General features: G+C 41.6%; 2 protein-coding genes across 5 annotated transcripts; one reads left to right on the top strand and one right to left on the bottom strand.

Annotated features, from left to right (window-relative positions):
• Positions 1 to 6,504: 6,504 nt before the first annotated feature.
• On the bottom strand, positions 6,505 to 19,460 carry LOC115117651 (tyrosine-protein phosphatase non-receptor type 7-like). 4 transcript variants are annotated; one of them, XM_029646142.2, is made up of 11 exons: positions 15,242 to 15,585; positions 15,057 to 15,115; positions 14,482 to 14,617; positions 13,987 to 14,176; positions 13,803 to 13,887; positions 13,610 to 13,695; positions 13,160 to 13,297; positions 10,637 to 10,747; positions 9,863 to 10,020; positions 8,123 to 8,236; positions 6,505 to 6,731 (listed from the first exon to the last, which is right to left on the bottom strand). In XM_029646142.2, the coding sequence occupies exons 3-11, from the start codon at positions 14,598 to 14,600 to the stop codon at positions 6,587 to 6,589; spliced, it is 1,146 nt and encodes a 381-aa protein (XP_029502002.2). In that variant the 5' UTR covers positions 14,601 to 14,617; positions 15,057 to 15,115; positions 15,242 to 15,585; the 3' UTR covers positions 6,505 to 6,586. The 4 variants fall into 4 exon arrangements, with proteins under 4 accessions (XP_029502002.2, XP_029502001.2, XP_029502000.2 ...); XM_029646141.2 differs by lacking the exons at positions 15,057 to 15,115; positions 15,242 to 15,585 and adding an exon at positions 19,291 to 19,460; XM_029646140.2 differs by lacking the exon at positions 15,057 to 15,115.
• A 16,251-nt stretch (positions 19,461 to 35,711) lies between these two features.
• Positions 35,712 to 53,479, top strand: LOC115116928 (peptidase inhibitor 16-like). Its single transcript, XM_065005225.1, has 5 exons — positions 35,712 to 36,207; positions 51,391 to 51,615; positions 51,812 to 51,921; positions 52,163 to 52,254; positions 52,598 to 53,479. The coding sequence occupies exons 1-5, from the start codon at positions 36,040 to 36,042 to the stop codon at positions 53,065 to 53,067; spliced, it is 1,065 nt and encodes a 354-aa protein (XP_064861297.1). The 5' UTR covers positions 35,712 to 36,039; the 3' UTR covers positions 53,068 to 53,479.
• The last annotated feature ends 18,610 nt before the right edge of the window (positions 53,480 to 72,089 follow it).

Here is a 72,089-nt window from a genome sequence, read left to right as displayed (position 1 = left end):
ATCCTTTGCCCCCAACGCTCTAGGCGACCAGTTTTGATAGCCTTTAGCCGCACCCTCATACTACTCCTTCTCTGTTCCGCGGGTGATGTGGAGGTAAACCCAGGCCCTGCATGTCCCCAGGTACCCTCATTTGTTGACTTCTGTGATCGAAAAAGCCTTGGTTTTATGCATGTCAACATCAGAAGCCTCCTCCCTAAGTTTGTTTTACTCACTGCTTTAGCACACTCTGCTAACCCTGATGTCCTTGCCGTGTCTGAATCCTGGCTCAGGAAGGCCACCAAAAATTCAGAGATTTCCATACCCAACTATAACATCTTCCGTCAAGATAGAACTGCCAAAGGGGGCGGAGTTGCAGTCTACTGCAGAGATAGCCTACAAAGTAATGTCATACTTTCCAGGTCCATACCCAAACAGTTCGAACTACTAATTTTGAAAATTACCCTCTCCAGAAATAAGTCTCTCACTGTTGCCGCCTGCTACCGACCACCCTCAGCTCCCAGCTGTGCCCTGGACACCATTTGTGAATTGATCGCCCCCATCTAGCTTCAGAGTTTGTTCTGTTAGGTGACCTAAACTGGGATATGCTTAACACCCCGGCAGTCCTACAATGTAAGCTAGATGCCCTCAATCTCACTCAAATCATCAAGGAACCCACCAGGTACAACCCTAACTCTGTAAACAAGGGCACCCTCATAGACGTCATCCTGACCAACTGGCCCTCCAAATACACCTCCGCTGTCTTCAACCAGGATCTCAGCGATCACTGCCTCATTGCCTGTATCCGCCACGGAGCCGCAGTCAAACGACCACCCCTCATCACTGTCAAACGCTCCCTAAAACACTTCTGTGAGCAGGCCTTTCTAATCGACCTGGCCCGGGTATCCTGGAAGGACATTGACCTCATCCCGTCAGTTGAGGATGCCTGGTCATTCTTTAAAAGTAACTTCCTCACCATTTTAGATAAGCATGCTCCGTTCAAAAAATGCAGAACCAAGAACAGATACAGCCCTTGGTTCACTCCAGACCTGACTGCCCTTGACCAGCACAAAAACATCCTGTGGCGGACTGCAATAGCATCGAATAGCCCCCGTGATATGCAACTGTTCAGGGAAGTCAGGAACCAATACACGCAGTCAGTCAGGAAAGCTAAGGCCAGCTTCTTCAGGCAGAAGTTTGCATCCTGTAGCTCCAACTCCAAAAAGTTCTGGGACACTGTGAAGTCCATGGAGAACAAGAGCACCTCCTCCCAGCTGCCCACTGCACTGAGGCTAGGTAACACGGTCTCCACCGATAAATCCACGATTATCGAAAGCTTCAATAAGCACTTCTCAACGGCTGGTCATGCCTTCTGCCTGGCTACTCCAACCTCGGCCAACAGCTCCGCCCCCCCCGCAGCTCCTCGCCCAAGCCTCTCCAGGTTCTCCTTTACCCAAATCCAGATAGCAGACGTTCTGAAAGAGCTACAAAACCTAGACCCGTACAAATCAGCTGGGCTTGACAATCTGGACCCTCTATTTCTGAAACTATCTGCCGCCATTGTCGCAACCCCTATTACCAGCCTGTTCAACCTCTCTTTCATATCGTCTGAGATCCCCAAGGATTGGAAAGCTGCCGCAGTCATCCCCCTCTTCAAAGGCGGAGACACCCTGGACCCAAACTGCTATAGACCTATATCCATCCTGCCCTGCCTATCTAAGGTCTTCGAAAGCCAAGTCAACAAACAGGTCACTGACCATCTCGAATCCCACCGTACCTTCTCCGCTGTGCAATCTGGTTTCCGAGCCGGTCACGGGTGCACCTCAGCCACGCTCAAGGTACTAAACGATATCATAACCGCCATCGATAAAAGACAGTACTGTGCACCCGTCTTCATCGACCTCGCCTTTCGACTCTGTCAATCACCATATTCTTATCGGCAGACTCAATAGCCTCGGTTTCAGGCGGCAACAGTGAGAGACTTATTTCTGGAGAGGGTAATTTTCAAAATTAGTAGTTTGAACTGTTTGGGTATGGACCTGGAAAGTATGACATTACTTTGCAGGCTATCTCTGCAGTAGACTGCAACTCCGCCCCCTTTGGTAGTTCTATCTTGACGGAAGATGTTATAATTGGGTATGGAAATCTCTGAATTTTTGGTGGCCTTCCTGAGCCAGGATTCAGACACGGCAAGGACATCAGGGTTAGCAGAGTGTGCTAAAGCAGTGAGTAAAACAAACTTAGGGAGGAGGCTTCTGATGTTGACATGCATAAAACCAAGGCTTTTTCGATCACAGAAGTCAACAAATGAGGGTACCTGGGGACATGCAGGGCCTGGGTTTACCTCCACATCACCCGCGGAACAGAGAAGGAGTAGTATGAGGGTGCGGCTAAAGGCTATCAAAACTGGTCGCCTAGAGCGTTGGGGGCAGAGGATAAGAGGAGCAGGTTTCTGGGCATGGTAGAATATATTCAGGGCATAATGCGCAGACAGGGGTATGGTGGGGTGCGGGTACAGCGGAGGTAAGCCCAGGCACTGGGTGATGATGAGACAGGTTGTATCTCTGGACATGCTGGTTGTAATGGGTGAGGTCACTGCATGTGTGGGAGGTGGGACAAAGGAGGTAACAGGGGTATGCAGAGTGGGTCTAGGGGCTCCATTGTGAACTAAAACAATTATAACTAACCTGAACAACAGTATACAAGGCATATTGACATCTGAGAGAGACATACAGCGAGGCATACAGTAATCACAGGTGTTGAATTTGGAAAGCTAGCTAAAAACTGTAGGCGAGGCTAATCCGCTAGCACAACAAACAGCAGGTAAAATGGCGTTGACTAGGCAACGGGGCCGACAGGTAAGACAAACAAGCAGAAAGGAGTACTGTGATTAATGGACAGTCCAGCGTGCGTCAGCTATGTAGCCAAGAGATCAGTGTCCAGGGGGCAGCGGTGGATGGGCAGGGGGGCTGGGCTGGCGAGTGTTATCCAGGTTTTTTTTATTTTTAAACTAACAATGACTAACTAGCTTGTAGCTAGTTAGCTGGTTAGCGTCTGGAGGTTCTTGAGTGTGTCATAAAAATAAAAATAAGAGTAAAAGTAACAGCGATTCCGTATCACATTGGGTGAGGCAGGTTTCCGGAAGGTATAAACAAATTAAAAATCAAAAAGAGATAGAAAGTAAATGGGGTCAGAGAGTGATTGGGACGCGGTGGTTCAGACGGTTAGCAGGCCTGTGCTAACAAGCTAACAGTTCGTAGGCCCGAGCTAGACAAGGTAGCAGTTAGTGGACCGGAGCTTGACAAGCTAGCCGTTAGCAGGCCGAATTAGCAAGCAGGGAGATAGCGAGGGCTAGAGAGTTAACCTTTGGGGGACGTCGCGATGGGGTGAGTCTGTTTATTCCTCTTCATGCGGTGAGCTGGAGATACAGCGATTCAGAAAGCTCGCGGGCCTTGGCCAGCAGATGGATCTTTGGCGATGTCGCAGCGGAAAAGCCTGTTGAAACCCCCTCGGATGCAGTCTATCACAGTGCCATCCGTTTTGTCACCAAAGCACCTTATACCACCCACCACTGCGACTTGTATGCTCTAGTCGGCTGGCCCTCGCTACATATTCGTCGCCAGACCCACTGGCTCCAGGTCATCTACAAGTCCATGCTAGGTAAAGCTCCGCCCTATCTCAGTTCACTGGTCACGATGGCAACACCCATCCGTAGCACGCGCTCCAGCAGGTGTATCTCACTGATCATCCCTAAAGCCAACACCTCATTTGGCCGCCTTTCGTTCCAGTACTCTGCTGCCTGTAACTGGAACGAACTGCAAAAATCGCTGAAGTTGGAGACTTTTATCTCCCTCACCAACTTCAAACATCAGCTATCCAAGCAGCTAACCGATCGCTGCAGCTGTTCATAGTCTATTGGTAAATAGCCCACCCATTTTCACCTACCTCATTCCCATACTGTTTTTATACTGTTTTTTTTTTATTTATTTACTTTTCTGCTCTTTTGCACACCAATATCTCTACCTGTACATGACCATCTGATCATTTATCACTCCAGTGTTAATCTGCAAAATTGTATTATTCGCCTACCTCCTCATGCCTTTTGCACACATTGTATATAGACTGCCCATTTTTTTCTACTGTGTTATTGACTTGTTAATTGTTTACTCCATGTGTAACTCTGTGTTGTCTGTTCACACTGCTATGCTTTATCTTGGCCAGGTCGCAGTTGCAAATGAGAACTTGTTCTCAACTAGCCTACCTGGTTAAATAAAGGTGAAATAAATAAATAAATAAAAAGATCAATAGGGTCTGTACAATATATTTACTTAAGATTCAGACATTTCTCAATGTGCTCCAACGTTTAATATTATTTATCACATATAAAGAAGCAATTCTCTTTAGTTTAGATTGATGTAGTTATAATTTTGTAACACTATTTTAACATTATGCTCTCTGCAAAGCTGCACAAATGATTGACTTCGTATCATACGCATAGTGTTTTACTGCAGACTTTTATTTTGAAGGCAAAATCAGAAAACCGGAGTTCTCGATGTTGCTTCCGGGACTCTAATGTTGCTGCCATGATGCTAATTAGAAACACCAAGTGAGAGAGGCGCTCGAGAAAGAGGGACTCACCGCAAATGATGTTCTCAATTCACGACACTTGCCCTCTGCTGGAGAGAAGGGGATCGTCACCGTAGCTCTTCTGTATTTCACTTTCGGTTTTACATATCAACATTTATTGATCAATTCTGTTTTACATATAAATATGTATTTATTAATCAATTAGCAAATCAACCTGGAACCTAGAAAAACAATAAATTATAACCTACTACACTACCGTTCAAAAGTTTGGGGTCACTTAGAAACGTCCCTGTTTTTGAAAGAAAAGCACATTTTTTTGTCCATTAAAATAACATCAAATTGATCAGAAATACAGTGTAGACATTGTTAATGTTGTAAATGACTATTATAGCTGGAAATGGCTGATTTTTAATGGAATATCTACATAGGCGCACAGAGGCCCATTATCAGCAACTATCACTCCTGTGTTCCAATGGCACGTTATGTTAGCTAATCCAAGTTTCTCAATTTAAACACTTTTGCAATTATGTTAGCACAGCTGAAAACTGTTGTTCTTATTAAAGAAGCAATAAAACTGGCCTTCTTTAGACTAGTTGAGTATCAGGAGCATCAGCATTTGTGGGTTCGATACAGGCTCAAAATGGCCAGAAACAAAGACCTTTCTTCTGAAACTCGTCAGTCTATTCTTGCTCTGAGAAATGAAGGCTATTCCATGCGCGAAATGGCCAAGAAACTGAAGATCTCGTACAACGCTGTGTACGACTCCCTTCACAGAACAGAGCAAACTGACTCTAACCAGAATAGAAAGAGGAGTGGGAGGCCCCGGTGCACAACTGAGCAAGAGGACAAGTACATTAGAGTGTCTAGTTTGAGAAACAGACGCCTCACAAGTCCTCAACTGGCAGCTTCATTAAATAGTATCCGCAAAACACCAGTCTCAACGTCAACAGTGAAGTGGCAACTCCGGGATGCTGGCCTTCTAGGCAGAGTTGCAAAGAAAAAGACATATCTCAGACTGGCCAATAAAAATAATAGATTAAGATGGGCAAAAGAGCACAGACACTGGAAAGAGGAACTCTGCCTAGAAGGCCAGCATGCCGGAGTCGTCTCTTCGCTGTTGACGTTGAGACTGGTGTTTTCCATAAAAAATCAGCCGCAATAGTCATTTACAACATCAACAATATCTACACTGTGTATCTGATCAATTTTATGTTCATTTAATGGACAAAAAATGTGCTTTTCTTTCAAAAACAAGGACATTTCTAAGTGACCCCAAACATTTGAACTGTGGTGTATGTATTTTGTCTTCAGAATGTCAAATGGACTGCAATTAATTAAAGCCAAGGGCATAACATATTTATTATCAGGGTAGCAAATATGGACAAAATGATTATTCATGAATTTCAATACAATTCAAACGAGTCCCACGTGCCCATAAAAATGCTGCAATAAATGTCACAGTCAAGGGGATGAGATTGCCACAGACAGCACATGAGCAGAGTTCCAGAATCGTGTTCTCCCATACAGAAAGACAGAGTTCCAGAATCTTGTTCTCCCATACAGAAAGACAGAGTTCCAGAATCTTGTTCTCCCATACAGAAAGACAGAGTTCCAGAATCTTGTTCTCCCATACAGAAAGACAGAGTTCCAGAAGCTTGTTCTCCCATACAGAAAGACAGAGTTCCAGAATATTGTTCTCCCATACAGAAAGACAGAGTTCCAGAATCTTGTTCTCCCATACAGAAAGACAGAGTTCCAGAAGCTTGTTCTCCCATACAGAAAGACAGTTCCAGAAGCGTGTTCTCCCATACAGAAAGACAGAGTTCCAGAAGCTTGTTCTCCCATACAGAAAGACAGAGTTCCAGAATCTTGTTCTCCCATACAGAAAGACAGATTTCCAGAATCTTGTTCTCCCATACAGAAAGACACAGTTCCAGAATCTTGTTCTCCCATACAGAAAGACAGATTTCCAGAATCTTGTTCTCCCATACAGAAAGACAGAGCTTCAGCTGGGCTTTCTCTGTCACCGCGTTTCTCCTGTAGTACTGCCAGTCTGGACAGGGACAGGGCTCTCTGAGCCACAGTCTGTGTTCACCAGCTGTCGGCTGTACTGGGCCAGGGTAAGGTACAGGAACTGGTACTGCTCACTGGTCTGTATCATACCACCCCTGACAAAACAAACAATCAATCAATCACATTTATTTTATAAAGCCTTTTTTACATCAGCAGTTGTCAGAAAGTGCTTTACAGATACCCAGCCTAGAACCCCAAAGAGCAACACAGATACCCAGCCTAGAACCCCAAAGAGCAACACAGATACCCAGCCTAGAACCCCAAAGAGCAACACAGATACCCAGCCTAGAACCCCAAAGAACAACACAGATACCCAGCCTAGAACCCCAAACAGCAACACAGATACCCAGCCTAGAACCCCAAAGAGCAACACAGATACCCAGCCTAGAACCCCAAAGAACAACACAGATACCCAGCCTAAAACCCCAAAGAACAACACAGATACCCAGCCTATAACCCCAAAGAGCAACACAGATACCCAGCCTATAACCCCAAAGAGCAACACAGATACCCAGCCTAAAACCCCAAAGAACAACACAGATACCCAGCCTAAAACCCCAAAGAACAACACAGATACCCAGCCTATAACCCCAAAGAGCAACACAGATACCCAGCCTAGAACCCCAAAGAACAACACAGATACCCAGCCTAAAACCCCAAAGAACAACACAGATACCCAGCCTATAACCCCAAAGAGCAACACAGATACCCAGCCTATAACCCCAAAGAGCAACACAGATACCCAGCCTATAACCCCAAAGATCAACACAGATACCCACCCTAAAACCCCAAAGAGCAACACAGATACCCACCCTAAAACCCCAAAGAGCAACACAGATACCCAGCCTATAACCCCAAAGAGCAACACAGATACCCACCCTAAAACCCCAAAGAGCAACACAGATACCCACCCTAAAACCCCAAAGAGCAACACAGATACCCACCCTAAAACCCCAAAGAGCAACACAGATACCCACCCTAAAACCCCAAAGAGCAACACAGATACCCACCCTAAAACCCCAAAGAGCAACACAGATACCCACCCTAAAACCCCAAAGAGCAACACAGATACCCACCCTAAAACCCCAAAGAGCAACACAGATACCCACCCTAAAACCCCAAAGAGCAACACAGATGCCCACCCTAAAACCCCAAAGAGCAACACAGATACCCACCCTAAAGCCCCAAAGAACAACACAGATACCCACCCTAAAACCCCAAAGAGCAACACAGATACCCACCCTAAAACCCCAAAGAGCAACACAGAGCGGCAGAGAGTGAAGGAGCAGCATCTCCAAGCTCCACATCTAACATCCCTATCACTACAGCACTTTTTAAATAACTCAAGACAAATTTCAAATGCATTGTTTGAAACAAGGTGCTCACTTGATAGTTTACTTGATAGAAACAGAGTTTGATTTAAACGTGCCTGGCGCTTTACTACCAGCAGCAGGGCAGCAGCAGGGCAGTGTGTAGTAGCTAGTACCTGTCGAGGCGTAACTTGCAGACGATTCCAAGCACGTCAGCCTTACTGGTGTGTTTTAGCTGCAGGCATCCAATGCTGCTGGCGATGAAACAACCAGTTCTACCAATCCCTGCACTGTAGTGGAGAGCATATGACAAATTAGGTCAAGTAGAGTCACAGCATGTCTGACTCCAACCTGATCCTCCTGACAACCTGTTCTACCAGTCACCCCTTTTTAAAATGTGAAAGGAACGTGAAGGCAGCCAGGGGGCTTTGTTATAAACAACACAGACAGAGAAACACGTGATGGAGACACTGGAAATCCTACGAGTCTCCAGACAACGGTCCTAAATTAGCAGAGCAGAAATTTGACGAACTGACTTGTTGGAAAGGACATGTATCTATTCTCCAGTCTCTGCTACAGTATTTGCCTGCAATACACAGTCCACATACAGAACATACACGTATCGAACACAACACAACATTAATTCCATAGCATTCACCTTTGTCGTCAGTAAGTGAACTCAAGCTAGTCGCGGTAAATCATTATTGTGAGAAGTTCATTCTGACTGACATGGTATGTGAAATGAAGCCTCCCTTAAGGGTGTCCACATACTTTTGTATATATACTGTATAAACACACAGGAAGCGAGAACCGTACAATTAGCCTCGGACTGTTTTCTTATCAAGGACATTCTATAACATATGCCGATGTTAGTTCTCTCACATTTACCAAAGTGACAGTTAATGAGAGCCAGTGTTAAGGGTTGTGATAATGAGAGCCAGTGTTAAGGGTTGTGTTCATGAGAGCCAGTGTTAAGGGTTGTGTTAATGAGAGCCAGTGTTAAGGGTTGTGTTAATGAGAGCCAGTGTTAAGGGTTGTGATAATGAGAGCCAGTGTTAAGGGTTGTGTTAATGAGAGCCAGTGTTAAGGGTTGTGTTAATGAGAGCCAGTGTTAAGGGTTGTGTTAATGAGAGCCAGTGTTAAGGGTTGTGTTAATGAGAGCCAGTGTTAAGGGTTGTGTTAATGAGAGCCAGTGTTAAGGGTTGTGTTAATGAGAGCCAGTGTTAAGGGTTGTGTTAATGAGAGCCAGTGTTAAGGGTTGTGTTAATGAGAGCCAGTGTTAAGGGTTGTGTTAATGAGAGCCAGTGTTAAGGGTTGTGTTAATGAGAGCCAGTGTTAAGGGTTGTGAGAGCCAGTATTAAGGGTTGTGTTAATGAGAGCCAGTGTTAAGGGTTGTGTTAATGAGAGCCAGTGTTAAGGGTTGTGTTAATGAGAGCCAGTGTTAAGGGTTGTGAGAGCCAGTGTTAAGGGATGTGAGAGCCAGTGTTAAGGGTTGTGTTAATGAGAGCCAGTATTAAGGGTTGTGTTAATGAGAGCCAGTATTAAGGGTTGTGTTAATGAGAGCCAGTGTTAAGGGTTGTGTTAATGAGAGCCAGTGTTAAGGGTTGTGTTAATGAGAGCCAGTGTTAAGGGTTGTGAGAGCCAGTATTAAGGGTTGTGTTAATGAGAGCCAGTGTTAAGGGTTGTGTTAATGAGAGCCAGTGTTAAGGGTTGTGTTAATGAGAGCCAGTGTTAAGGGTTGTGAGAGCCAGTGTTAAGGGTTGTGTTAATGAGAGCCAGTATTAAGGGTTGTGTTAATGAGAGCCAGTATTAAGGGTTGTGTTAATGAGAGCCAGTGTTAAGGGTTGTGTTAATGAGAGCCAGTGTTAAGGGTTGTGTTAATGAGAGCCAGTGTTAAGGGTTGTTTTAGTGTGGACCTGCAATGGACGATGGTGGTTCCTAGGCCGGGGTGGGACTGCTTGTGTTCCTCCACGTCCGCCACCAGTCTGAGCAGAGGTCCAGTACAGTCTGGAGTCTGGTGGTCTGGCCATGTGGAGTACCAGTAGTGCCTCACCTGCCTGCTCTCTGAGCCCACCTGTAGGACACATTGTTGTTAGTAAGTTAACTGCTTCATTCATCCATCCATCCGTCCCTTCATTAATTCATCCATCCATCCATCCATCCCTTCATTAATTCATCCATCCATCCCTACATTAATCCATCCATCCATCCATTCATTCATTCATCCATCCATCCATCCATCCATCCATCCATCCATCCATCCATCCATCCATCCATCCATCCATCCATCCATCCATCCATCCATCCATCCATCCATCCATCCCTTCATTAATTCATCCATCCATCCCTACATTAATCAATCCATCCATCCATCCATCCATCCATCCATCCATCCATCCATCCATCCATTCATTCATTCATTCATTCATTCATTCATTCATTCATTCATTCATTCATCCATCCATTCATCCATCCATCCATCCATCCATCCATCCATCCATCCATCCATCCATCCATTCATTCATTCATTCATCCATCCATCCCTTCATTCATTTATCGGTCCATCCATGCATTCATTTATTCATCCATCCCTTCTATCATTCAGAAGTGTTGAAGTTCTGAAACTGGTGTAACCCAGAGCTTTTACTGGCATTATGAGATGTTCAGACAACAATAACCTACTATCTCACCTGAATAATTATGTCTCGAATTGTGTAGCCATCACATTCTTTCACAATGGCCACTCTGAGCTCAAATCTGCCATAGCTGCCCTCCTTCTCTGGCCAGTAAAGCTCACACTTCTGAAATACAGAACACACTTTCTGTATACTTCAGACATGACCCAAAGTCTCTAACAAGGATTTTATAAACCATCTCTGCTTTATCACCAATGGGTCTGTCAAAGGAAACCCGTTAGGAGGTTAGACTTCAAGATTTATTGACACATCAATCTAAGAAACAGAATAAAAAAATCCCCATCAAAATCTGTCAGTTTAAGCTGGAGATATCTTTTTACATGGGCTGTGCGTCTCAACCCACTGCATCCGCCTATGTCGGCCTGCTCCATCTGCGGTGGAAGGTGGCCGAGCCACAGCGGTGTTTGTCAGACCATGAGACATTCCATCTGCGGTGGAATGTGGCCGAGCTACAGCCGTGTTTGTCAGACCATGAGACATCCCATATGTGTTGGAAGGTGGCCGAGCCACAGCGGTGTTTGTCAGACCAGGAGACATCCTGAAAATTGGTCTTCTCACGAAAACGTCCATGCAAATTAATAGGCCCACTCAACAGAAAGATAAGACTCTCACAAACCTTATTCCTTATGATACATTTTTTGACTCTTTGTTGCCATTTATTGATGTGTTTCTATGGGCTTTAGTAGGAAAGGCCAAATTCAATATTTTATCCCCCCAAAAATGTATATATATATATACAGTTGAAGTCTGAGATTACATACACTTAGGTTGGAGTCATTAAAACTAGTTTTTCAACCACTCCACAAATTTTCTGATAACAAACTATGGATTTGGCACGTCGGTTAGGACATCTACTTTGTGCATGACACAAGTAATTTTTCGAACAATTGTTTACAGACAGATTATTTCACTTATAATTCACTGTATCACAATTCCAGTGGGTCAGAAGTTTACATACACTAAGTTGACTGTGTCTTTAAACAGCTTTGAAAATTCCAGAAAATGATGTCATGGCTTTAGAAGCTTCTGATAGGCTAATTGTGGATGTATTTCAAGGACTACCTTCAAGCTCAGTGCCTCTTTGCTTGACATCATGGGAAAATGAGAAGAAATCAGCCAAGACCTCAGAAATAAAATTGTTGACCTCCACAAGTCTGGTTCATCCTTGGGAGCAATTTCCAAACGCCTGAAGGTACCACGTTCATTTGCACAAACAATAGTACGCAAGTATAAACACCATGGGACCACACAGCCGTCATACCGCTCAGGAAGGAGACACGTTCTGTCTCCTAGAGATGAACGTACTTTGGTACAAAAAGTGCAAATCAATTCCAGAACAAAAGCAAAGGACCTTGTGAAGATGCTGGTTCAAAAGTATTTATATCCCCATAAAACGAGTCCTATATCGACATAACTTGAAAGGCCGCTCAGCAATGAAGAAGCCACTGCTCCGAAACCTGCCATAAAAAAAGCCAGACTATGGTTTGCAACTGCACATGGGGAAAAAGATCGTACATCAAACAAAATGACCATCGTTATGTTTGGAGGAAAAAAGGGGATGCTTGCAAGCCGAAGAACACCATCCCAACTGTGAAGCACGGGGGTGGCAGCATCATGTTGTGGGTGTGCTTTGCTGCAGGAGGGACTGGTGCACTTCACAAAATAGATAGCATCATGAGGTAGGAAAATTATGTAGATATATTGAAGCAACATTTCAAGACTGTCAGGAAGTTAAAGCTTGGTCGCAAATGTGTCTTCCAAATGGACAATGACCCCAAGCAAACTTCCAAAGTTGTGGCAAAATCGCTTAAGGACAACAATGTCAAGGTATTGGAGTGGCCATCACAAAGCCCTGACCTCAATCCCATAGAAAATGTGTGGGCAGAACTGAAAACGTGTGTGTGAGCAAGGAGGCCTACAAACCTGACTCAGTTACACCCGCTCTGTCAGGAGGAATGGGCCAAGATTCACCCAACTTATTGTGGGAAGCTTGTGGAAGGCTACTCAACACTTTTGACCCAAGTTAAACAATTTAAAGGCAATTGACTGTATGTAAACTTCTGACCCACTGGAAATGTGATGAAAGAAATAAAAGCTGAAATAAATCATTCTCTCTACTATTATTCTGACATTTCACATTCTTAAAATAAAGTCGTGATCCTAACTGACTTAAGACAGGGAATTTTTATTAGGATTAAATGTCAGGAATTGTGAAAAACTGAGTTTAAATGTATTTGGCTTAGGTGTATGTAAACTTCCGACTTCAACTGTATATGTACATATATATTTATTTTTTGTTTTACATAAAGGGGTCCTAAAATTTGAAATCAAATAGCTAAATGAACTAAATTAAATAGCTAAAGGGGGGGAGGGGTGTTCTACTAAGCTGAAATATGGATTGTTTTTAACAACCTCTACTAGCGTAGTAGAACCCCCCCCCCCCCACACATACACACACACACAACGGCTTAGACTTTTAGAGGTTAGGAGAGAAATGGAAGCAGGATGGGATTTCACCTCCTTCTTCTCCTTCAGCTTGGTGATCATGACAATGGTGGTGGATCTCTCCTGCCACACCATTTCCCAGAAGTCGTGCACGGTGTTGAGCATGGGGCCCTGGGTGGCGATGTAGGCGCTAGGTGCACCGTTGTAACCCTGCGTGGGCGACAGCAAGATATGGGGCTGTGTCATTTCCACTTTGACTTCCTGTGGGTTTCCTTGGTTGACATCATGATACACCCACGTAAATCAACTATATCACTCTCCACATCCTTAACATCCTCTGTGCAATGCGTATGCTATACTTTCACACAACCTTTTATATACATTTTTATGACCTTTTTGCATGACTTCATGTTCACCTACTTACACTTCTTCATCCCCATAAGGGTCTAGAATGACTTTAAGTCTGCGTAACTTAAACACAATTAAAAACCAATGACCCTCTTAATTACAGGTGGTTCTAACCTTTATGTAGTTAGCGTTGATGTATCTCTCAGTCTCACTCGCCTCCTCTGCTGCGGGGTTCCTCAGACACACACGGGTCTCAGGATCTGCTTAAACATGATTAGAGTTTATACATAGGTTATTATATTGTCTGGGTGCCAGTGTGTTTCAGCATTTATCAACTTATTCTTATCAATTTTACTTAGTCACTCACTTGGCAGTATGGTCTTGTATCTGTCCTTTAAAGCTCGTCCTGGAATATCCAGCTCTGAAGGATTCACAAAGTTTGGAGGAATTTTCTGTTGGAAAAAAACGGACAGGCTTAAAGGTCCAGATTCAACTTGATCCTGCTTGCAGTCAATTGTCTGCACATAGTAACAGTTACAGTAGATGCCAACCTGGTACTCTGAGTTCAGCCTGCTGGTCTCTTCAGACGCCTCCTGCAGCTGAGAGGGGGTCAGAGGGCGTGTTGAGGTCCTCAGCAGGTGGAGGATGGTCTCTCTGGGAGTGGAGATGGAGCATAGGGTCTCCACTGCTTCCAGACTGAGACTGCTCACGCCCAGCACCAGGGACACATTGGATCCCCGTCTGAGGATGATTGGAACCACAGAGAGGACAAAACGATCAAGGACTCTATATGCATTTACGTAATGTATCACTTATAGTTTATCATAAAATATATTTCGATTTGTTTAACATTTGTTTGGTTACTGCATGATTCCATACGTGTTATTTCATAGTTTTGATATCTTCACTATTATTCTACAATGTAAAAAATAGTAAAAATAAAGAAAAACCCTTGAATGAGTAGGTGTGTCCAAACTTTTGACTGGTACTGTAGTTTATCATGGCCTTGATGACAGTACTGTGAGTTATATCATGGATGTGTGTACCTCTCCTGGAGCCGGACTGTTTTGCGAGGGGCTGCGGCAGCAGGGCAGGAGGATGACTGGTCTTTGTCCACAGGGTGTGATGTTGATGATGATGATGTGGATTCTACTGACTCACTCATGGTGCTGTGTTGAATTACTGGTTGAATTGAGTGAAAACAATCCCAAGACAGAGAGAGACAGAGACAGAGACACAGAGAGAGACAGCGAGAGACAAAGAGGGAGGAGAGAGAGAGAGACAGATAGGGAGGGAGGGAGAGAGGGGAGGAGGGAGGGAGGGAGAGAGAGAGAGACAGATAGGGAGGGAGGGAGAGAGGGGAGGAGGGAGGGAGGGAGGGAGGGAGAGAGAGAGAGAGAGAGAGAGAGCGAGAGAGAGAGAGAGAGAGAGGAAGGGGGAGAACGAGAAAGAGGGGGAGGGAGGGAGAGAGAGAGGGAGGGAGAGAGAAAGAGAGGGAGGGAGGGGGAGAGAGGGAGAGAGGGAGAGGAGAGAGATCACATTATTCCCTTACTATGCCTACACAGTGAACACACCACAAAAGTAATTCAATTCAGATGGAATTTAAAATATTTCACCCTACTTGTCAACTCTTCTTGTCAAAAGAACAGCAGTTAATGAAAGATCTCACATCCCCTGAAACTGACATTCACAACACATGACACGCAGTAGAGAAACACCATTGACTAAACATTTATTTTTCAGATCATCAGACATAATTTCTCTCCTTTGTTGCCTGATTGTCGCTAAACTAGGATCTATCCATACCTGAATCCTGGTCTGTCAACATGTCAGAGTAATCCTAAACCAAATGAAATGTCTGCCATTGACATGAACCAACCACAGTGAGAAACAGAAAGAGAGAGAGCGGGAGAGAGAGAGTAACACAGTGAGAAGTAGAGAGTGAGCAGGCACAGACATGCAGTCTTTTTGACACAGTGACTCAGTATGTTAATAGCTAGCCTCTTCTTTGGCTTCAGGTGCACATGTCTAAACGTGAGAGTGGATCAATCACTGAGAAGTTCCTGGAGGGAAAAGAAGGGGGAGAATGTTGTAAAGCTGGTATTGTAAAGCTGGTGTTGTAAAGCTGATGTTGTAAAGCTGGTGTTGTAAAGCTGATGTTGTAAAGCTGGTGTTGTAAAGCTGGTATTGTAAAGCTGGTGTTGTAAAGCTGATATTGTAAAGCTGGTGTTGTAAAGCTGATGTTGTAAAGCTGGTGTTGTAAAGCTGGTATTGTAAAGCTGGTATTGTAAAGCTGGTGTTGTAAAGCTGATATTGTAAAGCTGGTGTTGTAAAGCTGGTATTGTAAAGCTGGTATTGTAAAGCTGGTGTTGTAAAGCTGGTGTTGTAAAGCTGGTATTGTAAAGCTGGTGTTGTAAAGCTGGTATTGTAAAGCTGGTGTTGTAAAGCTGGTGTTGTAAAGCTGGTATTGTAAAGCTGATGTTGTAAAGCTGGTATTGTAAAGCTGGTATTGTAAAGCTGGTGTTGTAAAGCTGATGTTGTAAAGCTGGTATTGTAAAGCTGGTATTGTAAAGCTGGTGTTGTAAAGCTGGTGTTGTAAAGCTGGTATTGTAAAGCTGATGTTGTAAAGCTGGTATTGTAAAGCTGGTGTTGTAAAGCTGGTGTTGTAAAGCTGGTGTTGTAAAGCTGGTATTGTAAAGCTGGTATTGTAAAGCTGGTATTGTAAAGCTGGTGTTGTAAAGCTGGTATTGTAAAGCTGGTATTGTAAAGCTGGTATTGTAAAGCTGGTATTGTAAAGCTGGTGTTGTAAAGCTGGTGTTGTAAAGCTGGTATTGTAAAGCTGGTGTTGTAAAGCTGGTATTGTAAAGCTGATGTTGTAAAGCTGGTATTGTAAAGCTGGTATTGTAAAGCTGGTGTTGTAAAGCTGGTGTTGTAAAGCGGGTGTTGTAAAGCTGGTATTGTAAAGCTGGTGTTGTAAAGCTGGTGTTGTAAAGCTGTTTTTTTTGCCAATAGGTGAATCAGTAGAGTCATTCCTCAGTGACTCTAGGCTCAAGGCAGCTGCAAATATGCAATGATTTATTCATCATACTAACAAACGTTCGCATACAGTATATTTGCTGATGAAGTCCTTGAAGCGGGATTGTATGACAGAAATAAATAACGTACCAAATAAACAAAATAGAAATAATCTCAGAGAAGTACAGTGCCTTAAGACAGTATTCACACCCATTCACATATTCCCAATGTTGTATTACAGCCGGAATTTACACCCCATGATGCCAACGTGGAATAGTGGTTTTCATTAATATATATATATTTTTTACTAATGAATGAAAAATGAAAAAATTGAATGTCTTGAGTCAATAAGTATTGAACCCCTTTGTTGTGGCAATCCTAAGTACGTTCAGGAGTGAAAATGTGCTTAACAAGTCACATAATAAGTTGCATGAATGGACTCTGTGTGCAATAATATTGTTTAACATGATTTTTTAGTGACTACCTCATCTCTGTACCCCACACATTCAATTTATCTGTAAGGTCCCTCAGTCAAGCAATGAATTCCAAACACAGATTCAACCACAAAGTGCAGGGAGGTTTTCCACTGCCTCACAAACAAGGTCATCTATTGGTAGATGGGTAATACAATTTAAAAAAGCAGACATTGAATATTCCTTTTGAAGTGAAGTTATTCATTACACGTTGGATGGTGTATCAATACACCCCCGTCACTACAAAGATAAAGGCGTCCTTCCTGACTCAATTGCTATGAGCCAAAGGTGACTTTAAAACAATCACAGAGTTTAATGGCTGTGATAGGAGAAATCTGAGGATGGATCAACAACATTGTAGTTACTCCACAATACTAACCTAACTGACAGAGTGAAAAGAAGAGAGCCTGTGCAAGATACAAATATTCCAAAACATGCTTCTTGTTTGCAACAAGGCATTAAAGTAAAACTGCAAAAATGTGGCAAAGCAAATCACTTTTTGTCCTGAATACAAAAGTGTTATGTTTTTGGGGAAAATCCAATGCAACACATCATTGAGTACCACTCTTCATATTTTCAAGCATAGTGGTGGCTGCATCATGTTATGGGTATGTTTGTCATCGTTAAGGACTGGGGAATTTTTCAAGAATAAAAAAGAAATGGAATGAAGCTAAGCACAGGCAGAATTCAAGAGGAAAACTGGTTCTGTCTGCTTTCTACCAGAGACTGAGAGATGAAGTCACCTTTCAGCATCACAACAACCTAAAACACAAGGCAACACAAGGCGACATCTACACTGAGTGTACCTGTGTACCTGAGTTACAGTTTTGACGTACTTGAAAATCTATGGCAAGACCTGAAAATGCAAAAGATCAACAACGAATTTGACAGATGTTTAAGAATTTTGAAAAGAATAATGGACAAATGTTGCACAATCCAGGTGTGGAAAGCTCTTAGAGACTTACCCAGAAAGACTCACAGCTATAATCACTGCCAAAGGTGCTTCTACAATGTATAGACTCTTTCTAAATTTGCCAACATTTCTAAAAACATGTTTTCACTTTGTCACTATGGGGTATTGTGAGTAGATGGGTGAGAAAAATACATCAACGTAATCAATTTTGAATTCAGGCTGTAACACAACAAAAGGAGAATACATTCTGAAAGCAAATAGTAAAAATGTAAATAGCTTTCAAGTTTGATATGAGCGCAAACGCATTTTCAAAGAAAATGATATATATATTTTTTTCAAATAAAAATATAAACATTTAAAATATAAATATAAATAAGACTTCAGTGACTATTAGTATATTAAATGATGAAGAGGTGATGTGTTTATTTATAGTTAAGCAATAAGGCCCAAGGGGCTGTGGTATATGGCCAATATACCACGGCTAATGGCTGTTCTTAAGCACGATGCAACGCGGAGTCACTAGCACGTCAGAGGCTGCTGACCTATATACATAGACTTGAAATCACTGGCCACTTTAATAAATGGAACACTAGTCACTTTAATAATGTCTACATATCTTGCATTACCCAGCTCATATATATATATATATATATATATATATATATATATATATATATATATATATATATATATATATATATATATATATACTGTATTCCATACTATTCTACTGTATCTTAGTCTATGCTGCTCTGACATTACTCATCTCATATGTATATACTGTATTCCATACTATTTAATTGTATCTTAGTCTATATATTCTTAATCCCATTCCTTTACTTAGATTTGTGTGTATTGGGTATATGTTGTGTAATAGTTAGACTACTTGTTAGATACTGCTGCACTGTCAGAGCTAGAAGCACAAGCATTTCTCTACACCCGCAATAACATTTGCTAATCATGTGTACGTGACCAATAAAACGTGATTTGATTTGACATACCACAAACCCCCCAGGTGACTTATTTCTATTATAAACTGGTTGTCAACATAATTAGAACAGTAGAAATACATATTTTGTCATACCTGTGATATGCGGTCTGATATACCACGGCTGCAGGCCAATCAGCATTCAGGGCTCAAACCACCCAGTTTATAATTATTACATATAGCACAACAACAAAAAATATGGTAAGGAAGCTCAGAACATAACCGCACGCCGTACTGTAATGATGGAAGACTGAGCTGAAATCAGCTGGGCTCAGACTGACTAGCGAGTCTTCCATGTTCTTGGCGAAAAAGTGAGGTTAATTCCAAGTGATATGATGACGGGGTAAACATTATAACAAGCTGAAGACAATCTGTAGTTTATCTGCAGGCATACAGTACAGTATGTATATGCCTCTTGGTTGTCACTATCACACTGTCAATGAGATAGGCCCAGCAGGTAACTCACCAGCGCAAGGGGACTGCAGTCGAAGTTGGCCCTCAGTTATCGCCTCTCTCCTTGTGTTCCTGTGTACTGTGTGGATGTGTGTTGGACCAAGGTCTCAGTCCAGATGAGCCAGCAGCACAGACACAGGCAGGTTTGACTCTTTACTGCTTGGCTTTAGGGAAGCTTATGAGACAATCATTTTTTTCTTCCTTTTTTCTACCTCTCCACCGCTTCCTCTCTACCCACCCACCCACTCATACTCTCATACCCTCATTTCCACACACGCACACGCACACGTACACAAACACACACAACATTCAAGGCTGCCTCACCCCTGCAGACTCAGTGCCACTGGCTTTGTGTAACCTCCAAGGAGAGCACAGTAACCTCAAATGTGAATTTTATGTTGGCTATTATTTTCTCTACAGCAACAAGGGACCAATGTCCACAATTACACCAATACAACCATTGAGTGAATAATATACTATGTCAAATGTAAGAGCCCTATTGCAAGTATTTTCTCATTTCATCACAGTGTCTCCACAGTACAAAAGTGAATAACAGTCGCTGTGGGCGAAATGGTCTAATGTTTATGAAATTGTCGTGAAAATAAGCATTGCTGTGATGGAAACAGCTGGGTGACAAAGTGAATAGCAGGGTTATTTTATTCATTCAGTTATTTAGCCTTTATTTAACCAGGTAAGTCATTGATACCACATGATCTTTTACATGAACAATCTGAAATACATCAATAATGTTGATAGAACACGGGTATTAGTCTTCTTCCTGTAGAAACGCTGAATAGTTTCCTATTATGGGGCGGCTGATAAAGGTCCCTGTAGTCGGCCCTTCTCCTTGTTCGGGTGGTGTTCAGGTGGTGTTCGGCGGTCGACGTCACCGGCTTTCTAGTCACTACCCATCCATTTTTCTGTTTCGTTTAGTTTTGTCTGAATACACACACACGGCTGTTTTACATTCCTTCATTACATCCCCTATTTAACCATCTCACAAACATTTCTGTTCTGTCCGTGATATTTCATGTCGTTAAGTGGTTGTGTTTGTGTTTGAGTTGTGTTGTATGTTCCTGTTTGGAATTTTGCTTTATTCTTTGAGTAAAACTCAGTTGGATTACTCTATACCTGTGTCCTGCACCTGACTCCACTTTCACTCTGCACCCAATCGCTGACAGCGGCAGGGTAGCCTAGTGGTTAGAGCGTTGGACTAGTAACCGAAAGGTTGCAAGTTCATATCCCCGAGCTGACAAAGTACACATCTCTCGTTCTGCTCCTTAACAGGCAGTTAACCCACTGTTCCTAGGCTGTCATTGAAAATAAGAATTGGTTCTTAACTGACTTGCCTAGTAAAATAAAATAAAAAATGTGATGTTGATTTACCACAGTGCAATGTGGGTATTTCAACTAACAACCTGGTCATCAATGCTAAGACAAAAAGGACAGGTAAATATTACAGTAAGTTTGTGGAAGTGGAACTTTGGCACAAGACATTTGATTGTATATTAAAGCTCATAGTAACACTTTGGCGGTATTCACATTGGAGGCCTACAAGATGATCCATGTAGGTGGCCAATGCAACACAGGAAACCTGGTGAATGTGCTTGCTGTGATTATGCTTAATTCTAACGTAAGATCTACTATGCATCACCGTACAGCTATAACAGATGAGTCAGGCTTGTGGTGGTTGCTACGTGGGAGGTCAATCGGCCTGAATCTGGTAACAAGAGTTTGTGCAAGCCACTTCCTGTCATGCCAATACAACACTTCCTCTTGTTAACAGACATTCATTGGACTGCTTAAGTCACTAAGCCATACAGTGTTAGTCAGCCACATGATAAACATGAATGTAAATTAAGCGCCAGACTGTGAGACTGTAGATTTATAAGTCAGTTCCGTTATTAAGGACTACATCTCATAGACTTTGCCTGGATGGATTCAATAAATCAACGTAGCCCTAATGAAAGATACTGTGAGGCATACAGTACATGAGTAATCAATCATTTACATGATGTGGAAAATGTGAGCTGAAGCAAAGGTATCGTTCAACCTATATCCTTTAGCAGTGCTCTGAACAGCTGAATGGAGATCCATATAGACCATTGCATGAGCAGCTGTGATGATGATATGTGTCCTTTCACGTCTCCTCCCCATGCAGGCCAGGCAGTGAAACTCTGAATGTGATGAGGATGTTTTGCTTGTCTTTTTACTTCCTACTGATGAATATGTCACACACACATCCCACTGGGCACAGATGTCAATTCAACATCTGTTCAACGTTCATTCAACGTCAATTTAATTGAAATTACGTGGTTGCAACAGTGATTCAACCGGTGTGTGCCCAGTGGGACTGTTGTTGTCTTTGAAACATTGTTACACAACACTCTGCAAATAGTACAACAAGAATGTGTTAGAAACAGTGATATATTTTGATTGAATTAGTGTATGCTACACAACAGTAATATTGTACCCCACACGGTTGAATTACTATCAATACAATCCTTGTACATAGGGACGTGTAAATCATCAACAGCAGGGGGCACTGCATGTTTTAGTCTTATCGTTTTCTGATGGGTTTTCACAATGCTGTATTCATGAGCTATTGCACACTAGGACAAATCTAATAAAAAGCAAGGTTATGTAATCATTATTCAAATGGTTTTGCCAATACAATGTCAGTTGCTCTTTAGAGAGTATCTAATTTTGGATTTTCAGAGAGGGTCTAATTTTTGTATTTCAGCAGATGTCAGTTGAGTGATTTTATGTTGCATTTGTCTTGCCTGGAAAATGACTAATGCTTTTGATTTAGCAATGCCATATTTCGGGTTTTTGTTGAAATACAGATTGCTGTGTATCATAGAGTATAGTCAGTGCATGTCTCCAGTCAGAGAAAAGTGTTCTGATTCTTCTAGGGGTTCTGAAGTGTTCTGTTGCTTCTAGGGGTTCTGAAGTGTTCTGTTGTTTCTAGGGGTTCTGAAGTGTTCTGTTGCTTCTAGGGGTTCTGAAGTGTTCTGATGCTTCTAGGGGTTCTGAAGTGTTCTGTTGTTTCTAGGGGTTCTGAAGTGTTCTGATGCTTCTAGGGGTTCTGAAGTTTTCTGTTGTTTCTAGGGGTTGTGAAGTGTTCTGTTGTTTCTAGGGGTTGTGAAGTGTTCTGTTGTTTCTAGGGGTTCTGAAGTGTTCTGTTGTTTCTAGGGGTTCTGAAGTGTTCTGTTGTTTCTAGGGGTTGTGAAGTGTTCTTCACTCCACAAACTGTAAGCATTGAAATAAAATAAAAACAAAAGCCTATGTCTCTTCCTGATCAGAATATCTGAGCATCATAAAGGGGTTCCAGAACTTCCATCAGACAACAAATTGTGTAATATCCCAGAGGATAAAAGTCCCTGTAAAATCCCAGAGGATAAAAGTCCCTGTAATATCCAGAGGATAAAAGTCCCTGTAATTTCCAGAGGATAAAAGTCCCTGTAATATCCAGAGGATAAAAGTCCCTGTAATATCCCAGAGGATAAAAGTCCCTGTAATATCCCTGAGGATAAAAGTCCCCGTAATATCCCAAAGGATAAAAGTCCCTGTAATATCCCAGAGGATAAAAGTCCCTGTAATATCCCAGAGGATAAAAGTCCCTGTAATATCCAGAGGATAAAAGTCCCTGTGATATCCCAGAGGATAAAGGTCCCTGTAATATCCCACAGGATAAAAGTCCCTGTAATATCCCCAACTATAAAGGTCCCTGTGATATCCCACAGGATAAAAGTCCCTGTAATACCCCCAACTATAAAGGTCCCTGTGATATCCCACAGGATAAAAGTCCCTGTAATATCCCAGAGGATAAAAGTCCCTGTAATATCAAGAGGATGAAAGTCCCTGTGATATCCCACAGGATAAAAGTCCCTGTAATATCCCAGAGGATAAAAGTCCCTGTAATATCCAGAGGATAAAAGTCCCTGTGATATCCCAGAGGATAAAGGTCCCTGTAATATCCCACAGGATAAAAGTCCCTGTAATATCCCCAACTATAAAGGTCCCTGTGATATCCCACAGGATAAAAGTCCCTGTAATACCCCCAACTATAAAGGTCCCTGTGATATCCCACAGGATAAAAGTCCCTGTAATATCCCAGAGGATAAAAGTCCCTGTAATATCAAGAGGATGAAAGTCCCTGTGATATCCCACAGGATAAAAGTCCCTGTAATATCCCAGAGGATAAAAGTCCCTGTAATATCCCCAACTATAAAGGTCCCGGTAATATCCATGAGGATAAAGGTCCCTGTAATATCCCCAACTATAAAGGTCCCTGTAATATCCCCAACTATATAATGGTCCCTGTAATATCCCCAACTATAAAAGTCCCTGTAATATCCCCAACTATAAAAGTCCCTGTAATATCCCCAACTATAAAGGTCCCTGTAATATCCCCAACTATAAAAGTCCCTGTAATATCCCCAACTATAAAAGTCCCTGTAATATCCATGAGGATAAAAGTCCCTGTGATGGTCCAGAGGATAAAGGTCCCTGTAATATCCATGAGGATAAAAGTCCCTGTAATATCCCCAACTATAAAAGTCCCTGTAATATCCATGAGGATAAAAGTCCCTGTGATGGTCCAGAGGATAAAAGTCCCTGTAATATCCATGAGGATAAAAGTCCCTGTAATATCCAGAGGATAAAAGTCCCTGTAATATCCAGAGGATAAAAGTCCCTGTAATATCCCAGAGGATAAAAGTCCCTGTAATATCCCTGAGGATAAAAGTCCCCGTAATATCCCAAAGGATAAAAGTCCCTGTAATATCCCAGAGGATAAAAGTCCCTGTAATATCCAGAGGATAAAAGTCCCTGTAATATCCAGAGGATAAAAGTCCCTGTAATATCCAGAGGATAAAAGTCCCTGTAATATCCCAGAGGATAAAAGTCCCTGTAATATCCCTGAGGATAAAAGTCCCCGTAATATCCCAAAGGATAAAAGTCCCTGTAATATCCCAGAGGATAAAAGTCCCTGTAATATCCAGAGGATAAAAGTCCCTGTGATATCCCAGAGGATAAAGGTCCCTGTAATATCCCACAGGATAAAAGTCCCTGTAATATCCCCAACTATAAAGGTCCCTGTGATATCCCACAGGATAAAAGTCCCTGTAATACCCCCAACTATAAAGGTCCCTGTGATATCCCACAGGATAAAAGTCCCTGTAATATCCCAGAGGATAAAATTCCCTGTAATATCAAGAGGATGAAAGTCCCTGTGATATCCCACAGGATAAAAGTCCCTGTAATATCCCAGAGGATAAAAGTCCCTGTAATATCCCCAACTATAAAGGTCCCGGTAATATCCATGAGGATAAAGGTCCCTGTAATATCCCCAACTATAAAGGTCCCTGTAATATCCCCAACTATAAAGGTCCCTGTAATATCCCCAACTATAAAGGTCCCTGTAATATCCCCAACTATAAAGGTCCCTGTAATATCCCCAACTATAAAAGTCCCTGTAATATCCCCAACTATTAAGGTCCCTGTAATATCCCCAACTATAAATGTCCCTGTAATATCCCCAACTATAAAGGTCCCTGTAATATCCCCAACTATAAAGGTCCCTGTAATATCCCCAACTATAAAAGTCCCTGTAATATCCCCAACTATAAAGGTCCCTGTAATATCCCCAACTATAAAAGTCCCTGTAATATCCCCAACTATAAAGGTCCCTGTAATATCCCCAACTATAAAGGTCCCTGTAATATCCCCAACTATAAAAGTCCCTGTAATATCCCCAACTATAAAAGTCCCTGTAATATCCATGAGGATAAAAGTCCCTGTGATGGTCCAGAGGATAAAGGTCCCTGTAATATCCATGAGGATAAAAGTCCCTGTAATATCCCCAACTATAAAAGTCCCTGTAATATCCATGAGGATAAAAGTCCCTGTGATGGTCCAGAGAATAAAAGTCCCTGTAATATCCATGAGGATAAAAGTCCCTGTGATGGTCCAGAGGATAAAGGTCCCTGTAATATCCCACAGGATAAAAGTCCCTGTGATGGTCCATGAGGATAAAAGTCCCTGTGATGGTCCATGAGGATAAAAGTCCCTGTGATGGTCCAGAGGATAAAGGTCCCTGTAATATCCCCAACTATAAAGGTCCCTGTAATATCCCCAACTATAAAAGTCCCTGTAATATCCATGAGGATAAAAGTCCCTGTGATGGTCCATGAGGATAAAAGTCCCTGTGATGGTCCAGAGGATAAAGGTCCCTGTAATATCCCCAACTATAAAGTTCCCTGTAATATCCCCAACTATAAAAGTCCCTGTAATATCCATGAGGATAAAAGTCCCTGTGATGGTCCAGAGGATAAAGGTCCCTGTAATATCCATGAGGATAAAAGTCCCTGTGATGGTCCAGAGGATAAAGGTCCCTGTAATATCCATGAGGATAAAAGTCCCTGTGATAGTCCAGAGGATAAAGGTCCCTGTAATATCCATGAGGATAAAAGTCCCTGTGATGGTCCAGAGGATAAAGGTCCCTGTAATATCCATGAGGATAAAAGTCCCTGTGATGGTCCAGAGGATAAAGGTCCCTGTAATATCCATGAGGATAAAAGTCCCTGTGATGGTCCAGAGGATAAAGGTCCCTGTAATATCCATGAGGATAAAAGTCCCTGTGATGGTCCAGAGGATAAAGGTCCCTGTAATATCCATGAGGATAAAAGTCCCTGTGATGGTCCAGAGGATAAAGGTCCCTGTAATATCCATGAGGATAAAAGTCTCTGTGATGGTCCAGAGGATAAGTCATACTCAAATTCTAGCTCAGGAAAAAGTTTATAGCATTGCATTGATGGATTTGATTACACATCCATATTTGTAATCACTTCTGTATAAGTAATGTACGATGATTGTTGCCAACATCGGAAGTCAAGACCTGAGTATCAAAACAAGTTACCGAACACAATTTATATGTCTCTGTCGTCAAAGCAGAGCACAAGGCATAACATGTTCATTTAACCTGTCCTGGGGCACTTTAAAGTATTCATCAAATCGAACAGCGAGCGCCACTCCCCAGTACCCTGCTTCCCCACAGCACTCACCCTGAGAGAGAGAGAGAGAGAGAGAGAGAGAGAGAGAGAGAGAGAGAGAGCTGCTCTGCACTGAGGGCCTGTGATGTAATATGTTCCAGATGAGGAGGAAAGCTTTGCAGGGAATCCCCAGGGCTCGAACACAATGAATCAGTGCCTGGAGCAGAAGTCATACTCAGCTGTAGAAGACAGACACCCCACCCTAAAACCGTCCTGTACTCTTCCACCGTGGTGGCCAAAGCAATAGCCAGGCCAGAGCACGGAGAGGACGCAACAGAGGGGCACCAGAGCATGGAGAGGACGCAACAGAGAGGCACCAGAGCACGGAGAGGACGCAACAGAGGGGCACCAGAGCAAAGGACAAGAGAGAGACAGCCACCCAGGAGCTCCATGTTGTCACACACAGGCATCTCCATATAGCTCTCCGGGTTAACACATGTATGTGAGACTCTAATGGCCTATTACTTAATACATACTGTAATATAACTCAGTGTGAAGGGTTTACTAAACCTCTTAATGTCTAAAAGCATAATAACTCATGATAAGTAGGATGGAACACATCCAGAGAGAGTGTGTCTGCTTTTCATTGGTTACCATGCCAAAGTTAATGGTTGTATCATTTTTTTGTTTTGGTAATGGCCCATAAAACCATCATAGTCTCCACCCATGTAAACACTGTCTATCAGACTGTTTACAGGTACTCACAATAAACCCAAGTGCCAATCAAATTTTCCCCTAAGATTGGATTGAATCTTCTTACTCAACCTTGTCTTGGGTCAGAAGACATGGATACAGGTTGACCTGGGGAAGGGTGGGGTGCAGTACCATGGCTCACCATGACTTCAGCACTGGGCTCTAGATCATTGGAAGCCTGGATCTCCAGAGCTCTCCTCTGGTCATCTGGAGTCAATCATAGGCCTGTTGAGGACTTGGGATACATCTAGGGGGGAACATCTGAAACACCCCTGGACAAGTTAAGGGCCTGCTTAATGCCTTTATGTTGTTGTGTTGCCCATTCATCAATTTACTAAGACGTCTGGATAGTAGGTTGAAATAAATTCAAATAACTTGTCTTTATTGAATTAACATTGTATAGAGAGGGTAGGACACAGTGAAAAATAGTGAAACATTAAAAAAGTTCTCCTTTTTTTAGATAAAACTATACTCAGGAGGCTGAAGAAATTTGGCTTGTCACCTAAAACCCTCACAAACTTCTACAGGTGCACAATTGAAAGCATCCTGTCAGGAAGTATCACCGCCTGGTACGGCAACTGCGCCGCCCACAAACTCAAGGCTCTCCAAAGGGTGGTGTGGTCTGCACAACACATCACTGGGGGCAAACTACCGGCCCTCCAGGACACCTACACCACCCGATGTCACAGGAAGGTCAAAAAGATAATCAAGGATAACAACCACCCGAGCCACTGCCTGTTCACCCCGTTATCATCCAGAAGGCGTGGTCAGTACAGGTGCATCAAAGCTGGGACCGAGAGACTGAAAAACAGCTTCTATCTCAAGGCCATCAGACTGTCAAGCAGCCATCACTAGGACATTAGAGGCTGCTGCCTATAGGCATACACTAGGAATCACTGGCCACTTTAAGGAATGGAACACAAGTCACTTTAATAATGTTTACATATCTGGCATTACTCATCTCATATGTTTATACTGTATTCTATACTATTCTACAGTATCTTAGTCACTTAATAATGTTTACATATCTGGCATTACTCATCTCATATGTTTATACTGTATTCTATACTATTCTACAGTATCTTAGTCACTTAATAATGTTTACATATCTTGCATTACTCATCTCATATGTTTATACTGTATTCTATACTATTCTACAGTATCTTAGTCACTTAATAATGTGTACATATCTTGCATTACTCATCTCATATGTATATACTGTATTCTATACTATTCTACAGTATCTTAGTCACTTAATAATCTTTACATATCTTGCATTACTCATCTCATATGTATATACTGTATTCTATACTATTCTACAGTATCTTAGTCACTTAATAATGTTTACATATCTTGCATTACTCATCTCATATGTATATACTGTATTCTATACTATTCTACAGTATCTTAGTCACTTAATAATCTTTACATATGTATATACTGTATTCTATACTGTTCTATGGTATCTTAGTCACTTAATAATGTTTACATATCTTGCATTACTCATCTCATATGTTTATACTGTATTCTATACTATTCTACTGTATCTTAGTCCGTTCCTCTCTGACATCGCTCGTCCATATTTATATAGTCTTAATATACTCTTCATTCATAGTCTTAGTCTTCATATAGTCTTCATTCCTAATGAAATTAGTGTATATTGTTGTGTAATTTGTTAGATATTACTGCACGGTCGGAGCTAGAAGCACAAGCATTTCGCAACACCCGCAACAACATCTGCTAGTCACGTGTATGTGACCAATACAATTTAATTTGATTTGAAGGTCTACAGTAGCCTCGACAGCACTCTGTATGGTAGAACCATGGTGTAGCCGGAGAACAGATAGTTCCCATCCTCCTTTGTGTACGTTGACTTCAGTACAGAATCTAGGAGGCTCATGGTTCTCACTCCCTTCCATAGACTTCCACAGTAATTATGACAACTTCTGGAGCACTTCCTCCAACCTATTAGAGATCTTGCAGCGTGAACTGACATGTCCACCCAATCAAAGGATCAGACAATGAATCTAGTACTGAAATTATAAGCTACAGCTAACTAGCACTGCAGTGCATAACATGTGGTGTGTAGTTGACTCAAAGAGAAATACAATAGTTGAACAGTTTGAACAAATTAATTTCTTCAAAAATGAAGGAGAAGCAAAAGAGAGAGAGAGCTAGCTATATTTCATTGTATTTTTTTCACTTTCGCTTTCACTTACTTAGCTAGTGAATGCAGTTAGCTAGTTTAGCCTACTCAAACACCCATCACAAACAGAGAGGGATGCTATATGTTAGCTAATTGACTATGGCTAACTAACACTGGCACTCTCCCAAGTCAAGGTAAGCTTTTGGTTGTATTAGTTTATTGCCACCTGGGGCCTGCCGGTGTAACTGCTAAACTGCTGACTGTACACTGTACTGCATGATTGTAGTGGGTTTACCAACACGTTAGTTCTAGTAGCTATGTTGACTATGACGTTAACTAATATAGTGACAACGATGTAGGCTGTCTGTAGCGGTTATGCTATGAAGGTTTGGCTTGGAAAGGTTGTTTTTGCATGGTCACAGACAGCTGTTGTGTTCTGCACTGACGTCCACAAGCGAAGGCAAAAGGTGAGAGGAGGAGAGTACGTAGATGTGAGAAGGAATTATACAACGAGCAAAGTGATCATGCTGTTTGTACGTGGCTGCTATGAAAGTAAACTGTGTTTGCGGGTGGTCAAGGGGTATATTCATTCCAAAGTGTTTCTTAAATGGAAGCAAACGGAATGCAATGGGGATAAACATACCTGCATTTGTCCAATAGAAACTCTCATTTGCAACTGTTTGGATTAATGATCACACCCCAGATCAGCTACTGTAGATGCAGGCAAGAGTGTGCAAGGCGGTATTGAATGTGTCACTGTCTGTCACCCTGATTACAATTTTTTTTTCTCGACCTGTGCACCTACATTGTAAACTTGAATTTGTAGTTCTGGTTGGAGCAACCTCATAATAGGGATAATTAGAGTATCATGTTGTAGTCTAAACCTATTGATGTTACATTGAGCTGGGTGAATAGAATATCAATAACAGTCATCCAATATGCTGTAATATAAATACAGAGAAGAAAAATCATCCTCCCTAATCTTAAACGTTACCAGCCACCACTGGTAGGACACCAGGGGATGGATTTGAGGTACAGCACATTACAGAGATATAATTTCTGTGGTTGTTGAAGTAATAAAATAATGCAATCCTCTCCTCAGCTGTTAGTAATACTGGACATTTCCTGTGAGTAAGTCGTAGTTGTTTTGAAAGCTTTACTCTCAGGCAAGGTTTCTCAGAACGGCTCTAGTACTTGTTCTCCCTGTTGCATTACCGTCATGGAGAATGTGCAGGAGAAAGGCTTTTGGGGAGGGTCCAGGTTCAGCTGATCAGGTCTCAGGTTTCACTTCATTCTGCAGACATGTTGAGCTGCTGGTGTTTGGTTACTGTGAGGGACGGCCCCACGCCTCTGGACTAATGAAGTTTTGAGGATCTGAAAGATCATCACCTTCCATGAGTCTGAAGCAGAAACGAAACAAAGCACTTTACTGTGAACACTTCAATGTGATCGGTTCTCCATATGTAATTCATTAATAACGGAACGTTTCAATGTGATCGGTTCTCCATATGTAATTCATTAATAACGGAACGTTTCAATGTGATCGGTTCTCCATATGTAATTCATTAATAACGGAACGTTTCAATGTGATCGGTTCTCCATATGTAATTCATTAATAACGGAACGTTTCAATGTGATCGGTTCTCCATATGTAATTCATTAATAACGGAACGTTTCAATGTGATCGGTTCTCCATATGTAATTCATTAATAACGGAACGTTTCAATGTGATCGGTTCTCCATATGTAATTCATTAATAACGGAACGTTTCAATGTGATCGGTTCTCCATATGTAATTCATTAATAACGGAACGTTTCAATGTGATCGGTTCTCCATATGTAATTCATTAATAACGGAACGTTTCAATGTGATCGGTTCTCCGTATGTAATTCATTAATAACGGAACGTTTCAATGTGATCGGTTCTCCGTATGTAATTCATTAATAACGGAACGTTTCAATGTGATCGGTTCTGCGTATGTAATTCATTAATAACGGAACGTTTCAATGTGATCGGTTCTGCGTATGTAATTCATTAATAACGGAACGTTTCAATGTGATCGGTTCTGCATATGTAATTCATTAATAACGGAACGTTTCAATGTGATCGGTTCTCCATATGTAATTCATTAATAACGGAACGTTTCAATGTGATCGGTTCTGCATATGTAATTCATTAATAACGGAACGTTTCAATGTGATCGGTTCTGCATATGTAATTCATTAATAACGGAACGTTTCAATGTGATCGGTTCTCCATATGTAATTCATTAATAACGGAACGTTTCAATGTGATCGGTTCTCCATATGTAATTCATTAATAACGGAACGTTTCAATGTGATCGGTTCTCCATATGTAATTCATTAATAACGGAACGTTTCAATGTGATCGGTTCTCCATATGTAATTCATTAATAACGGAACGTTTCAATGTGATCGGTTCTCCATATGTAATTCATTAATAACGGAACGTTTCAATGTGATCGGTTCTGCATATGTAATTCATTAATAACGGAACGTTTCAATGTGATCGGTTCTCCATATGTAATTCATTAATAACGGAACGTTTCAATGTGATCGGTTCTGCATATGTAATTCATTAATAACGGAACGTTTCAATGTGATCGGTTCTGCATATGTAATTCATTAATAACGGAACGTTTCAATGTGATCGGTTCTGCATATGTAATTCATTAATAACGGAACGTTTCAATGTGATCGGTTCTCCATATGTAATTCATTAATAACGGAACGTTTCAATGTGATCGGTTCTGCATATGTAATTCATTAATAACGGAACGTTTCAATGTGATCGGTTCTCCATATGTAATTCATTAATAACGGAACGTTTCAATGTGATCGGTTTTCCATATGTAATTCATTAATAACGGAACGTTTCAATGTGATCGGTTCTCCATATGTAATTCATTAATAACGGAACGTTTCAATGTGATCGGTTCTGCATATGTAATTCATTAATAACGGAACGTTTCAATGTGATCGGTTCTCCATATGTAATTCATTAATAACGGAACGTTTCAATGTGATCGGTTCTCCATATGTAATTCATTAATAACGGAACGTTTCAATGTGATCGGTTCTGCATATGTAATTCATTAATAACGGAACGTTTCAATGTGATCGGTTCTCCATATGTAATTCATTAATAACGGAACGTTTCAATGTGATCGGTTCTGCATATGTAATTCATTAATAACGGAACGTTTCAATGTGATCGGTTCTGCATATGTAATTCATTAATAACGGAACGTTTCAATGTGATCGGTTCTCCATATGTAATTCATTAATAACGGAACGTTTCAATGTGATCGGTTCTCCATATGTAATTCATTAATAACGGAACGTTTCAATGTGATCGGTTCTCCATATGTAATTCATTAATAACGGAACGTTTCAATGTGATCGGTTCTCCATATGTAATTCATTAATAACGGAACGTTTCAATGTGATCGGTTCTCCGTATGTAATTCATTAATAACGGAACGTTTCAATGTGATCGGTTCTCCGTATGTAATTCATTAATAACGGAACGTTTCAATGTGATCGGTTCTGCGTATGTAATTCATTAATAACGGAACGTTTCAATGTGATCGGTTCTGCGTATGTAATTCATTAATAACGGAACGTTTCAATGTGATCGGTTCTGCATATGTAATTCATTAATAACGGAACGTTTCAATGTGATCGGTTCTCCATATGTAATTCATTAATAACGGAACGTTTCAATGTGATCGGTTCTGCATATGTAATTCATTAATAACGGAACGTTTCAATGTGATCGGTTCTGCATATGTAATTCATTAATAACGGAACGTTTCAATGTGATCGGTTCTCCATATGTAATTCATTAATAACGGAACGTTTCAATGTGATCGGTTCTCCATATGTAATTCATTAATAACGGAACGTTTCAATGTGATCGGTTCTCCATATGTAATTCATTAATAACGGAACGTTTCAATGTGATCGGTTCTCCATATGTAATTCATTAATAACGGAACGTTTCAATGTGATCGGTTCTCCATATGTAATTCATTAATAACGGAACGTTTCAATGTGATCGGTTCTGCATATGTAATTCATTAATAACGGAACGTTTCAATGTGATCGGTTCTCCATATGTAATTCATTAATAACGGAACGTTTCAATGTGATCGGTTCTGCATATGTAATTCATTAATAACGGAACGCGTTTCAATGTGATCGGTTCTGCATATGTAATTCATTAATAACGGAACGTTTCAATGTGATCGGTTCTGCATATGTAATTCATTAATAACGGAACGTTTCAATGTGATCGGTTCTCCATATGTAATTCATTAATAACGGAACGTTTCAATGTGATCGGTTCTGCATATGTAATTCATTAATAACGGAACGTTTCAATGTGATCGGTTCTCCATATGTAATTCATTAATAACGGAACGTTTCAATGTGATCGGTTTTCCATATGTAATTCATTAATAACGGAACGTTTCAATGTGATCGGTTCTCCATATGTAATTCATTAATAACGGAACGTTTCAATGTGATCGGTTCTGCATATGTAATTCATTAATAACGGAACGTTTCAATGTGATCGGTTCTCCATATGTAATTCATTAATAACGGAACGTTTCAATGTGATCGGTTCTCCATATGTAATTCATTAATAACGGAACGTTTCAATGTGATCGGTTCTGCATATGTAATTCATTAATAACGGAACGTTTCAATGTGATCGGTTCTCCATATGTAATTCATTAATAACGGAACGTTTCAATGTGATCGGTTCTGCATATGTAATTCATTAATAACGGAACGTTTCAATGTGATCGGTTCTGCATATGTAATTCATTAATAACGGAACGTTTCAATGTGATCGGTTCTCCATATGTAATTCATTAATAACGGAACGTTTCAATGTGATCGGTTCTCCATATGTAATTCATTAATAACGGAACGTTTCAATGTGATCGGTTTTCCATATGTAATTCATTAATAACGGAACGTTTCAATGTGATCGGTTCTCCATATGTAATTCATTAATAACGGAACGTTTCAATGTGATCGGTTCTGCATATGTAATTCATTAATAACGGAACGTTTCAATGTGATCGGTTCTCCATATGTAATTCATTAATAACGGAACGTTTCAATGTGATCGGTTCTCCATATGTAATTCATTAATAACGGAACGTTTCAATGTGATCGGTTCTGCATATGTAATTCATTAATAACGGAACGTTTCAATGTGATCGGTTCTCCATATGTAATTCATTAATAACGGAACCTTTCAATGTGATCGGTTCTCCATATGTAATTCATTAATAACGGAACGTTTCAATGTGATCGGTTCTCCATATGTAATTCATTAATAACGGAACGTTTCAATGTGATCGGTTCTCCATATGTAATTCATTAATAACGGAACGTTTCAATGTGATCGGTTCTCCATATGTAATTCATTAATAACGGAACGTTTCAATGTGATCGGTTCTCCATATGTAATTCATTAATAACGGAACGTTTCAATGTGATCGGTTCTCCATATGTAATTCATTAATAACGGAACGTCCGCCACTAGAATGAATGACAGCAAACATCACATAATCAGCTCTGTTGATGTTCTGCAGTGCAAACCTCTGGCTGGCCTCCTATACAGTCATAAGGGGGATATTATTACATGAACTAGCATGGACAGGATGTATGTATGGTCTCTGTGTGCTGGATGTGAACCTTATTCTGGCACTGGTGTGAGCGACGGTACATTCCCCATGGTTCCATCAGGATTGTATGAATTATGACCTGGGAAAACTGCTTTATTTGCTACATTTGTCATAATGGAAATAATAAAATCCCAAATCATGGGTTTAGGAACGTGTCCTTAAAAACAAACGTGTTCTTGGAAATTCCTGTAAATGTAATTGAAAGGAACTGGTATGCACCCAGCAGAAAGACGTCTGGCAGCTACCGACATGTGGAAGATACAGAGCATGTGCCAAGTGTATCACGTCCAACCACAACCACCTTAATTGGGGAGGACGGGCTCGTGGTAACGACTGGCGCAGAATCAGTGGAATGGTATCAAACACATGGTTTCCATGGTTTCCATGGTTTCCAGGTGTTTGATTCCATTCCATCTGCTCCGTTCTGGACATTATTATGAGCCGTCCTCCCCTCAGCAGCCTCCTGTGCGTCCCCACCCCACCCCAACCCAAAGCATAATACCACAAAATCAGCTGTGGAAATGTCTCCTCTATGAAGGGCTGTAACGGAAGGAGAACGAAAGTCAACATGACACCGGGGTGAGATACACAACATAGATCAACTGCCTAATGCCGCTCACTCATCATGCTACGCTTTAAGATATTTCCTGTTTGGTGCATTACGGGGAAATCTGTGTCCTGACTCAGTATTTAGAGCAAATGAGCACATAGTGAAGGCCAACTGCGTGTGAGTCAGAGACATGTATCCGAATCTCTACGTAGCTCAGTCTGTGTCTGTGTCCTGCCTGAAATCACACCAGATTTGTAAGAATAGGGTGATTGTTTTCGGGTGGTGTGGTGTCGGTGCGTACCAGTCAGAGCAGCGTGTAATGTGACCTAGTGAGGGTGAGGAGTGGAGTCAATGTTGTGGTTCTCCTGTGGAGAACGGGGTGGATCCACTCCCTCTTAATATACCCAGGCTAAGGAGGCTGAGCCTTACATCTAAGAGAAGAAGCAGAGCAGCTGGAGTACACACACACACACTACACACTACACACACTCACATACAGAAACAGAGAAACAGCAAGGCACACCGTCTGACACCGGCAGATATCTGAAGTGATTCTTGAGAGAGAGAGGACTTCACTTCCCAGAGTGACATGCTGTGGGGGACAGCTCTCTTGACTGGCCTGGTGGGACTGTATGTCATCGTCACCCAGTGTCCAGCCACCTGCCAGCTGAGCCAGGAGGACACGGAGACCCTCATGGAGCTGCACAACAGCTATCGGGGCCAGGTGGTACCCAGTGCCACCTACATGCGTAAAGTGGTAAGGGCTGCGTGACTGGGGAGGATGGATGGGCAGTTAACTCAGGCTGCATCTGCTGTCTCCTGCAGGATGGGACATGTTCAGTCAGGGCACTTCTGCATTAGCAGGTGTGGAAATGGTGTGTTTGAACCCTTTGTGGTGATGAGCTTGTTGGATCCTGAGATGTCTTACTGTATGGCTGCAGGGATTGATGGAGTTCAGCCCCACTGTCTCCTGGTATGGTTCGCAGCATTACTTCCTCTCATGGGGCTAATCTGGAGTATAATTGATCTTGAGTTGGTTGCAGGTGAAGGTAGATGCAAAGCCAAATTCTGGAGAGGGATTGAGATTTCTTTTGGTGTCATGCTGATAGCTGTTCATTATTAAATGATCTGTTTGGTATTCAGCTTTAAAACTGTCTAGTATCAAAAACTAAACTCTGTCTGCATCTACAGTATAAAAACCATCTACAGTATCAAAACCATCTACAGTATAAAAACCATCTACAGTATCATAACCATGTGGAATATCATCGTTTTGCTGATCAAACATTGGTTGTAGTACAGAACATTTAGTACATAAATAATCACTCTTGTTTTAGTCACTAAATCACAGTGCTGCAGAAGATGCATCATCCCTAATGAATCTTATCATGGCAGGAAGTTGACCTAAAACAGTTCTTCTTCGTTTAAATCTGAATGTACATTATAGAAGTAATCCCAAGACACACTTTTGTCGACCTCCAGAGTTACGGGAATTACTTTGTTGATAGAGCCTGTCTGTGCCTCAGTGCGAGTGGGTGTTCAGAGTTGAGTCCAGTGTTGTGCAATGCATGGGAATGTGTGTGTGTGTGTGTGTGTGTGTGTGTGTGTGTGTGTGTGTGTGTGTGTGTGTGTGTGTGTGTGTGTGTGTGTGTGTGTGTGTGTGTGTGTGTGTGTGTGTGTGTGTGTGTGCGTGTGCGTGTGCGTGTGTGTGTGTGTGTGCGTCAGTGTGTGTGTGTGTGTGCGTGTGTGCGTCAGTGTGTGTGCGTGTGTGTGTGTGTGTGCGTGCATGCATGTATGTGTGTATACTGTGTAATGTGCTTGCTTAAGTTGCTATCTGCCATTGACTGGTTCCAGGGACATCTCTGCCTGTCTCTGTGTTTTGATGGACGCCCCACTGGGGCCATTTTCATATTTCACGTTCATGCCTGTTTCAGTAAACAGGACTGAGAATGCAGAGTGAACGGGTTCATAACATTCATTCAGAACATTATAGAACTATTGGGATTTGACTGGAATTATGTGTCATGACCAACACATCCGCAGCATTCTGAATATGTATCTGAGAAATACATTTCATTTCTTTATTTTTATTCTGGAAGCTTCAATCGAATTTTAATGGAGGTTTCAAAACACACCATATTGTTTTTTTTTTACCTTTATTTAACTAGGCAAGTCAGTTAAGAACAAATTCTTATTTTCAATGACGGCCTAGGAACAGTGGGTTAACTGCCTGTTCAGGGGGAGAACGACAGATTTGTACTTTGTCAGCTCGGGGATTCAAACTTGCAACCTTTCGGTTACTAGTTCAACGCTCTAACCACTAGGCTACCCTGCCGCCCCAATTGTATGTAATTGGCTACTATGTGTTTCTTTGTCACTACTTGGTGATTAATTGACTGTGTCGGACTTGATTTGCCTTAACGAAAAACTGATCAGCCCCTACAAGAAATGTTCATGAATTATAATCCACATAATAATTCGTATTTCCTATTGCTGCAGGATTATTTTTTATTGCTGTCGCAAACTGGCTCAAATTAAGATCCCACATCTGTACCACTGACCAGATGGTCTCGGATGACGCCTCTGTTATCTCAGGCCCGAAGCACAGCAATGATATACAGTACAGCTCTGTTTGTTAAAGCACAGAGAGGAGGAGATCTGATGTCCTGAGGCTAGCACGCCAGATGTTGTGGAATTTCAACTAGTATCCTCCAATACAAGTGTTTGTTTGTGACTGGACATAAACTGAACTTCACATGACTCCACACTGCACCTCTCTGTCTGGACAGTTCACAATACAAAAAAACACAATATTCATTCGTACGATATTGCATCTCTGCATTTCTTTGAAACAAATTAGCAACCATAACAATGATCAATCTCAGTCAAGATCCGGCCTTATCTGCCAAGTGTGATCACGTCCTCTTGTTCTGTCATTCCAATACTTGAAGAAGAATTGGACTGAAATGATCAGATAACATTCCTCACCCACTGATATACATATTACCGAAAGGTTCCGTAGAGTTTCCTTAGTAGAGGTTTGATTTAACAGGGAAGGATAATAGTTTACATGGGAATGTTGGTGTGACTAATATAATCTAATGTACAGTATAGTGTAATGTAATCTAATGTACAGTATAGTGTAATGTAATCTAATGTACAGTATAGTGTAATGTAATCTAATGTACAGTATAGTGTAATGTAATCTAATGTACAGTATAGTGTAATATAATCTAATGTACAGTATAGTGTAATATAATCTAATGTACAGTATAGTGTAATATAATCTAATGTACAGTATAGTGTAATATAATCTAATGTACAGTATAGTGTAATGTAATCTAATGTACAGTATAGTGTAATATAATCTAATGTACAGTATAGTGTAATGTAATCTAATGTACAGTATAGTGTAATGTAATCTAATGTACAGTATACTGTAATGTAATCTAATGTACAGTATAGTGTAATGTAATCTAATGTACAGTATAGTGTAATGTAATCTAATGTACAGTATAGTGTAATATAATCTAATGTACAGTATAGTGTAATGTAATCTAATGTACAGTATAGTGTAATGTAATCTAATGTACAGTATACTGTAATGTAATCTAATGTACAGTATAGTGTAATGTAATCTAATGTACAGTATACTGTAATGTAATCTAATGTACAGTATAGTGTAATATAATCTAATGTACAGTATAGTGTAATGTAATCTAATGTACAGTGTAGTGTAATGTAATCTAATGTATACTGTAATGTAATCTAATGTACAGTATACTGTAATATAATCTAATGTACAGTATAGTGTAATGTAATCTAATGTATACTGTAATGTAATCTAATGTACAGTATAGTGTAATGTAATCTAATGTACAGTATAGTTCAATGTAATCTAATGTACAGTGTATTTCAATGTAATCTAATGTATACTGTAATGTAATCTAATGTACAGTATAGTGTAATATAATATAATCTAATGTACAGTAAAGTGTAATGTAATCTAATGTACAGTATAGTTCAATGTAATCTAATGTACAGTATAGTTCAATGTAATCTAATGTACAGTATAGTGTAATGTAATCTAATGTACAGTATAGTGTAATGTAATCTAATGTACAGTATAGTGTAATGTAATCTAATGTACAGTATAGTGTAATATAATCTAATGTACAGTATAGTGTAATGTAATCTAATGTACAGTATAGTGTAATGTAATCTAATGTACAGTATAGTGTAATGTAATCTAATGTATACTGTAATGTAATCTAATGTACAGTATAGTGTAATGTAATCTAATGTATACTGTAATGTAATCTAATGTACAGTATAGTGTAATATAATCTAATGTACAGTATAGTGTAATGTAATCTAATGTATACTGTAATGTAATCTAATGTACAGTATAGTGTAATGTAATCTAATGTATACTGTAATGTAATCTAATGTACAGTATACTGTAATATAATCTAATGTACAGTATAGTGTAATGTAATCTAATGTATACTGTAATGTAATCTAATGTACAGTATAGTGTAATATAATCTAATGTACAGTATAGTGTAATGTAATCTAATGTATACTGTAATGTAATCTAATGTACAGTATACTGTAATATAATCTAATGTACAGTATAGTGTAATGTAATCTAATGTATACTGTAATGTAATCTAATGTACAGTATACTGTAATATAATCTAATGTACAGTATAGTGTAATGTAATCTAATGTATACTGTAATGTAATCTAATGTACAGTATACTGTAATATAATCTAATGTACAGTATAGTGTAATGTAATCTAATGTACAGTATACTGTAATATAATCTAATGTACAGTATAGTGTAATGTAATCTAATGTACAGTATAGTTCAATGTAATCTAATGTACAGTATAGTTCAATGTAATCTAATGTATACTGTAATGTAATCTAATGTACAGTATAGTGTAATATAATATAATCTAATGTACAGTAAAGTGTAATGTAATCTAATGTACAGTATAGTTCAATGTAATCTAATGTACAGTATAGTTCAATGTAATCTAATGTACAGTATAGTGTAATGTAATCTAATGTACAGTATAGTGTAATATAATATAATCTAATGTACAGTAAAGTGTAATGTAATCTAATGTACAGTATAGTGTAATGTAATCTAATGTACAGTATAGTGTAATATAATCTAATGTACAGTATACTGTAATGTAATCTAATGTACAGTATAGTTCAATGTAATCTAATGTATACTGTAATGTAATCTAATGTACAGTATAGTGTAATGTAATCGAATGTACAGTACAGTGTAATGTAATCTAATGTACAGTATAGTGTAATATAATCTAATGTACAGTATAGTGTAATGTAATCTAATGTATACTGTAATGTAATCTAATGTACAGTATAGTGTAATGTAATCTAATGTACAGTATAGTGTAATGTAATCTAATGTACAGTATAGTGTAATGTAATCTAATGTACAGTATAGTGTAATGTAATCTAATGTACAGTATACTGTAATGTAATCTAATGTACAGTATAGTGTAATGTAATCTAATGTACAGTATACTGTAATGTAATCTAATGTACAGTATAGTGTAATGTAATCTAATGTACAGTATAGTGTAATATAATCTAATGTACAGTATAGTGTAATATAATCTAATGTACAGTATAGTGTAATATAATCTAATGTATACTGTAATGTAATCTAATGTACAGTATACTGTAATATAATCTAATGTACAGTATAGTGTAATATAATCTAATGTATACTGTAATGTAATCTAATGTACAGTATACTGTAATATAATCTAATGTACAGTATAGTGTAATGTAATCTAATGTATACTGTAATGTAATCTAATGTACAGTATACTGTAATATAATCTAATGTACAGTATACTGTAATGTAATCTAATGTATAATGTAATGTAATCTAATGTACAGTATAGTGTAATATAATCTAATGTACAGTATAGTGTAATATAATCTAATGTATACTGTAATGTAATCTAATGTACAGTATACTGTAATATAATCTAATGTACAGTATAGTGTAATGTAATCTAATGTACAGTATAGTGTAATATAATCTAATGTACAGTATAGTGTAATGTAATGTAATGTACAGTATAGTGTAATGTAATCTAATGTATACTGTAATGTAATCTAATGTATACTGTAATGTAATCTAATGTACAGTATACTGTAATGTAATCTAATGTACAGTATAGTGTAATATAATCTAATGTACAGTATAGTGTAATGTAATCTAATGTACAGTATACTGTAATGTAATCTAATGTACAGTATAGTGTAATGTAATCGAATGTACAGTATAGTGTAATGTAATCTAATGTACAGTATAGTGTAATGTAATCTAATGTACAGTATAGTGTAATATAATCTAATGTACAGTATAGTGTAATGTAATCTAATGTACAGTATACTGTAATGTAATCTAATGTATACTGTAATGTAATCTAATGTACAGTATACTGTAATGTAATCTAATGTACAGTATAGTGTAATATAATCTAATGTACAGTATAGTGTAATGTAATCTAATGTACAGTATAGTTCAATGTAATCTAATGTATACTGTAATGTAATCTAATGTACAGTATAGTGTAATATAATATAATCTAATGTACAGTAAAGTGTAATGTAATCTAATGTACAGTATAGTTCAATGTAATCTAATGTACAGTATAGTTCAATGTAATCTAATGTACAGTATAGTGTAATGTAATCTAATGTACAGTATAGTGTAATATAATATAATCTAATGTACAGTAAAGTGTAATGTAATCTAATGTACAGTATAGTGTAATGTAATCTAATGTACAGTATAGTGTAATATAATCTAATGTACAGTATACTGTAATGTAATCTAATGTACAGTATAGTTCAATGTAATCTAATGTATACTGTAATGTAATCTAATGTACAGTATAGTGTAATGTAATCGAATGTACAGTACAGTGTAATGTAATCTAATGTACAGTATAGTGTAATATAATCTAATGTACAGTATAGTGTAATGTAATCTAATGTATACTGTAATGTAATCTAATGTACAGTATAGTGTAATGTAATCTAATGTACAGTATAGTGTAATGTAATCTAATGTACAGTATAGTGTAATGTAATCTAATGTACAGTATAGTGTAATGTAATCTAATGTACAGTATACTGTAATGTAATCTAATGTACAGTATAGTGTAATGTAATCTAATGTACAGTATACTGTAATGTAATCTAATGTACAGTATAGTGTAATGTAATCTAATGTACAGTATAGTGTAATATAATCTAATGTACAGTATAGTGTAATATAATCTAATGTACAGTATAGTGTAATATAATCTAATGTATACTGTAATGTAATCTAATGTACAGTATACTGTAATATAATCTAATGTACAGTATAGTGTAATATAATCTAATGTATACTGTAATGTAATCTAATGTACAGTATACTGTAATATAATCTAATGTACAGTATAGTGTAATGTAATCTAATGTATACTGTAATGTAATCTAATGTACAGTATACTGTAATATAATCTAATGTACAGTATACTGTAATGTAATCTAATGTATAATGTAATGTAATCTAATGTACAGTATAGTGTAATATAATCTAATGTACAGTATAGTGTAATATAATCTAATGTATACTGTAATGTAATCTAATGTACAGTATACTGTAATATAATCTAATGTACAGTATAGTGTAATGTAATCTAATGTACAGTATAGTGTAATATAATCTAATGTACAGTATAGTGTAATGTAATGTAATGTACAGTATAGTGTAATGTAATCTAATGTATACTGTAATGTAATCTAATGTATACTGTAATGTAATCTAATGTACAGTATACTGTAATGTAATCTAATGTACAGTATAGTGTAATATAATCTAATGTACAGTATAGTGTAATGTAATCTAATGTACAGTATACTGTAATGTAATCTAATGTACAGTATAGTGTAATGTAATCGAATGTACAGTATAGTGTAATGTAATCTAATGTACAGTATAGTGTAATGTAATCTAATGTACAGTATAGTGTAATATAATCTAATGTACAGTATAGTGTAATGTAATCTAATGTACAGTATACTGTAATGTAATCTAATGTACAGTATAGTGTAATGTAATCTAATGTATAGTGTAATGTAATCTAATGTACAGTATAGTGTAATGTAATCTAATGTACAGTATAGTGTAATGTAATCTAATGTACAGTATAGTGTAATATAATCTAATGTACAGTATAGTGTAATGTAATCTAATGTACAGTATAGTGTAATGTAATCTAATGTACAGTATAGTTCAATGTAATCTAATGTACAGTATAGTGTAATGTAATCTAATGTACAGTATAGTTCAATGTAATCTAATGTACAGTATAGTTCAATGTAATCTAATGTACAGTATAGTTCAATGTAATCTAATGTATACTGTAATGTAATCTAATGTACAGTATAGTTCAATGTAATCTAATATATACTGTAATGTAATCTAATGTACAGTATAGTGTAATGTAATCTAATGTACAGTATAGTGTAATATAATCTAATGTACAGTATAGTGTAATGTAATCTAATGTATAGTGTAATGTAATCTAATGTACAGTATACTGTAATGTAATGTACAGTATTGTGTAATGTAATGTAATGTACAGTATAGTGTAATGTAATCTAATGTACAGTATAGTGTAATGTAATGTACAGTATAGTGTAATATAATCTAATCTAATGTATACTGTAATGTAATCTAATGTACAGTATAGTGTAATGTAATCTAATGTATACTGTAATGTAATCTAATGTACAGTATACTGTAATGTAATGTACAGTATTGTGTAATGTAATGTAATGTACAGTATAGTGTAATGTAATCTAATGTACAGTATAGTGTAATGTAATGTACAGTATAGTGTAATATAATCTAATCTAATGTATACTGTAATATAATCTAATGTACAGTGTAATGTCATCTAATGTAAAGTGTAATGTAATCTAATGTACAGTATAGTTCAATGTAATCTAATGTACAGTATAGTTCAATGTAATCTAATGTATACTGTAATGTAATCTAATGTACAGTATACTGTAATGTAATCTAATGTACAGTATAGTTCAATGTAATCTAATGTATACTGTAATGTAATCTAATGTACAGTATAGTGTAATGTAATCGAATGTACAGTATAATGTAATGTAATCTAATGTACAGTATAGTGTAATGTAATCTAATGTATACTGTAATGTTATCTAATGTACAGTATAGTGTAATGTAATCTAATGTACAGTATAGTGTAATGTAATCTAATGTACAGTATAGTGTAATATAATCTAATGTACAGTATAGTTCAATGTAATCTAATGTACAGTATAGTTCAATGTAATCTAATGTATACTGTAATGTAATCTAATGTACAGTATACTGTAATGTAATCTAATGTACAGTATAGTTCAATGTAATCTAATGTATACTGTAATGTAATCTAATGTACAGTATAGTGTAATGTAATCGAATGTACAGTACAGTGTAATGTAATCTAATGTACAGTATAGTGTAATATAATCTAATGTACAGTATAGTGTAATGTAATCTAATGTATACTGTAATGTAATCTAATGTACAGTATAGTGTAATGTAATCTAATGTACAGTATAGTGTAATGTAATCTAATGTACAGTATAGTGTAATATAATCTAATGTACAGTATAGTGTAATGTAATGTAATGTACAGTATACTGTAATATAATCTGATGTACAGTATAGTGTAATGTAATCTAATGTACAGTATAGTTCAATGTAATCTAATGTATACTGTAATGTAATCTAATGTACAGTATAGTTCAATGTAATCTAATGTATACTGTAATGTAATCTAATGTACAGTATAGTGTAATGTAATCTAATGTACAGTACAGTGTAATGTAATCTAATGTACAGTATAGTGTAATGTAATCTAATGTACAGTATAGTGTAATGTAATGTACAGTATAGTTCAATGTAATCTAATGTATACTGTAATGTAATCTAATGTACAGTATACTGTAATGTAATCTAATGTACAGTATAGTGTAATATAATATAATGTACAGTATAGTTCAATATAATCTGATGTACAGTATAGTGTAATATAATGTAATATACAGTATAGTGTAATGTAATCTAATGTACAGTATAGTGTAATATAATCTAATGTACAGTATAGTGTAATATAATATAATGTACAGTATAGTTCAATATAATCTGATGTACAGTATAGTGTAATGTAATCTAATGTATACTGTAATGTAATCTAATGTACAGTATACTGTAATGTAATCTAATGTATACTGTAATGTAATCTAATGTACAGTATAGTGTAATGTAATCTAATGTACAGTATAGTGTAATGTAATCTATACTGTATACTGCACTCAACAATCCGGTCGCATTTCGCTTCGCTCCACAGGTAGTATCACATTTTTCATTTCATTTCATTACAGTACAACGGCTTGATTTGTTTGATCGCAGCTAGCTACATAGCTAGCTACATAGCCGTCTTTGTTTCAAAGATAATTGTGTAGTCTAGAGCGATTTCCTAGGTTAGTTAGCCAGCTATTGTCGTTCTTTTAACGCAACGTAACGTAATCAACACTGCTAGCTAGCCAGCTAGCCCCGAATAGCAGCACAGTAGAAACTATTACACTCAACGGAACGACTTGATTAGTGTAGCGTCAACAACGCAGCCAATGCCAACTAGCCTACTTAGTCAACAACGCAGCCTCTGCCAGCTAGCCTACTTCAGCAGTACTGTATCATTTTAATCATTTTAGTCAATAAGATTCTTGCTACGTAAGCTTAACTCTCTGAACACTCGTGACGTGTAGTCCACTTGTCATTCCAATCTACTTTGCATTAGCGTAGCCTCTTGTGTAGCCTGTCAACTATGTGTCTGTCTATCCCTGTTCTCTCCTCTCTGCACAGACCATACAAACGCTCCACACCGCGTGGCCGCGGCCACCCTAATCTGGTGGTCCCAGCGCGCACGACCCACGTGGAGTTCCAGGTCTCCGGTAGCCTCTGGAACTGCCGATCTGCGGCCAACAAGGCAGAGTTCATCTCCGCCTATGTCTCCCTCCAGTCCCTCGACTTCTTGGCACTGACGGAAACATGGATCACCACAGACAACACTGCTACTCCTACTGCTCTCTCTTCGTCTGCCCACGTGTTCTCGCACACCCCGAGAGCTTCTGGTCAGCGGGGTGGTGGCACCGGATCCTCATCTCTCCCAAGTGGTCATTCTCTCTTTCTCCCCTTACCCATCTGTCTATCGCCTCCTTTGAATTCCATGCTGTCACAGTTACCAGCCCTTTCAAGCTTAACATCCTTATCATTTATCGCCCTCCAGGTTCCTCGGAGAGTTCATCAATGAGCTTGATGCCTTGATAAGCTCCTTTCCTGAGGACGGCTCACCTCTCACAGTTCTGGGCGACTTTAACCTCCCCACGCCTACCTTTGACTCATTCCTCTCTGCCTCCTTCTTTCCACTCCTCTCCTCTTTTGACCTCACCCTCTCACCTTCCCCCTACTCACAAGGCAGGAAATACGCTCGACCTCATCTTTACTAGATGCTGTTCTTCCACTAACCTCGTTGCAACTCCCCTCCAAGTCTCCGACCACTACCTTGTATCCTTTTCCCTCTCGCTCTCATCCAACACTTCCCACACTGCCCCTACTCGGATGGTATCGCGCCGTCCCAACCTTCGCTCTCTCTCCCCCGCTACTCTCTCCTCTTCCATCCTATCATCTCTTCCCTCTGCTCAAACCTTCTCCAACCTATCTCCTGATTCTGCCTCCTCAACCCTCCTCTCCTCCCTTTCTGCATCCTTTGACTCTCTATGTCCCCTATCCTCCAGGCCGGCTCGGTCCTCCCCTCCCGCTCCGTGGCTCGACGACTCATTGCGAGCTCACAGAACAGGCTCCGGGCAGCCGAGCGGAAATGGAGGAAAACTCGCCTCCTGCGGACCTGACATCCTTTCACTCCCTCCTCTCTACATTTTCCTCCTCTCTCTGCTGCTAAAGCCACTTTCTACCACTCTAAATTCCAAGCATCTGCCTCTAACCCTAGGAAGCTCTTTTGCAACCTTCTCCTCCCTCCTGAATCCTCCTCCCCTCCCCCCTCCTCCCTCTCTGCAGATGACTTCAACCATTTTGAAAAGAAGGTCGACGACATCCGATCCTCGTTTGCTAAGTCAAACGACACCGCTGGTTCTGCTCACACTGCCCTACCCTGTGCTCTGACCTCTTTCTCCCTCTCTCTCCAGATGAAATCTCGCGTGCCTTGTGACGGCCGGCCGCCTACAACCTGCCCGCTTGACCCTATCCCCTCCTCTCTTCTCCAGACCATTTCCGGAGACCTCCTCCCTTACCTCACCTCGCTCATCAACTCATCCCTGACCGCTGGCTACGTCCCTTCCGTCTTCAAGAGAGCGAGAGTTGCACCCCTTCTGAAAAACCTACACTCGATCCCTCCGATGTCAACAACTACAGACCAGTATCCCTTCTTTCTTTTCTCTCCAAAACTCTTGAACGTGCCGTCCTTGGCCAGCTCTCCCGCTATCTCTCTCAGAATGACCTTCTTGATCCAAATCAGTCAGGTTTCAAGACTAGTCATTCAACTGAGACTGCTCTTCTCTGTATCACGGAGGCGCTCCGCACTGCTAAAGCTAACTCTCTCTCCTCTGCTCTCATCCTTCTAGACCTATCGGCTGCCTTCGATACTGTGAACCATCAGATCCTCCTCTCCACCCTCTCCGAGTTGGGCATCTCCGGCGCGGCCCACGCTTGGATTGCGTCCTACCTGACAGGTCGCTCCTACCAGGTGGCGTGGCGAGAATCCGTCTCCACACCACGTGCTCTCACCACTGGTGTCCCCCAGGGCTCTGTTCTAGGCCCTCTCCTATTCTCGCTATACACCAAGTCACTTGGCTCTGTCATAACCTCACATGGTCTCTCCTATCATTGCTATGCAGACGACACACAATTAATCTTCTCCTTTCCCCTTCTGATGACCAGGTGGCGAATCGCATCTCTGCATGTCTGGCAGACATATCCGTGTGGATGACGGATCACCACCTCAAGCTGAACCTCGGCAAGACGGAGCTGCTCTTCCTCCCGGGAAGGACTGCCCGTTCCATGATCTCGCCATCACGGTTGACAACTCCATTGTGTCTTCCTCCCAGAGCGCTAAGAACCTTGGCGTGATCCTGGACAACACCCTGTCGTTCTCAACTAACATCAAGGCGGTGGCCCGTTCCTGTAGGTTCATGCTCTACAACATCCGCAGAGTACGACCCTGCCTCACACAGGAAGCGGCGCAGGTCCTAATCCAGGCACTTGTCATCTCCCGTCTGGATTACTGCAACTCGCTGTTGGCTGGGCTCCCTGCCTGTGCCATTAAACCCCTACAACTCATCCAGAACGCCGCAGCCCGTCTGGTGTTCAACCTTCCCAAGTTCTCTCACGTCACCCCGCTCCTCCGCTCCCTCCACTGGCTTCCAGTTGAAGCTCGCATCCGCTACAAGACCATGGTGCTTGCCTACGGAGCTGTGAGGGGAACGGCACCTCAGTACCTCCAGGCTCTGATCAGGCCCTACACCCAAACAAGGGCACTGCGTTCATCCACCTCTGGCCTGCTCGCCTCCCTACCACTGAGGAAGTACAGTTCCCGCTCAGCCCAGTCAAAACTGTTCGCTGCTCTGGCCCCCCAATGGTGGAACAAACTCCCTCACGACGCCAGGACAGCGGAGTCAATCACCACCTTCCGGAGACACCTGAAACCCCACCTCTTTAAGGAATACCTAGGATAGGATAAAGTAATCCCTCTCACCCCCCCCCCTGAAAAGATTTAGATGCACTACTGTTCCACTGGAGGTCATAAGGTGAATGCACCAATTTGTAAGTCGCTCTGGATAAGAGCGTCTGCTAAATGACTTAAATGTAATGTAAATGTAATGTACAGTATACTGTAATGTAATCTAATGTACAGTATAGTGTAATGTAATCTAATGAACAGTAAAGTGTAATGTAATCGAATGTACAGTATAGTTCAATATAATCTAATGTACAGTATAGTGTAATGTAATCTAATGTACAGTATAGTGTAATGTAATCTAATGTATACTGTAATGTAATCTAATGTACAGTATACTGTAATGTAATCTAATGTATACTGTAATGTAATCTAATGTACAGTACAGTGTAATGTAATCTAATGTACAGTATAGTTCAATATAATCTAATGTACAGTATAGTGTAATGTAATCTAATGAACAGTAAAGTGTAATGTAATTGAATGTATACTGTAATCTAATGTACAGTATAGTGTAATGTAATCTAATGTACAGTATAGTTCAATGTAATCTAATGTATACTGTAATGTAATCTAATGTATACTGTAATGTAATCTAATGTACAGTGTAATGTAATCTAATGTACATTATAGTTTCATATGCTACATAGATAATCATTGTCTGTCTTCAGGACTCTGGCCAATCTTAGTATAACCCTCCCTTATTGGTTTACAATATTAACTTTTCCCATAGTGAATAATGAAATTCCTCTTGCTACAGGCAAAATAAAATACCATCGTCATCTGGCGGGTTGCCAGGTCAGGAAAAACTACCACAAGGTTAGTGTGGCACAATACATAAATAAATAGCTCCATTCAAAACCATCAGCAATACAGTGTCTGTATCTACAGATATTATCAGAAGTGCTGTGCTGTCTATATCAAACCGGAACTACTGGTATTTAGATTGGGGAAGAGCACGGATCATAGTGCGCATGCTATTAGAACGCACTTACTGTTTACTGGGGCGGCAGGGTAGCCTAGTGGTTAGAGTGTTGGACCAGTAACAGAAAGGTTTGCAAGTTCAAATCCCAGAGCTGACAAGGTACAAATCTGCCGTTCTGCCCCTGAACAGGCAGTTAACCCACTGTTCCTAGGCCGTCATTGAAAATAAGAATTTGTTCTTAACTGACTTGCCTGGTTAAATAAAGGTAAAAAACTGTCCTCTTTAGAATCAGGAAATAGGACAATAGGATGTGAATTTAGGAATCGAACTTACTTACAATGTGGTGGATAGTATGATTAATATGAATACAGTATAGTATTGAAACACTAATACCCATTATTTTTATTTCTACTTTGCACATTCTTCCATTGCAAATCTACCATTCCAGTGTTTTACTTGCTATATTGTATTTACTTTGCCACCATGGCCTTTTTTTTGCGTTTACCTCCCTTATCTCACCTCATTTGCTCACATCGTATATAGACTTGTTTATACTGTATTATTGACTGTATGTTTGTTTTACTCCATGTGTAACTCTGTGTCGTTGTATGTGTCGAACTGCTTTGCTTTATCTTGGCCAGGTCGCAATTGTACATGAGAACTTGTTCTCAACTAGCCTACCTGGTTAAATAAAGGTGTTCTCAACTTGCCTACCTGGTTAAATACCTGGTTAAATAAAGGTGTTCTCAACTTGCCTACCTGGTTAAATAAAGGTTAAATAAATAAATATATAAATAAATAAAAATATAAGAGAGTTGTCCAGTGGGCTACATACAAAGAGTTCTGTTATGATCCTCAATGTTGGTTAATGTCTCCCCCTGTCTGTCATTCTGCAGCACTACATCTACAGTATACAGGTTAGAGGCAATCAGGTAGATTACTTGTAGTCTGATACAATAATATGCCATTTAGCAAATGCTTTTATCCAGAGTGACTTACAGTGATTCGTGCATACATTTGCATACACGTGTGGGCCCGGGAATCAAACCCACCATCCTGCCATACCAACTAAGCTACTGAGGACCACTGATGGTAATATGACAGTTTGTCTCTTCATCCCTGCAGAAATGGGATGAGAAGCTGAAGATCCTAGCTGAGGGCTACGCTGTGAAGTGTATGTGGGAACCGAACCCGGATCTAGAGTTGCTGAACACGGGAGAGAACCTGTTTGTGTCCAATGAGCCCTTGGACCTCAACATGACCATGGAGAAGTGGTTCTTGGAGCACCTAGACTACGACTACAACAACAACAGCTGCCAGGAGGACAGGATGTGTGGACACTACACTCAGGTGAGAGACCCAGAAAGAGAGATGCTAGACAGTGTCACTGAATTGGTAGAATTAGACTTCTGATAACCTGAGACAGTACTATAACTGTAACAGGTTGGATATTCCTTGGTGTGCTTACTCCTGTGTGTATAAACCCCTGTGATGGTGGTGACGATGAAGACATTGTAAATTGATCAGACTGATGGGGGTGTTTCAGATGGTGTGGGCGGACTCTCACTCTGTGGGCTGTGCTGCTCATCGCTGTGACACCATAGAGGGGCTGTCCTTCGAGAAAGTTAACTTCCTGGTATGCAATTATTACCCAACGTAAGTATGGTACCAAAGAACATGTAAAACTTTACACACTTATATCCTATTTCCACACTTAGACAATGTCTAAGAATACATCGATTAACATAATTAATCCTTACCATTGCATTTCACTGATTGCGTTAGGGTTAGACTTAGGGGTTACGTTAGGGTTAGTGTTAGGGTTTGCGTTAGGTTTGGTCCCTGACTTACAGCCCTGACTGAGTGACCATTGACTTGTGTTACATTTACATTTCAGAGGTAAGTTTAAGGATGAGAAACCTTATGAGGAAGGTGAATGGTGCTCCAAGTGCCCAGACAACGTGCCACGATGTGATCAGAACCTCTGCGGTAAGAATTCAGCACCTATCAATCACACTACTCCCCCCCCCCACCCCCCTCCATTTAATTCACAGGCCTATCTCGTATCCAGCCAATTGTGGTTGATCATGATATCCCCTCTCTGTGGAGATATATTGACTGCTATGGACTAGTGGCCCTGTAATCACTTTCTAAGACTTTAGATTTCTCATCACTGTTTTCTCATCAAAGCTTATTAAAGATCAGTGATACTATCAGGAGCAGTGTGCGGTTTCCTTTTTCCCTCATCTTGTCCAATTGTTATCATGCACCTGCAAAAAAGATTGCTCAGATGTGCGAGTGCCTTTTGAATTTTCATCACTGTTTCCCCCAGTGCCTGATGCCCCTGAGCCTTCAGAGGAGCCTGATGTTGAGGAGCCTGATGTTGAGGAGCCTGATGCCCCCGCGCCTTCAGACGAGCCTGATGTTGAGGAGCCTGATGCCCCCGATCCTTCAGACGAGGCTGATGTTGAGGAGCCTGATGCCATTGAGCCTTCAGAGGAGCCTGATGTTGAGAAGGAGACAACAGAGAGCTTTACCCCACACACAGCCACCGCCACAGAGCCTGGGTATGAGGAGGAGGGGGACGAGACAGGCACGCAGCCTGGGGACGAGGAGGACGAGGAGGAGACAGGCACGGAGCCTGGGGACGAGGAGGAAGAGGAGGAGTGGGAGGGGGAGGAGAGAGCAGCGGAGAGGGAGAAGGAGAGGACTAGGAACCAAACTCCGGCCAATGCAGGAAGGATAACTACACCACTACTTCTTGTTACCAAAATAATGGCTTTACTCTCAGTAGGATTGTGAGGTGAAGGTATGAGAGTAAGGCATGACACACAGACACACACTCTATCTGGAACTGAACTGAACATTGCTGGAAGTTGAATTACATTGTGCTATAACCATGTCTATAGCAGAGGGATTTGTTGATGGTTATTTAGTTATTATTTGCTCGCTAGTAATGACAGTTGCTAGTTTAACATATGCCTTCTTAGCAATATCAATAAGCACACAACATACAACAGTTAACAATGTATTATAACAGTTGTATAATAACAGTTACGACCTGTTACAAATGTAACAGCAATACATTTTCTTAAAGCAAGGCACGTCCTCTATATGAATGTGATTCGTAAACCTAAAGGAGCATAACTACTGTCAATATTGCATATTTCTGTAAATGTCTGTATATAGAGAATAATAAATATTGTTTCTTCTACTTGTTGTGTCTCAACATTTCCATGCTCTACACCGTTGTCTGGACTGGGAATACGTGTTTGACCTTTGACCACAAAGGATGGGGAAAAAACTGAGCAGAAAGAGAGTATGGATGGGAAAAGGATGGTATTGTGGCTGGGGAGAACATGCTAAGACATGTTAACAAAAGGCTGGGGAGAACATGTTAACAAAAGGTTTACACCTGGGGAGAACATGTTAACAAAAGGTTAACACCTGGGGAGAACATGTTAACAAAAGGTTAACACCTGGGGAGAACATGTTAACAAAAGGTTTACACCTGGGGAGAACATGTTAACAAAAGGTTTACACCTGGGGAGAACATGTTAACAAAAGGCTGGGGAGAACATGTTAACAAAAGGTTTATACCTGGGGAGAACATGTTAACAAAAGGCTGGGGAGAACATGTTAACAAAAGGTTAACACCTGGGGAGAACATGTTAACAAAAGGTTAACACCTGGGGAGAACATGTTAACAAAAGGTTAACACCTGGGGAGAACATGTTAACAAAAGGCTGGGGAGAACATGTTAACAAAAGGTTAACACCTGGGGAGAACATGTTAACAAAAGGTTAACACCTGGGGAGAACATGTTAACAAAAGGTTAACACCTGGGGAGAACATGTTAACAAAAGGTTAACACCTGGGGAGAACATGTTAACAAAAGGTTAACACCTGGGGAGAACATGTTACCAAAAGGTTTACACCTGGGGAGAACATGTTAACAAAAGTTTTACACCTGGGGAGAACATGTTAACAAAAGGCTGGGGAGAACATGTTAACAAAAGGTTTACACCTGGGGAGAACATGTTAACAAAAGGTTAACACCTGGGGAGAACATGTTAACAAAAGGTATACACCTGGGGAGAACATGTTAACAAAAGGTATACACCTGGGGAGAACATGTTAACAAAAGGTTAACACCTGGGGGGAACATGTTGACAAAAGGTTAACACCTGGGGAGAACATGTTAACAAAAGGTTTATACCTGGGGAGAACATGTTAACAAAAGGTTTACACCTGGGGAGAACATGTTAACAAAAGGTTTACACCTGGGGAGAACATGTTAACAAAAGGCTGGGGAGAACATGTTAACAAAAGGTTTATACCTGGGGAGAACATGTTAACAAAAGGCTGGGGAGAACATGTTAACAAAAGGTTAACACCTGGGGAGAACATGTTAACAAAAAGTTAACACCTGGGGAGAACATGTTAACAAAAGGCTGGGGAGAACATGTTAACAAAAGGTTTATACCTGGGGAGAACATGTTAACAAAAGGTTTACACCTGGGGAGAACATGTTAACAAAAGGTTTATACCTGGGGAGAACATGTTAACAAAAGGCTGGGGAGAACATGTTAACAAAAGGTTAACACATGGGGAGAACATGTTAACAAAAGGTTTATAGCTGGGGAGAACATGTTAACAAAAGGTTTATACCTGGGGAGAACATGTTAACAAAAGGTTTACACCTGGGGAGAACATGTTAACAAAAGGTTTATACCTGGGGAGAACATGTTAACAAAAGGTTTACACATGGGGAGAACATGTTAACAAAAGGTTTATACCTGGGGAGAACATGTTAACAAAAGGTTTATACCTGGGGAGAACATGTTAACAAAAGGTTAACACCTGGGGAGAACATGTTAACAAAAGGTTAACACCTGGGGAGAACATGTTAACAAAAGGTTTATACCTGGGGAGAACATGTTAACAAAAGGTTTATACCTGGGGAGAACATGTTAACAAAAGGTTTATACCTGGGGAGAACATGTTAACAAAAGGTTTACACCTGGGGAGAACATGTTAACAAAAGGCTGGGGAGAACATGTTAACAAAAGGTTTATACCTGGGGAGAATATGTTAACAAAAGGCTGGGGAGAACATGTTAACAAAAGGTTAACACCTGGGGAGAACATGTTAACAAAAGGTTAACACCTGGGGAGAACATGTTAACAAAAGGTTAACACCTGGGGAGAACATGTTAACAAAAGGTTTACACCTGGGGAGAACATGTTAACAAAAGGTTTACACCTGGGGAGAACATGTTAACAAAAGGCTGGGGAGAACATGTTAACAAAAGGTTTACACCTGGGGAGAACATGTTAACAAAAGGTTAACACCTGGGGAGAACATGTTAACAAAAGGTATACACCTGGGGAGAACATGTTAACAAAAGGTATACACCTGGGGAGAACATGTTAACAAAAGGTTAACACCTGGGGAGAACATGTTAACAAAAGGTTTATACCTGGGGAGAACATGTTAACAAAAGGTTTACACCTGGGGAGAACATGTTAACAAAAGGTTTACACCTGGGGAGAACATGTTAACAAAAGGCTGGGGAGAACATGTTAACAAAAGGTTAACACCTGGGGAGAACATGTTAACAAAAGGTTAACACCTGGGGAGAACATGTTAACAAAAGGTTAACACCTGGGGAGAACATGTTAACAAAAGGCTGGGGAGAACATGTTAACAAAAGGTTAACACCTGGGGAGAACATGTTAACAAAAGGTTAACACCTGGGGAGAACATGTTAACAAAAGGTTAACACCTGGGGAGAACATGTTAACAAAAGGTTAACACCTGGGGAGAACATGTTACCAAAAGGTTTACACCTGGGGAGAACATGTTAACAAAAGGTTTACACCTGGGGAGAACATGTTAACAAAAGGCTGGGGAGAACATGTTAACAAAAGGTTTACACCTGGGGAGAACATGTTAACAAAAGGTTAACACCTGGGGAGAACATGTTAACAAAAGGTATACACCTGGGGAGAACATGTTAACAAAAGGTATACACCTGGGGAGAACATGTTAACAAAAGGTTAACACCTGGGGAGAACATGTTAACAAAAGGTTAACACCTGGGGAGAACATGTTAACAAAAGGTTTATACCTGGGGAGAACATGTTAACAAAAGGTTTACACCTGGGGAGAACATGTTAACAAAAGGTTTACACCTGGGGAGAACATGTTAACAAAAGGCTGGGGAGAACATGTTAACAAAAGGTTAACACCTGGGGAGAACATGTTAACAAAAGGTTAACACCTGGGGAGAACATGTTAACAAAAGGTTAACACCTGGGGAGAACATGTTAACAAAAGGTTTACACCTGGGGAGAACATGTTAACAAAAGGCTGGGGAGAACATGTTAACAAAATGTTTACACCTGGGGAGAACATGTTAACAAAAGGTTAACACCTGGGGAGAACATGTTAACAAAAGGTATACACCTGGGGAGAACATGTTAACAAAAGGTATACACCTGGGGAGAACATGTTAACAAAAGGTTAACACCTGGGGAGAACATGTTAACAAAAGGTTAACACCTGGGTAGAACATGTTAACAAAAGGTTAACACCTGGGAAGAACATGTTAACAAAAGGTTTACACCTGGGGAGAACATGTTAACAAAAGGTTTACACCTGGGGAGAACATGTTCACAAAAGGCTGGGGAGAACATGTTAACAAAAGGTTTACACCTGGGGAGAACATGTTAACAAAAGGTTAACACCTGGGGAGAACATGTTAACAAAAGGTTTACACCTGGGGAGAACATGTTAACAAAAGGCTGGGGAGAACATGTTACCAAAAGGTTTACACCTGGGGAGAACATGTTAACAAAAGGTATACACCTGGGGAGAACATGTTAACAAAAGGTTAACACCTGGGGAGAACATGTTAACAAAAGGTTTACACCTGGGGAGAACATGTTAACAAAAGGCTGGGGAGAACATGTTAACAAAAGGTTTACACCTGGGGAGAACATGTTAACAAAAGGTATACACCTGGGGAGAACATGTTAACAAAAGGTTAACACCTGGGGAGAACATGTTAACAAAAGGTTAACACCTGGGTAGAACATGTTAACAAAAGGTTAACACCTGGGAAGAACATGTTAACAAAAGGTTTACACCTGGGGAGAACATGTTAACAAAAGGTTTACACCTGGGGAGAACATGTTCACAAAAGGCTGGGGAGAACATGTTAACAAAAGGTTTACACCTGGGGAGAACATGTTAACAAAAGGTTAACACCTGGGGAGAACATGTTAACAAAAGGTTTACACCTGGGGAGAACATGTTAACAAAAGGCTGGGGAGAACATGTTACCAAAAGGTTTACACCTGGGGAGAACATGTTAACAAAAGGTTTACACCTGGGGAGAACATGTTAACAAAAGGCTGGGGAGAACATGTTAACAAAAGGTTTATACCTGGGGAGAACATGTTAACAAAAGGTTTACACCTGGGGAGAACATGTTAACAAAAGGTTAACACCTGGGGAGAACATTTTAACAAAAGGTTAACACCTGGGGAGAACATGTTACCAAAAGGTTTACACCTGGGGAGAACATGTTAACAAAAGTCTGGGCAGAACATGTTAACAAAAGGTTTACACCTGGGGAGAACATGTTAACAAAAGGCTGGGGAGAACATGTTACCAAAAGGTTTACACCTGGGGAGAACATGTTAACAAAAGGTATACACCTGGGGAGAACATGTTAACAAAAGGTTAACACCTGGGGAGAACATGTTAACAAAAGGTTTACACCTGGGGAGAACATGTTAACAAAAGGCTGGGGAGAACATGTTAACAAAAGGTTTACACCTGGGGAGAACATGTTAACAAAAGGTATACACCTGGGGAGAACATGTTAACAAAAGGTTAACACCTGGGGAGAACATGTTAACAAAAGGTTAACACCTGGGTAGAACATGTTAACAAAAGGTTAACACCTGGGAAGAACATGTTAACAAAAGGTTTACACCTGGGGAGAACATGTTAACAAAAGGTTTACACCTGGGGAGAACATGTTCACAAAAGGCTGGGGAGAACATGTTAACAAAAGGTTTACACCTGGGGAGAACATGTTAACAAAAGGTTAACACCTGGGGAGAACATGTTAACAAAAGGTTTACACCTGGGGAGAACATGTTAACAAAAGGCTGGGGAGAACATGTTACCAAAAGGTTTACACCTGGGGAGAACATGTTAACAAAAGGTTTACACCTGGGGAGAACATGTTAACAAAAGGCTGGGGAGAACATGTTAACAAAAGGTTTATACCTGGGGAGAACATGTTAACAAAAGGTTTACACCTGGGGAGAACATGTTAACAAAAGGTTAACACCTGGGGAGAACATTTTAACAAAAGGTTAACACCTGGGGAGAACATGTTACCAAAAGGTTTACACCTGGGGAGAACATGTTAACAAAAGTCTGGGCAGAACATGTTAACAAAAGGTTTACACCTGGGGAGAACATGTTAACAAAAGGTTAACACCTGGGGAGAACATGCTAAGTCAAGTTAACAAAATGTTTATAGCTGGGGAGAAAAGAGAAAAAACTAAACACATCTAGCACAGTCTGGGCTGGCTTGAAGTCAGCAGTACAACTGAAATATTAATTCACCACTTCTCTGTGAGGCTATTTCTGGAGGAGCATTTAGACACTCAGCCCTCCACAGCGTTCACAGGGAAATTAGATTTAGTTGAGGGGGAGGTGGGCCGGGCTCCCCATTCGGGAGGTGGGCCGGGCTCTCCATTTGGTACCCAGAACTGAAGGACTTCTGTCTATGGATTTATATTTTATATTCATATTTTATATTTATATTTTATATTGCTTTTTTATAGCTGGAATCCATAGCGGTGAAACATCCACGTCTGTTCTACCCTCAAAGCCATAAGATGCTGAACAATTAATCAAATGGCCACCGGACTATTACATTGAACCCCCCCTTCCTCCATTTGTTTTGTACACTGCTGCTACTCGCTGTTTATTATCTATGCATAGTCACTTCCCCCCTACCTTCGTGCACAAATTACCTCAACTAACCTGTACCCCAATACACTGACTTGGTACCGGTACCCCCTGTATATAACCTCCACACTGACTTGTGTACCGGTACCCCCTGTATATAACCTCCACACTGACTTGTGTACCGGTACCCCCTGTATATAACCTCCACACTGACTTGGTACTGGTACCCCCTGTATATAACCTCCACACTGACTTGTGTACCGGTACCCCCTGTATATAACCTCCACACTGACTTGTGTACCGGTACCCCCTGTATATAACCTCCACACTGACTTGGTACCGGTACCCCCTGTATATAACCTCCACACTGACTCGGTACCGGTACCCCCTGTATATAACCTCCACACTGACTTGGTACCGGTACCTCCTGTATATAACCTCCACACTGACTCGGTACCGGTACCCCCTGTATATAACCTCCACACTGACTTGGTACTGGTACCCCCTGTATATAACCTCCACACTGACTTGGTACTGGTACCCCCTGTATATAACCTCCACACTGACTTGGTACCGGTACCCCCTGTATATAACCTCCACACTGACTTGGTACTGGTACCCCCTGTATATAGCCTCCACACTGACTTGGTACCGGTACCCCCTGTATATAACCTCCACACTGACTTGGTACTGGTACCCCCTGTATATAGCCTCCACACTGACTTGGTACCGGTACCCCCTGTATATAACCTCCACACTGACTCGGTACTGGTACCCCCTGTATATAACCTCCACACTGACTTGGTACCGGTACCCCCTGTATATAACCTCCACACTGACTTGGTACTGGTACCCCCTGTATATAACCTCCACACTGACTTGGTACCGGTACCTCCTGTATATAACCTCCACACTGACTTGTGTACCGGTACCCCCTGTATATAACCTCCACACTGACTTGGTACTGGTGCCCCCTGTATATAACCTCCACACTGACTTGGTACTGGTACCCCCTGTATATAACCTCCACACTGACTTGGTACTGGTACCCCCTGTATATAACCTCCACACTGACTTGTGTACCGGTACCCCCTATATATAACCTCCACACTGACTTGGTACTGGTACCCCCTGTATATAACCTCCACACTGACTTGTGTACCGGTACCCTCTATATATAACCTCCACACTGACTTGGTACTGGTACCCCCTGTATATAACCTCCACACTGACTTGGTACTGGTACCCCCTGTATATAACCTCCACACTGACTCGGTACCGGTACCCCCTGTATATAACCTCCACACTGACTTGGTACCGGTACCTCCTGTATATAACCTCCACACTGACTCGGTACCGGTACCCCCTGTATATAACCTCCACACTGACTTGGTACTGGTACCCCCTGTATATAACCTCCACACTGACTTGGTACTGGTACCCCCTGTATATAACCTCCACACTGACTTGGTACCGGTACCCCCTGTATATAACCTCCACACTGACTTGGTACTGGTACCCCCTGTATATAGCCTCCACACTGACTTGGTACCGGTACCCCCTGTATATAACCTCCACACTGACTTGGTACTGGTACCCCCTGTATATAGCCTCCACACTGACTTGGTACCGGTACCCCCTGTATATAACCTCCACACTGACTCGGTACTGGTACCCCCTGTATATAACCTCCACACTGACTTGGTACCGGTACCCCCTGTATATAACCTCCACACTGACTTGGTACTGGTACCCCCTGTATATAACCTCCACACTGACTTGGTACCGGTACCTCCTGTATATAACCTCCACACTGACTTGTGTACCGGTACCCCCTGTATATAACCTCCACACTGACTTGGTACTGGTGCCCCCTGTATATAACCTCCACACTGACTTGGTACTGGTACCCCCTGTATATAACCTCCACACTGACTTGGTACTGGTACCCCCTGTATATAACCTCCACACTGACTTGTGTACCGGTACCCCCTATATATAACCTCCACACTGACTTGGTACTGGTACCCCCTGTATATAACCTCCACACTGACTTGTGTACCGGTACCCTCTATATATAACCTCCACACTGACTTGGTACTGGTACCCCCTGTATATAACCTCCACACTGACTTGGTACTGGTACCCCCTGTATATAACCTCCACACTGACTTGGTACCGGTACCCCCTGTATATAACCTCCACACTGACTTGTGTACCGGTACCCCCTATATATAACCTCCACACTGACTTGGTACCGGTACCCCCTGTATATAACCTCCACACTGACTTGTGTACCGGTACCCCCTATATATAACCTCCACACTGACTTGGTACCGGTACCCCCTGTATATAACCTCCACACTGACTTGGTACTGGTACCCCCTGTATATAACCTCCACACTGACTTGGTACCGGTACCTCCTGTATATAACCTCCACACTGACTCTGTACCGGTACCCCCTGTATATAACCTCCACACTGACTTGGTACCGGTACCCCCTGTATATAACCTCCACACTGACTTGGTACCGGTACCCCCTATATATAACCTCCACACTGACTTGGTACCGGTACCCCCTGTATATAACCTCCACACTGACTTGGTACCGGTACCCCCTATATATAACCTCCACACTGACTTGGTACCGGTACCCCCTGTATATAACCTCCACACTGACTTGGTACTGGTACCCCCTGTATATAACCTCCACACTGACTTGGTACTGGTACCCCCTGTATATAACCTCCACACTGACTTGGTACTGGTACCCCCTGTATATAACCTCCACACTGACTTGGTACTGGTACCCCCTGTATATAGCCTCGTTATTGTTATGTTATTGATTTTTTATTTTGGACTTCAGTTTGTTTGGTAAATATTTTCTGAACTCATCTTGGTTAAGGGCTTGTAAAGTAAGGTCAATATACACTTGTTGTATTTGGCGCATGTGACTAATAAAGTTTGATTTGATTTTGATATTACAATAACAAAGATGCTATTCCAAACACTGAATGTCATTACACGCGAAATACAATGACAAACACCTGTATGAACACAAACACATGATACAAAACACATAATAACACTTAATAGCCATAAAAGATAGAGACTTGGGCCCATATATCCACAAAGCATCTCAGAAAAGGCCTTAGTAGGAATCATTTTTTATTTTATTTTTTTACTCAAAGCTCAGATTTTTTAGAATGATGTTAAGACACTGCCCAGACCAAATCTGAGCCCGGAGTAAAATCAACTCATAAAAGTTTATCTCAGCTGGTGAACACGACAGTTTGAAGTACCGCAAAGGAAAGATAGTGAATTAAGATGAATTAAGATAAATTCTTATGGTTGTTAAAGGCGCAATTTTGACAATATTACCGTTGTATAAATAGTACTTTGAATAAATAACACTCATCACTCCCGTTTAACAACTCTAAAAATCGCTTTGGCACAGTAGGCATCAACCCACTTGCCGAAAATGTTGCGTACAACGTTGCACACAACTAATGAAAAGTCTATAGTTTTCATCGAACACACTCAGAGTTAACATAAGCACTAGGTGTCTTCATTTTTCCAATTTATGAAAATGCCAAATTTAGGCATATTTTTTAACAACATGATGATGCGTTCCAGATAACATGATGTGCAGTAGGTTAAATAATATAAAGAAATGTTTATTTATTATCCTATGGTTAATAGGATTTAGGCATATCATGTATAATAGGCCTCATGTGAAATCACCGTCAAAAGTGCAAGAGATACTGTTGCATGTGCATCTAGGTTGAACATGTAGAAATAACAAGTCAGAGTTAAATGTCTCTTCTCAGCACTTATGACTCTGAGATGCTTTTTGGATTCAGGCCCAGGGCATACAGACGCTGCATGCTCCTGTATGGCATTACAGTGCTGTGGAGTTGTCACGCCTGCTCCCGCTCCCTCCCCCGCTCCCTCTCCCGCTCCCTCCCCCGCTCCCTCTCCCGCTCCCTCCCCGCTCCCTCTCCCGCTCCCTCCCCCTCCCCGCTCCCTCCCCGCTCCCTCTCCCGCTCCCTCCCCCGCTCCCTCGCCCGCTCCCTCCCCCCGCTCCCTCCCCCGCTCCCTCCCCGCTCCCTCCCCCGCTCCCTCCCCCCGCTCCCTCTCCCCCTCCTCCCCGCTCCCTCCCCGCTCCCTCTCCCGCTCCCTCCTCCGCTCCCTCCCCCGCTCCCTCTCCTGCTCCCTCTCCCGCTCCCTCCCCCGCTCCCTCCCCGCTCCCTGGCTCTTAAAGGTGCCAGGCTCCCCAGCATTACGCACTCCTGCCTTCCCCCGTCACGCACATCAACAATGATTGGACTCAATCACCTGTGTCATTACCTTCCCTATATCTGTCTGTTCCCCAGTTCTGTTCCCTGATTAATTGTCGTATGTCGTTGTGTTACCCGTGTGCTGACACTGTTCCTGTCTTGTTCCATGTTTGTTCCTTATTAAATGTTGACTCCCCCGTACCTGCTTCTCTACTCCAGCGTCGGTCCTTACAGGAGTAGGTGTGTGGCATTACAGTTCTGTGGAGTAGGTGTGTGGCATCACAGTTCTGTGGAGTAGGTGTGTGGCATTACAGTTCTGTGGAGTAGGTGTGTGGCATTACAGTTCTGTGGAGTACAGTAGGTGTGTGGCATTACAGTTCTGTGGAGTAGGTGTGTGGCATTACAGTTCTGTGGAGTAGGTGTGTGGCATTACAGTTCTGTGGAGTACAGTAGGTGTGTGGCAATACAGTGCTGTGGAGTAGGTGTGTGGCATTACAGTGCTGTGGAGTAGGTGTGTGGCATTACAGTGCTGTGGAGTACAGTAGGTGTGTGGCATTACAGTGCTGTGGAGTAGATGTGTGGCATTACAGTGCTGTGGAGTAGGTGTGTGGCATTACAGTGCTGTGGAGTAGGTGTGTGGCATTACAGTGCTGTGGAGTAGGTGTGTGGCATTACAGTGCTGTGGAGTACAGTAGGTGTGTGGCATTACAGTTCCTTGGAGTAGGTGTGTGGCATTACAGTTCTGTGGAGTACAGTAGGTGTGTGGCATTACAGTGCTGTGGAGTAGGTGTGTGGCATTACAGTGCTGTGGAGTACAGTAGGTGTGTGGCATTACAGTTCTGTGGAGTACAGTAGGTGTGTGGCATTACAGTGCTGTGGAGTAGGTGTGTGGCATTACAGTGCTGTGGAGTACAGTAGGTGTGTGGCATTACAGTTCTGTGGAGTACAGTAGGTGTGTGGCATTACAGTTCTGTGGAGTACAGTAGGTGTGTGGCATTACAGTGCTGTGGAGTAGGTGTGTGGCATTACAGTGCTGTGGAGTACAGTAGGTGTGTGGCATTACAGTTCTGTGGAGTACAGTAGGTGTGTGGCATTACAGTGCTGTGGAGTAGGTGTGTGGCATTACAGTGCTGTGGAGTACAGTAGGTGTGTGGCATTACAGTTCTGTGGAGTACAGTAGGTGTGTGGCATTACAGTTCTGTGGAGTACAGTAGGTGTGTGGCATTACAGTGCTGTGGAGTAGGTGTGTGGCATTACAGTGCTGTGGAGTACAGTAGGTGTGTGGCATTACAGTTCTGTGGAGTACAGTAGGTGTGTGGCATTACAGTTCTGTGGAGTACAGTAGGTGTGTGGCATTACAGTGCTGTGGAGTAGGTGTGTGGCATTACAGTGCTGTGGAGTAGGTGTGTGGCATTACAGTGCTGTGGAGTAGGTGTGTGGCATTACAGTTTTGTGGAGTAGGTGTGTGGCATTACAGTGCTGTGGAGTAAAGTAGGTGTGTGGCATTACAGTGCTGTGGAGTACAGTAGGTGTGTGGTATTACAGTGATGTGGAGTACAGTAGGTGTGTGGCAGTACAGTTCTGTGGAGTACAGTAGGTGTGTGGCATTACAGTGCTGTGGAGTACAGTAGGTGTGTGGCATTACAGTGATGTGGAGTACAGTAGGTGTGTGGCATTACAGTGCTGTGGAGTAGTTGTGTGTCATTACAGTTCTGTGGAGTACAGTAGGTGTGTGGCATTGCAGTGCTGTGGAGTACAGTAGGTGTGTGGCATTACAGGGCTGTGGAGTACAGTAGGTGTGTGGCATTACAGTTTTGTGGAGTACAGTAGGTCTGTGGCATTACAGTGCTGTGGAGTAGGTGTGTGGTATTACAGTGCTGTGAAGTACAGTAGGTGTGTGGCATTACAGTGCTGTGGAGTGCAGTAGGTGTGTGGCATTACAGGGCTGTGGAGTACAGTAGGTGTGTGGTATTACAGTGCTGTGGAGTACAGTAGGTGTGTGGCATTACAGGGCTGTGGAGTACAGTAGGTGTGTGGTATTACAGTGCTGTGGAGTACAGTAGGTATGTGGCATTACAGTTCTGTGGAGTACAGTAGGTGTGTGGCATTACAGTGCTGTGGAGTAGGTGTGTGGCATTACAGGGCTGTGGAGTACAGTAGGTGTGTGGCATTACAGTGCTGTGGAGTAGGTGTGTGGCATTACAGTTCTATGGAGTACAGTAGGGGTGGCATTACAGTTCTGTGGAGTACAGTAGGTGTGTTGCATTACAGTGCTGTGGAGTAGGTGTGTGGCATTACAGTTCTGTGGAGTAGGTGTGTTGCATTACAGTGATGTGAAGTACAGTAGGTGTGACATTACAGTTCTGTGGAGTACAGTAGGTGTGTGGCATTACAGTGCTGTGGAGTACAGTAGGTGTGTTGCATTACAGTGCTGTGGAGTACAGTAGGTGTGTGGTATTACAGGGCTGTGGACTACAGTAGGTGTGTGGCATTACAGTTCTGTGGAGTACAGTAGGTGTGTGGCATTACAGTTCTGTGGAGTACAGTAGGTGTGTGGCATTATAGTGCTGTGGAGTACAGTAGGTGTGTGGCATTACAGTTCTGTGGAGTACAGTAGGTGTGTGGCATTACAGTGCTGTGGAGTAGGTGTGTGGCATTACAGTGCTGTGGAGTAAAGTAGGTGTGTGGCATTACAGTGCTGTGGAGTAAAGTAGGTGTGTGGCATTACAGTGCTGTGGAGTACAGTAGGTGTGTGGCATTACAGTGCTGTGGAGTACAGTAGGTATGTGGCATTACAGTTCTGTGGAGTAGAGTAGGTGTGGCATTACAGTGCTGTGGAGTACAGTAGGTGTGGCATTACAGTGCTGTGGAGTACAGTAGGTGTGGCATTACAGTGCTGTGGAGTACAGTAGGTGTGGCATTACAGTTCTGTGGAGTACAGTAGGTGTGGCATTACAGTGCTGTGGAGTACAGTAGGTGTGTGGCATTACAGTAATGTGGAGTAAAGTAGGTGTGTGGCATTACAGGGCTGTGGAGTACTGTAGGTGTGTGGCTTTACAATGCTGTGGAGTAGGTGTGTGGCATTACAGTGCTGTGGAGTACAGTAGGTGTGTGGCATTACAGTTCTATGGAGTAGGTGTGTGGCATTACAGTTCTGTGGAGTACAGTAGGTGTGTGGCATTACAGTTCTGTGGAGTACAGTAGGTGTGTGGCATTGCAGTTCTGTGGAGTACAGTAGGTGTGTGCCATTACAGTTCTGTGGAGTACAGTAGGTGTGTGGCATTACAGTGCTGTGGAGTACAGTAGGTGTGGCATTACAGTTATGTGGAGTACAGTAGGTGTGTGGCATTACAGTGCTGTGGAGTAGGTGTGTGGCATTACAGTGCTGTGGAGTACAGTAGGTGTGTGGCATTACAGTGCTGTGGAGTACAGTAGGTGTGTGGCATTACAGTTATGTGGAGTACAGTAGGTGTGTGGCATTACAGTTCTGTGGAGTACAGTAGGTGTGTGGCATTACAGTGCTGTGGAGTACAATAGGTGTGGCATTACAGTTCTGTGGAGTACAGTAGGTGTGTGGCATTACAGTGCTGTGGAGTACAGTAGGTGTGTTGCATTACAGTGCTGTGGAGTACAGTAGGTGTGTGGCATTACAGGGCTGTGGAGTACAGTAGGTGTGTGGCATTACAGTGCTGTGGAGTAGGTGTGTGGCATTACGGTGCTGTGGAGTACAGTAGGTGTGTGGCATTACAGTGCTGTGGAGTACAGTAGGTGTGTGGCATTACAGGGCTGTGGAGTACAGTAGGTGTGTGGCATTACAGTGCTGTGGAGTAGGTGTGTGGCATTACAGTTCTGTGGAGTAGGTGTGTGGCATTACAGTGCTGTGGAGTACAGTAGGTGTGTGGCATTACAGTGCCGTGGAGTAAAGTAGGTGTGTGGCATTACAGTGATGTGGAGTACAGTAGGTGTGTGGTATTACAGTGCTGTGGAGTACAGTAGGTGTGTGGCATTACAGTGCTGTGGAGTACCGTAGGTGTGTGGCATTACAGTGCTGTGGAGTAGGTGTGTGTCATTACAGTTCTGTGGAGTACAGTAGGTGTGTGGCATTACAGTGCTGTGGAGTAGAGTAGGTGTGTGGCATTACAGGGCTGTGGAGTACAGTAGGTGTGTGGCATTACAGTTCTGTGGAGTACAGTAGGTGTGTGGCATTACAGTGCTGTGGAGTAGGTGTGTGGCATTACAGTGCTGTGGAGTACAGTAGGTGTGTGGCATTACAGTGCTGTGGAGTACAGTAGGTGTGTGGCATTACAGTGCTGTGGAGTAGGTGTGTGGCATTACAGTTCTGTGGAGTACAGTAGGTGTGGCATTACAGTGATGTGGAGTACAGTAGGTGTGTGACATTACAGTTCTGTGGAGTACAGTAGGTGTGTGGCATTACAGTTCTGTGGAGTACAGTAGGTGTGTGGCATTACAGTTCTGTGGAGTACAGTAGGTGTGTGGTATTACAGTGCTGTGGAGTACAGTAGGTGTGTGGCATTACAGTGATGTGGAGTACAGTAGGTGTGTTGCATTACAGGGCTGTGGAGTACAGTAGGTGTGTGGCATTACAGGGCTATGGAGTACAGTAGGTGTGTGGCATTACAGGGCTGTGGAGTACAGTAGGTGTGTGGCATTACAGTGATGTGGAGTACAGTAGGTGTGTGGTATTACAGTGCTGTGGAGTACAGTAGGTGTGTGGCATTACAGTGATGTGGAGTACAGTAGGTGTGTGGCATTATAGTGCTGTGGAGTACAGTAGGTGTGTGGCATTACAGTTCTGTGGAGTACAGTAGGTGTGTGGCATTACAGTGCTGTGGAGTAGGGGTGTGGCATTACAGTGCTGTGGAGTAAAGTAGGTGTGTGGCATTACAGTGCTGTGGAGTAAAGTAGGTGTGTGGCATTACAGTGCTGTGGAGTACAGTAGGTGTGTGGCATTACAGTGCTGTGGAGTACAGTAGGTATGTGGCATTACAGTTCTGTGGAGTACAGTAGGTGTGGCATTACAGTGCTGTGGAGTACAGTAGGTGTGGCATTACAGTGCTGTGGAGTACAGTAGGTGTGGCATTACAGTGCTGTGGAGTACAGTAGGTGTGGCATTATAGTTCTGTGGAGTACAGTAGGTGTGGCATTACAGTGCTGTGGAGTACAGTAGGTGTGTGGCATTACAGTAATGTGGAGTACAGTAGGTGTGTGGCATTACAGGGCTGTGGAGTACTGTAGGTGTGTGGCTTTACAGTGCTGTGGAGTAGGTGTGTGGCATTACAGTGCTGTGGAGTACAGTAGGTGTGTGGCATTACAGTTCTATGGAGTAGGTGTGTGGCATTACAGTTCTGTGGAGTACAGTAGGTGTGTGGCATTACAGTTCTGTGGAGTACAGTAGGTGTGTGGCATTGCAGTTCTGTGGAGTACAGTAGGTGTGTGCCATTACAGTTCTGTGGAGTACAGTAGGTGTGTGGCATTACAGTGCTGTGGAGTACAGTAGGTGTGGCATTACAGTTATGTGGAGTACAGTAGGTGTGTGGCATTACAGTGCTGTGGAGTAGGTGTGTGGCATTACAGTGCTGTGGAGTACAGTAGGTGTGTGGCATTACAGTGCTGTGGAGTACAGTAGGTGTGTGGAATTACAGTTCTGTGGAGTACAGTAGGTGTGTGGCATTACAGTTCTGTGGAGTACAGTAGGTGTGTGGCATTACAGTGCTGTGGAGTACAATAGGTGTGGCATTACAGTTCTGTGGAGTACAGTAGGTGTGTGGCATTACAGTGCTGTGGAGTACAGTAGGTGTGTTGCATTACAGTGCTGTGGAGTACAGTAGGTGTGTGGCATTACATGGCTGTGGAGTACAGTAGGTGTGTGGCATTACAGTGCTGTGGAGTAGGTGTGTGGCATTACGGTGCTGTGGAGTACAGTAGGTGTGTGGCATTACAGGGCTATGGAGTACAGTAGGTGTGTGGCATTACAGGGCTGTGGAGTACAGTAGGTGTGTGGCATTACAGTGATGTGGAGTACAGTAGGTGTGTGGTATTACAGTGCTGTGGAGTACAGTAGGTGTGTGGCATTACAGTGATGTGGAGTACAGTAGGTGTGTGGCATTATAGTGCTGTGGAGTACAGTAGGTGTGTGGCATTACAGTTCTGTGGAGTACAGTAGGTGTGTGGCATTACAGTGCTGTGGAGTAGGGGTGTGGCATTACAGTGCTGTGGAGTAAAGTAGGTGTGTGGCATTACAGTGCTGTGGAGTAAAGTAGGTGTGTGGCATTACAGTGCTGTGGAGTACAGTAGGTGTGTGGCATTACAGTGCTGTGGAGTACAGTAGGTATGTGGCATTACAGTTCTGTGGAGTACAGTAGGTGTGGCATTACAGTGCTGTGGAGTACAGTAGGTGTGGCATTACAGTGCTGTGGAGTACAGTAGGTGTGGCATTACAGTGCTGTGGAGTACAGTAGGTGTGGCATTATAGTTCTGTGGAGTACAGTAGGTGTGGCATTACAGTGCTGTGGAGTACAGTAGGTGTGTGGCATTACAGTAATGTGGAGTACAGTAGGTGTGTGGCATTACAGGGCTGTGGAGTACTGTAGGTGTGTGGCTTTACAGTGCTGTGGAGTAGGTGTGTGGCATTACAGTGCTGTGGAGTACAGTAGGTGTGTGGCATTACAGTTCTATGGAGTAGGTGTGTGGCATTACAGTTCTGTGGAGTACAGTAGGTGTGTGGCATTACAGTTCTGTGGAGTACAGTAGGTGTGTGGCATTGCAGTTCTGTGGAGTACAGTAGGTGTGTGCCATTACAGTTCTGTGAGTACAGTAGGTGTGTGGCATTACAGTGCTGTGGAGTACAGTAGGTGTGGCATTACAGTTATGTGGAGTACAGTAGGTGTGTGGCATTACAGTGCTGTGGAGTAGGTGTGTGGCATTACAGTGCTGTGGAGTACAGTAGGTGTGTGGCATTACAGTGCTGTGGAGTACAGTAGGTGTGTGGAATTACAGTTCTGTGGAGTACAGTAGGTGTGTGGCATTACAGTTCTGTGGAGTACAGTAGGTGTGTGGCATTACAGTGCTGTGGAGTACAATAGGTGTGGCATTACAGTTCTGTGGAGTACAGTAGGTGTGTGGCATTACAGTGCTGTGGAGTACAGTAGGTGTGTTGCATTACAGTGCTGTGGAGTACAGTAGGTGTGTGGCATTACATGGCTGTGGAGTACAGTAGGTGTGTGGCATTACAGTGCTGTGGAGTAGGTGTGTGGCATTACGGTGCTGTGGAGTACAGTAGGTGTGTGGCATTACAGTGCTGTGGAGTACAGTAGGTGTGTGGCATTACAGGGCTGTGGAGTACAGTAGGTGTGTGGCATTACAGTTCTGTGGAGTACAGTAGGTGTGTGGCATTACAGTGCTGTGGAGTAGGTGTGTGGCATTACAGTGCTGTGGAGTACAGTAGGTGTGTGGCATTACAGTTCTGTGGAGTAGGTGTGTGGCATTACAGTGCTGTGGAGTACAGTAGGTGTGTGGCATTACAGTGCCGTGGAGTAAAGTAGGTGTGTGGCATTACAGTGATGTGGAGTACAGTAGGTGTGTGGTATTACAGTGCTGTGGAGTACAGTAGGTGTGTGGCATTACAGTGCTGTGGAGTACCGTAGGTGTGTGGCATTACAGTGCTGTGGAGTAGGTGTGTGTCATTACAGTTCTGTGGAGTACAGTAGGTGTGTGGCATTACAGTGCTGTGGAGTACAGTAGGTGTGTGGCATTACAGTTCTGTGGAGTACAGTAGGTGTGTGGCATTACAGTGCTGTGGAGTAGGTGTGTGGCATTACAGTGCTGTGGAGTACAGTAGGTGTGTGGCATTACAGTGTTGTGGAGTACAGTAGGTGTGTGGCATTACAGTGCTGTGGAGTAGGTGTGTGGCATTACAGTTCTGTGGAGTACAGTAGGTGTGGCATTACAGTGATGTGGAGTACAGTAGGTGTGTGACATTACAGTTCTGTGGAGTACAGTAGGTGTGTGGCATTACAGTTCTGTGGAGTACAGTAGGTGTGTGGTATTACAGTGCTGTGGAGTACAGTAGGTGTGTGGCATTACAGTGATGTGGAGTACAGTAGGTGTGTTGCATTACAGGGCTGTGGAGTACAGTAGGTGTGTGGCATTACAGGGCTATGGAGTACAGTAGGTGTGTGGCATTACAGGGCTGTGGAGTACAGTAGGTGTGTGGCATTACAGTGATGTGGAGTACAGTAGGTGTGTGGTATTACAGTGCTGTGGAGTACAGTAGGTGTGTGGCATTACAGTGATGTGGAGTACAGTAGGTGTGTTGCATTACAGGGCTGTGGAGTACAGTAGGTGTGTGGCATTACAGGGCTATGGAGTACAGTAGGTGTGTGGCATTACAGGGCTATGGAGTACAGTAGGGTGTGTTGCATTACAGGGCTGTGGAGTACAGTAGGTGTGTGGCATTACAGTGCTATGGAGCACAGTAGGTGTGTGGCATTACAGGGCCATGGAGTACAGTAGGTGTGTGGCAT

The sequence above is a fragment of the Oncorhynchus nerka genome, linkage group LG20 (assembly GCF_034236695.1).
Source record: "Oncorhynchus nerka isolate Pitt River linkage group LG20, Oner_Uvic_2.0, whole genome shotgun sequence".
Taxonomy (NCBI): domain Eukaryota; kingdom Metazoa; phylum Chordata; class Actinopteri; order Salmoniformes; family Salmonidae; genus Oncorhynchus; species Oncorhynchus nerka.
The sequence above is the reverse complement of the archived record's forward strand: the minus strand, read 5'-3'. Positions and strand labels throughout refer to the sequence as shown.

What these genes read in the sequence shown, in the direction of transcription:
- LOC115117651 (XM_029646140.2), bottom strand. Translation starts at nt 15,263, where the DNA reads ATGTTGACAGACCAGGATTCAG. An exon ending in GTTGACAGACCAGGATTCAG is followed by an intron (nt 14,618 to 15,241) that starts GTATGGATAGAT and finishes CAATTCAACCAG; the next exon opens with TAATTCAACACAGCACCATG. An exon ending in TTCGAGACATAATTATTCAG is followed by an intron (nt 10,021 to 10,636) that starts GTGAGATAGTAG and finishes TGTGTCCTACAG; the next exon opens with GTGGGCTCAGAGAGCAGGCA.
- LOC115116928 (XM_065005225.1), top strand. Translation starts at nt 36,040, where the DNA reads ATGCTGTGGGGGACAGCTCTCTTGACTGGCCTGGTGGGACTGTATGTC. An exon ending in TGTGTGGACACTACACTCAG is followed by an intron (nt 51,616 to 51,811) that starts GTGAGAGACCCA and finishes GGGGTGTTTCAG; the next exon opens with ATGGTGTGGGCGGACTCTCA. An exon ending in ATGTGATCAGAACCTCTGCG is followed by an intron (nt 52,255 to 52,597) that starts GTAAGAATTCAG and finishes TGTTTCCCCCAG; the next exon opens with TGCCTGATGCCCCTGAGCCT.